Here is a 70,782-nt window from a genome sequence, read left to right as displayed (position 1 = left end):
GTGCCTAGAGAAGCTGTGGCTGCCCCATCCCTGGCAGTGTTCAAGGCCAGGTTGGACACAGGGGCTTGGAGCAAGCTGCTCCAGTGGAAGGTGTCCCTGCCTGTGGCAGGGGTTGGAACTGGATGAGCTTTGAGGTCCCTTCAGCCCAAACCAGGCTGGGATTCTATGAACTGTAGTTGAAAAGGACAAAAGAAACTCTACGTGGGGATTGCTTTGACCTGTGATAGACGGCTCTCTGTGGCACTGTGAAAACTGGGCACAAGACTGACAAGATCAGCCAGGCAAGGAGTATCTTTCTTCTCAATTACTGCTGGGGTGAGAATGGCTAAAAATCCCCAGTGTTACACAAGATGGGCTGCTTTTAGTTTCCTGTTTGAGCAGGTTGGAATCATTGTTACCAGGAGGTGATGCAGACTGATGGAGCAAAGAATTACATACAGTTTGCAGTTACGTTGGTGATCTTGGTTTCTGTGTATCTTCCTGCAAGGGCAGCAGATTTCTGTTTGGTATCATTTGGTTGCTAATGTCTACTTGAGGTATTTTAACCTGAATATGCAGATAGTTTAAAGCAGGAAATTGAATAGCTTTTTGTCCTCTGCCTTAAGCCTCCAAGCAGCTGACTCCCACTCTCATGTTTTATGTTACCTATTTGTATGATTTTTATAGATGTGTGATGACATTAATTCATATTTTGGGGGTCTAGTTTGAAATAGGAAAAACTTGCATCACAGGATGTAACCTGAAATGGTTTTTAGTTCTGCCCTGATTCTTCCTCTGTGCAGTCCTGTGTAATCTTTATTTAGAAAGGGGAGGGTAGAGCAGAAAAAGATGGAAAAGTATTCCAGTGAGGTTTGAGGAGAGAGTTAAGAGGCTGAGATCAAACAAAGCCAGGAATAAATGACATGAAGGAAAGAAATGTGTATATATAAAGCAAGACTTCTGGGTTTAGTATAGTAAGAAATGTGGTAACAGGATGTACAAATTGCAGCTTTAAGCCAGATAGTGACCAAATAAGCCAGGTTTTATTCTGAGCTTGAGACATTATCCTGTTTCTCAAGTTTGTAACTGAAGACTTGCAGTGTGGGCTCCCTCAGGCAGCTCAGTTTAGACTTGTGATGGATTACCTTAATGACTCTAGGAAGTAAATAGGAAGCTCATTCTTTGGAGAGATCCTTTTATTCAGGGTTTGCATATGGCAAGACAAGTTTTGCAGCTGCCTTCTTCCTCTTGTTCTGCCTGCCAGGCTCCATAAAGAGCCAGTTCAGCAGTTGGCTGCTGTTAGGGCTTAGTGCTTTACTAGAAGAGGGCTGCCCTGGGGCAGTGCTTTCAGAGTCCTGAAGCTGCTGAACACCTTGGGTCTGTGACTCAGAGCATCTGGTCTTTGGAAGGCTCCTGTGAATGGATTCTTCCCTGTGGATGTAAATTGGGAAGCTAGGGCTCCCATCCCACACTAGGTTTTCATCCAGGGGGGAAGGGGGTAGGGGGCAGAGCTGTTGCTGTCTGCTGCACTGTATATGGCCCATCCATTAGAAACAAGGGACTTTATTTAACCTTATGGTAAAATCTGAGTATGTCTTGGATATACTGGAGGACTTGGTATAGATGTTTCTAAATTGCAGGAGACAGGGTTATCTTTGGCAATTACTTGAATAAATAAGACACTTGAGTGATATTTGGAGAGCTCTCTGTAATTGCTCTAAATCTGCACTAAGGGAAAGATACATTCAGGGTGCCATTCCTTTTGTGCTTCATTCCACTTTAGGAAGTGGTAGATCTGGTGCCTATTTGGTCCTCATAATCTAGAAACTAACACTGCCAGTTATTTCTGTTTCTTGTTTCATTCAGGGACTTGCCCTTTTGCTCTAAAAAGCTTCACCCTTTCATGCAGGCCTGATGGTGACCATTGGTCTCTGGTCTGACACCAGTGTTTTAAAAAATGCCCTTAAGGCTGCATTCCTCAAAAATCTAGGAGGCCAGTGGTAGGTGCTGTTCCTCAGGGATAGATATTGGGACTAGTGTTTATAACATCTTTGTCAGCAGCATGAACAGTGGGATTGAGCACCCTCAGCAAGTGTGCTGATGACACTGAGCTGTGTGGTATGGTTGAAACACTGGAGGAAAGGGATAGGACCCAGAGGGACCTGGACAGACTGGAGAGGTGGGATTGTGTGAACCTCGTGGAGTTCAACAAGGCCAAGCAAAAGGTTGTGCTGACTGGGGAGGCCAATCCCACGTGAGTCCAGAGGAGGCCATGAAGATGCTGCGAGGGCTGGAGCAGCTCTGCTCTGGAGCCAGGCTGAGAGAGCTGGGCTGGGGCAGCCTGGAGAAGAGAAGGCTCCTGAAGGGGAGACCTGAGAGCAGCTCCAGTGCCTAAAGGGGCCGCAGGAAACCAGGAGAAGGGCTTGGGACAAGGGCCTGGAGGGACAGGCCAAGGGGAATGGCTTTAACCTGCTAGAACAGGGGAGACTGAGATGAGCTCTTAGGCAGAAGCTCTTCCCTGTGAGGGTGCTGAGGCACTGGCCCAGGGTGCCCAGAGAAGCTGTGGCTGCCGCATCCCTGGCAGTATTCAAGGCCACGTTGAACACAGGGGCTTGGAGCAAGCTGCTCCAGTGGAAGGTGTCCCTGCCTGTGGCAGGGGTTGGAACTGGATGAGCTTCAAGGTCCTTTCTAACCTAAAACATTCTGTGGTTCTATGATTCTGTGAAATGCCAAAACCATTCTGGTACTGTGAGAGCTCTTCTACTTGTTGCCAAAGATGAGAGTAATAGGTAATATATGTATATATTTTCATTTCCTTTTGTTGTGTTATTTGTCTATATTGGTTATGGTACAACTCTTTCCTTTCTTCCCCTGTAACTCTGGTAGAGGGAATAGCACATGTTAATGCAACGTTCCCTTCCTGCCTGTTTGCTTCTAGAAACAAAGTACTTGATGTAGATGGGACAGTTTGCACCTCTCCCTGTTTTTGAGGGTAGTGAACCTGATATGAGACTCAGATATACAGTATCAATGGTTTACTTTCAGACTTAATTAGATAGATTTTAACTGACAGGTTTTCTAACACTTTGCTGCAAGTTCTGTAGTGCTCAGTAGCAACTTCTGGTCTCACTTAAGTGTCGAAGATAGTTTTAAGCAAAGCTGCGTGTTTTGGGTCTCAGACTCCTGAAGCTCCTATATTTAGCAATACCAGGATCGATTTAGTGACCTCAATCTTGAGCCATATGGAGTAAGGGAAAAGAAAAGTCAGTTTTGGTTTCTAGGAAGGGAATTAGTTGGGAGAATGGAACAAAAATAACAGGACAGAGAGAAATAGCTTTTAAGGAGCTATAAATAACAGGCAAGGCAAGAACTGTAATAGGGCATGGATGTAATAGGGCAGTCCTGCTTGGAGTATTCTCTTTACCTCCACCTTCATCTCCTCAAATCTTCCTTTAAGTAGAGGTTTGTGGCTTTTCAGTACACAGTGAGCAGCTGGGAGTCACAGTTGTTTGTCAGTGGCCTACATCCATGTCTTTCAGCAAAGCATTGTCACATTCTTTTTTGTTGTCCCTTTATTTATGCCTCTTCTAGGCAGCAAAATAACTGCAGAGGTGATTGATGCTTTAAACAGCACCTACCAAATGTTAACCTGGCACTGACTGCCCAGTCAGTACCAGTATGAGCATGCCATGTCCTGCCTTGCTGCTCCCCTGTTTGGAGCCTCAGTGTGACAAAGTGAAATGGCTTTGTAATTCCCAAAGGGTTTTCCATATATTACACTGTTGTCCTCGTTTTGCAGACTGAAACGGGGCTCTTGCCTCTCAGAGATGGAAAATGACTAAATAAAGCTTTTGGTTTCTTTGCTTTAAGTTGGCAATGAAAATGCCCCCTTTAGAATGCTCAGCAGCAAACTCTTGAAGGCCATCAGAAGATCACTGTATGTTTGTCCTGTTCTTACGTTCTTGCCAGGACCACCACTGTTAAAGGTTTGATAGACATTGTAAAATAGCTGCACAATTGAATGCAGTCTTTGGTTCAAGAGCACATGAAAGACTTCTTGGTGTTGGCATTGTGTTGTTAAGTATTGGCAGCCCTTTAACACTGCTGTGATACAAAATAGAAGCAAGACCTTTCCTACTTGACTTTAGTAGGGAGATGATTCAAATGAGATTTTAATCAGTTTGTTCAGGTCACCATTTGTATTCTTCTCCAACACCAACAAATCTTAAAAATGCAGTTACACACTCTTAAAGGTCTCTCAGCTGTGCCTCTCGATTCACTCATATGTTGAGTAGGCTGGACTGGAGTTCTAATGGTTCAGGCATGGCAGATCTCCCACTGACCAGTGTAGTACTGCAGGAGGGTGATTTCTGCATGTGGATTAGGATGCACGGTGTGGGTTAGGCTTGCATTCATCCTGAACTTGGATTTCATGTCACAAGTAGTGATATTTGGTGTTTTCAGAGGTTTATTTCTATGCTAATAATCTAAGTGGTGTCAGTAGGGCGCGTGAGATCCAACTTCTGCTCCAAGGAAGGGTATGGTTTACGGTGTTGCTGCTGCTTGTATTGGCACAATGCAGTGGGAAGAGCAGGGCTACTTCTATTGGCATGTCCTCGTATACATGTGGCAAGTGTTGGTAGACAGCTTGATCATAGAACCACAGAATGGTTTGTGTTGGAAAGGACCTTAAGATAATCCAGTTCCAACCCCCCTGTCATGGGCAGGGATGCCTCACCCTAGATCAGCGTGGCCTTGAACAATGCGAGGGATTGGAGCATTTACCACTTCTTTGGGCAACCTGTTCCAGGGCCTCACCATACTCATAGGAATGAACTTCTTCTTTATATCCAACCTGAACTTCCCTAGTTTATGATTGAATCCGTTACCACTTGTCCTATCACTACAGTCAGTGGTGTGCAGGTCAGAGTTATGAAAGTCTTCTTGTGGTCAAAGGTGTGTTTTCAGAGTAATAGATATATCAAACCAGGGAGAAGCCAAACTCCACTGTAGAAATGGGTTAGGCAAAAATAGGACTAAAAAATGCAGCATGGAAGAAGCAGCTCTCCATGGCAAAAGGAGCACACAAACTGTGGCGTTTCTGCTACTTTTTAATCTATTGCCTTCCTGTTTTCCTCTTCCCTGTAACTGGAATACTCTTAACAGTGTTCTAGGGAGTATCCTGTCAGTGATTCTTTCATGAACTCGATTCTTTGGAAGGCATAAACTTCTGCAGTAAATCAAGCATCCCTTCTCTAAGCCCATCTCCCACAGTGAGGGCAGTTTTCACATGCTGTTGTCAGGCAGACCCTACTCTGTTCAAACCTGAAGTCTGATTTACATTTAAACACGTTGTGTACCTAAAATGCATTTTACCTTCTGCTAATAGCATTTCTTGGGCACACAGAGGAATTATTTTTTTCCCCGATGCCTGGTTCTCAGCCCTGCCTGGGATTGTGTGACCTCTTTCCATAATCCAACCATTCTGCAAAGGGCATGTCTTTTCAAAGGTCGCTGTATTAAAATGCCCTGCTGCTTCCTCACAGACAAAATGGAGCAGCTCCAACTGCTGCAGAATGCATAAAAGGGGCAAGAAAGAGGTTTGCCATTCAGTGTGCGTTTCCTTCATGCTAAAGAGAAGTGTAATCAGCCTCCTTTCAAACACACCTTTGTTGGACCAGGAAAGGTCAAAGCAAAATTGAGGAGTACTTGAAACCTTTAGCGCTATAATGACGTAGTCTGAGCATTTTAAATAACTAATCTGAACACAAGGTATTTTTGTTATCCTCACCAGTGGTTTGTAACATCTTGAAGGTACAAATCTAGTGGCCTTTAAAATGTTAGCTCTGTAGCATGCAGACTTCAGTTGCGTTACATAGGAGCACCAGCCAAATTGAAATTGCTGTCTACTCTGCTGAATTCTTTCCTGCTCATTTCCAGGGAGTGGGTTCCTAGTTGTTAACCATTTTTTTTTGGCATTATACAGAAGTCTTTCAGATTTAGAGTAATTCTTACATATTCCTTAGCTGCAACAATAGTATTTCTGTAGTGACTGAAAGAATTAAACTCATAAGTGCTGGCGTATTTGATTTTCTTTCTTCTCCCTGCATGGATGATTGTGAAGTCTTTCTGTCTCCAGGATGTGCCAGGGAAAAGCATAAATGGAAAGAAAATAAGGATAATGCCTGCCTTTTCTGAGGATGATGCAAGTTTAATCTTTGGAAAAACCTTTAAGAAATGAATCTCCAGATTCTCCATGGAATGAAATCTCTTGTGTTAAATGCTGCTTGATGCATTCAAACCAGCTTCATGACAGCGTGTGCCCTTTAGAGCAACCAGGCATGGAAAAGCAGCATTTGCTACACAGTTAGATGGCTTGATGTAGCATCCTGAGCTATGCCAGCATTAGGCAAGCAACACCCCCAGCTTCTTCAGGTGATGAGTGTGGGTGCCTGATGCCAACAACCAGTTTAGTCTTTGTTCTGTAAGTGTCTGTAGATCAGGGGATTTTTTGGCTTCAGATTAGTATACTTCAGAGTTCTACTGGAAGGATGAGCAAGGATCCTTTGTAAACCTGGTTACCACATAGATATCTGCTTTGAATGCCTGATCACATGACTAGAGAATAAAAACTAAAGTCACTTGACTCTTGCATCAGTCCTCCAACGCAGAGCCCTTCATTTTATAGTCAGCCCTGGGTAACATTTTCTAGCTATGCTTTGTAGCCCTCAGGAATGTGATGCTGACGACAAGCCTCTTTGGGGGTTTAAGCCATTTTAATGTGAAGTCTGGCTTGTGTTCCACTTGTGTTCGGGGCCTTGCCCCGAGCTGTGATGTGCATCCTCTGTGAGGAACAACTTGCCGGTTTTCCTGGAATCAATGGCTTCAATGGCTTTGTCATTCCCATTTTTTTAACTGGTGTTATGTAAGTTGGAATACAGGAACAGCCCAGTGAAGCTCCCCAGACTAGCCCTTTTTTAAAGCATGCAACTGAAATCCCACAAAGCTAAATATAACTCTGGTTAGGATGTTGTCTTCTGGGCTGCTTGGGGTGTACGTGAGCTGCTTCCAAGGAGTAGCTCTTGACTGATATCCTTTAACCTTTGAAATATGAAGGAATGTGCTTTTTAAGGAACTGAACAAATGCATGGGCTTGCTGTTGTTCCAGATACCATTAGGTGTTTCTTGGGCAAGTCAACGTGCTTCAGATTGATCCAAGCTGGATGCATAGAATGATAGAATTAGCGACAGAATCATATTGGTTAAGCTCATCCAGCCCAACCATCCCCAGTACTGCCCAGGCCACCCCTAACCCATGGCACTGGGGCCTCGTCTCCATGGTGTGTGAACGCTTGCAGGGACAATGACAGCAGCCCTGCCCTGGGCAGCCTGTTCCAATGCCTGAGCACCCTCTGGGGCAGGAAGTGTTCCTCAGCTCCATCTAAACCTGTCCTGGTGCAGCTTGAGGCCGTTTCCTCTTGTCCCATCCCTTGTTCCTTGGGAGCAGAGCCCAGCACTTCATGTCTCTGTCCATCTACTGTTTATTTGGAGAGCATCGGTGCAAGTGTTAGAAGTAAAGGAAAGATTTTTCTATACTTCCTATAGAAGTGAATGCTTCAATATCATGTCTGCAGTGATATTTAAATGTTCAAGCAGAGAGAATCATTTCAGTACATAAGCTCACAGCACAGGGAAGCTTGGAGCTTTCTAGTTTATATTCTTTCAACACCTTTGAGAGGGTGGGCTTGAAACAAAAAGCAGGCTTTAATAAGGAAAATGTTATGCATTGAAGATAGAGCTTGTACTGACAGAAAATGAGCTGGAATAGGGACTGCAAGAATGCATTTTAGGGTCAAACTGGTGGAAACCCAGCATCTTGTTACCCCAGCTTTGCTCCCCATGTGTCATCCAAGTAGTTCATACATGTAAACTGCTGCTTTAGTTATCAGCTCTTCTAAATCCTTTGTGGAAAAACATAGGAATTGGCAACTTAGACATAACAAAGAGAGCAATTAAATGTTGTCATGAAGCTTTGCTTACTCATTTAAAGTGGAATGTATTTCAGTTTTGTTCCATTCTTTTCTCTGTAACTGAGCAAAATATCGAGCTTCCCAATTGTTTGAAACAAAGACCTAATTCAGTGTTCCAGTTACTTCAGACTATGCTCTTATACTGCCAGAGAAGTAGAACTTTGTTCTGTCCAGCTAAAGAACTAGGGGAAAAAAAGATCTGTAAAAGCAGCAGGCTGACATCAGTATGGAGCCAAAATGAGGTACTCATTTCTTGTCCTGATCATTCTCTTGCTGGGCATTCCAGACTTGAATCTATTATCATGTCTTCTACCTTATGGAATCAAATATGCTGGTATGGGGTTGTTGCAGAAAACTGAAGAATTGTAACCACTGTCCAGAACTCATGAAATTGTGTGTGGATGAGGAAGGTGTTGGAGAAGGTTTGAACCAACAGCTCTGTATAATAAGGATGTATTTGGGGTGAAAGTAATTTCCTGCAAGTGGAGGTGTGTAGCTGTAATTGCTATGACACACCAGTGTCTGTTCTACCCAGCACTGTTCCTATGAGCTGTGCTTTGATGTGGGCTGTTTTCAATGAGTTATGGTTACAGAGAGCAGCTTATGCACAATAAAGCTGACCATAAAATAATAGTTGCACTTAACTTCACACCACAATGACTTTTAAGTGTTGGGTTTTTGTATTCCAATGAAGCTCTTGAATAGAAGCATCCATGGTGTGAACCTTGAACTTCAGGGCCTCAACCTGATCTATGGGTTTTGTGTTTGGTGAGGCAGTTGAACCAGAGGCCCCTAAGAAATCCTTTCCAGTCTGAATTCTTTGGTTTATAACCTAGAAGCTGATTGCTGTGTCCTTTTTCCATCCATATGTGCAGAGAAGTGTCTCTTGGTGATGTGGGACGTACATCTGGGATGGTCACACAACAGCAGAGGCTCTGAACTCATTTACTTAAGGACTCTGAATTTTACTTCAGCAAACAAATGGAATTAGTTTGTGCATGAATTTTTTTGGATGCCAAATGAATAAGGTTTCCTAATGCACAGAGACAGGAGGAAAGGTGGTCTGAACTCAGAAAATGTTAATCATTATGTTCGTGGACCTGGAGAAAGTAATCCTCAGGTTTTCCCCTCTGAAATGAATCCAATGCTTCATCATTTTAGATGATGCTCTCTGGGTAAGGTTTTCCTCTGTAGCAAGTGAGAAACTACCTTCAGCTGTTTAAAGCTGCAAGATGCTGTTGCAGGAATTAATTCCATGTGTTGCTGCAGTTCTCAGCATGCTTATAGATGGTATAGGCTCATCTCATCATTGATACACATGTCAAAGGGCTGGGCTTTAAACCTGCTTCTGCAGTTGTCTGAAGAATAGGGGAAAAAAGGGCAATTTCTTTTTAGTTTATGGAACTTGGGTGGTGTGTTTTGGGGGCTTTAGCCCCAGATTGGCCAATGAGCACATGATGGTTATTCCTCAGGCAAAGAGGACAGGGAATGCACTCTAAAACTTAAACCCATCTCTTATCAGTGAAGTGATTGTGACCAAACCCATTTCTAATCAGTGGTATGATTAAAACCTGTGCCCTCCCAGTGATGGGAGACCATCAAACCTGCTAGATATGGTGGGTGAAAAGAGGCAAGGTGCTTTGATGCTCTCCATTGAGCTGAGATGTTCAGCTCCTCCATCTGGTGTACTGGCTGTCACTTCTTCATTTTATTTCAGGTACCTCACTGAAGGTGAGCCCTGGAAAGAAGCTATCCATGAATTAGGTTGCCTATTTTCCATCCTAAATGAGGAAATTGTAATCCTTTGAGAAAACAATGGTGGATTTTTCCACCCTCAAAACATTTATCGCTTCATTAGCACCCTTCAGTGAAGAAAAAGGTGTTAATAAGACAGGTACCAGTTGAAGTAAATAGCAGCCACCTGGAGCTTGGCTTTTCAAAGCCTGGATTGCAGCAGGAGAATGCTGAGGGGGGAGAAGAGCAGCTTCTTACTTCAGTTTTCTTTGGTACTCTGATGCAAGTTCTAAATGAGACTAGCTTTGTTTTCACCTTGATTTCACAGCAGCATAGTTAGGACAGAGCAAAGCCAACTGAGGAGGACTGCCCAAGATCATCTGGGCTTTCATGTTTTAACAAAGTCTTTACAGCTAGCACTTAAGTTTCATCCCCTTTCCTGAAACTCCAGTTTGTCTGGTCCAGCCTTGGAGCTTGGATCCTTAATTCCACCTCAGAAGATGCAGAGATTTATTGAGTCACATGTGCCAGTGGTGATAAAGCTTTGCTTCCTTTATCTGGGCAGAGCCTAAGGGTACTTAAAACATCATTCCAGTTTTTCCTGTTCTTTTTGAAGTATTAAAAACTCAGACTGCATAATTGAGAACACCAATTAGGAAAAAGGTGTGAAAACAGCTTAATGAAAGCTTTTACCCTGCTGCCTATTTTTGGTGGCAGAACGTTGATACCAAGGGTCTAGCATTTGCTAGAGTAACATACCAAGAGTATTTTGGGTCTAGGGTGTATAAATAAATATAGATACATAAATTAATATAGGATATATAAAACTCCACTTTGACAAAGATAATTGGCTTTTTTGCTATTCGCTTTAGGAAAGGCATTCCTGAATAGAGGAACATTGGCCTCTTGCTGTTTACCCAATGTGATTCATTGTAATTATGGACAATGTGTAAAGTGCAGTCCCCAAGTAGTCCGTGTTTTATCTGTGTATTGTGAAAATGGGGTTCATTTTTGCACCAGCTTTGCAAGCTCTCTTTTTGAGCTCTGAACCTTGTTTTCTTTCTTCATGTAAGTGGAATCCACCACAAGATAAAGACAGGATTGGGGCATTACCTTGCTCGGTGGAGACATGCACTACTTCACCCCTGACTATAAACTTGCTTTGTTACATCTATATTCCTTGTGGTTGAAAATATCCTTGGAAACACATTGTGTTTCCTTCTTTTGGATCACCTCTGTGTGTTGCTTTGAACCTCTCTGAACAGCCCCTTCTGCTCTTGGGCTTCAGAGCTTCTTGTTCCGCAACCCTTGCAGACTGTTTTTGAGACAGTCTCCCATTGCCATTTGATGATCTTGTGCTTGTTTTCAGCTTTGATATTCATGCTTGATACACATAAGCCCAAGAGAAACCAGTTTGTTCTGCATTACTGGGGCTTTTCGCAGTACCTGCATTTCATTTACACCTGGTTGTCTCCCTTTGCTGGGCTGGGTTAACATTTCCTTTCCTCAGCTGGCAACTTGCATTTTCTTAAGGCAAAACATAGCTTGGTTGTTTTTTTTTAACCCCTTTCTTTAGACCAGACTTAAACTTGGGGAGATTGATATTATTCTTCCTGCTTTACTTCTCCAGTGCTATTGCAATCAATTCTATTGTAACCTAGTGTATCTTGTGTTAAGTGTCAGTGTCAAAAGGATATTTAGATCAATAGATCAATGACTTCTGCAGCTCCGGGATGATTCTGTCAGGCACTGCTTTCTGTATGTCCTTAGGCTGGTAGTTGCTGCTAGCTTATTGGTGTTACAATAGTTGTTGATCTCTTTGTCAAGATTTGAATTTGTGGTGAGGAAGTTGGGAAGCTCTTTGGTCATTGCACTACTGGTTTTAAGCTATTCAAAGGGGCTCCAGCCAGAGTAGGACTTGAGCTGCTCTGTATGCTCCTGGAGTTTGTCAAAATTACAGTTAGATATTTCCACACGCTTGTAATGTGCATAAATTTAATCCTCCAGTTCCATCCTCACCTCAGCAAGAGGATAAGTCTTGTTCCTTCTCCCACCTACACCTCTTCCAGAGGAGCTCAGTTGCTGCCTCTTCTCTGGCTTGTGTCAGTGAGGGCAATAGCTGCAGTTGGAAAGGTATTGCTGGTATGTAAAGCTGAGAATGTAGTTTGGCTTGGCTGTGCCTGCCTTTGGCCAACAGGTAGCTCATAAGTACTGGCAGAAGAGAAGTGACTCTCTAAAAGGTGTCTTCCATTAGTAAAGGCTCCTCAATGAAATCAAGTTGCTCAGGAGTGGTAAAGCTGTGCTTTTGTGCTCCTTTAAACTGGCTGTCTTCAAGCTCCCTGTCCACTCTCCTCTTCTGAACTCAGCATTTGGCCAACATGGAGCTTTTCCAGCTTTCTGGCTCTCCGAGTCTGCTGTACATGTTTCTCCTACTGCATATGGGATTTTTTGGCTGCCCTTTTGGCTGGCTCTGAGCTTCTCCCCCACTCCCAATACAAGTGCACCTGGCTTTCAAAATGAACTTTTTCTCAAGTTAGATTTAGTAGTTCTTCACCAAAATATGCATTTTACCATGGGGGGATTGCAAATGTGAGGAGCCCTGCTGGGATCTGGATTTCATCAGCCTTTGGCAGAACTGTATGTGGAGACTAACTTGTTCCTCTGCTGTTAGAGCATTAGTCAATTGCTTTCCTCACCTTTATCCTCACAGTGATGGCTGAGATCAACTGTGATTTAATGCTGTTGCCATTTGTTCTTTCTGTCCTGCATGCAGATAACCTTCAATGAATAATGACATGTTATAATTAGTTGCAAAGATAATGGTGTACTTGAGTAGCTGCACCTTGGACCACAGTGTGTTATACTTCTTCCATTGTGATGTATCATAAAAACCTGCCAAGCCCCTGGGAGAGATATTTGACAACAGATTTTCCCTTGTTCTTTATGCATGATAGACACTGGCTTTAAAGATATCCCAAACCTGAACAACCCTCCCCTTCAAACACCTTTGAATGAGAACTTACTGCATAACAGAGTAACTCATTCATGACTATAATGCAGTAAATACAGCTGCTGTTAGAATGAACATTTACAATACAGTTTTCTTGTAAGCACTTGAAGGTGTTTATTCCTATTGTATTTGACATTAAGGGTTCACTGCAGATTTGGGCTATTCTGCTTCTTCTTTCTATGTGATCTTAAGGTATGATCTGTGGCTTATTGCCTCCTTCCTCTGCTTTCTCAAGAGCCCTGACCTTTTTGATCTTTCCAGTGTTGGCTGCAGTTTCACTCTGCTCTTGTGTAAAGGGCTGACACTCGTACATGGACAATGGTTCTTCCTACATGTTACATTTTGGGAATCAGCTGTAAATCACAAATCAGAGCAGGTTTTCAGTTTGAAATGGCTACAGTATAATAACTTTAACAAAACCTTGACCCCTTGGCTTGATCTGTTTGTGTTTTGCTATGTATTTGTTCCCTTGGTGCTCCTGTCTCTAGACCAGCACAGGATAATAACAAGGCAGCAGTACTGTGCTTGGAGAAGACCAAGTAAGGAAACTATTGGGCTCTGAAAGCCTCTTATGTAAGCAATGAAATCTGGAGAGTGTCATTTTCTGTCTGGTTTTGAACAATAATGGAAATCACTGACAATTGCCAAAAAGGCAGGAGCACTTTACTTCCCAGGCTCCTGTGGCGTTCCAGGGAGCATTCCCTGTAATATGTAGCCTTTTTTCCCCTGTTTATTCCTCCCTTCCTCAGAAACATGCCTGCTTGGAACTGGCAGGTTTCAGCTCTTTTGCAGCTCCTAGCTAGAGATCTTACTGGGAAATGGCCCTCTGGCAGATGTACAGTAGCTGCAAGCATCGCCTCCGCTTACTGATGCTGTTTGATGTCTTGCCTTTGGTGTTCTGAGTGACTGAAATACAGAACATTAACCCCAGCCCTTTGTAATGCAAAGTGTTTATTAACTTGTATATGGAGGCTTTTCTACTGCCTTCATTCCCATCTGTCCATCCAGGATTTTACTGTAGCCTGGAATACCTTTTTTGAAGAACACTTTTACCTCTTGCTAGGGTGGGGAGTGCCACTACGTGAGCACCATGGTCTAGTGTGAGGTGCCCCTGCCTATGGCAGGGAGTTGAAACTGGATGAGCTTAAGGTCCTTTACAACCCAAACAACTCTATGATTGTTTGAAATCAAATTTGTGTGTTTTCTTTGCCATCTTTATGTGTGCTGATAAGAGGGTTCCTCAGATGAAGACTGAGCGCTGCATTAATATATATCATCGTCTGAGATGTTGTTTTTCAAGAGGATTTGAAACGGATGGAAATGTAGGTTTAAAACTTCAACCTGGGCAATATTTACTAAAGGGGCCTGTTGCTGCAGTGGTCCATTTTAATCTTTTTAGATTATTTTTAGGCTTTGTGCAGAAGTTATAGTACTTTTAACAGCTTAGTGAATACAGAACCAGATTCAACCCTGAAAGCTTTTGACAGTTTGTTTTAGTCAAATTACTGAGACTGCTTTTGGTAAGAGGATTTACAGGACTTCTATCACTCTCTCATGCCACATATGTCTATTGTGTAGCCCCAGCAGGAGTGCAGCTCATATTATGTTAAAATATGCAGTTACAGCCTTTTAACCCCTCTGCAAAGGCTAGGCAAGGAGGTATTCTTGAGGAAGTGGTTGCTTAGCAGCCAGGACAGCTGGAGAAATAGGATTGAATTAGGATTTGGCATAATTTGGCCTTTGACTTCAGGAATGTATTTCATGATGCATCTTTGTGATGATGAACCTGTTGAAGGTGGATCCCTTCTTGAGCATCTTCCCTGAAGTGCTGTCATTTCTTTGGCTCATCTCAGTATTATGGTGGAAGGTAAGAGAAAAAGGCTTTGGTATAGGAGGGAAAAAGCACTAAGATTTGGAAAGAAGATAGTCTGTGTCCTATGCTGCTTCTTCAGCCTGTTGTGTCTAGTAAACCATGTTGAGGTAGATGTCAGCCTCTCTGATTTGTGCCTCTGTGGGAATACAGTCTTCCTCTTTCAGCATCCCTTGAAATGGGGACAGTCCAGCAGAGCAAGATCATAACCCAGGCTGCTGTGTTACCTCAAACAGCAGTGTGAAAACAGTGTGATCCTTGTTAACCTCAAGAAGCCACAACAGTGGTCTTAGAGCAGTTTACTACCACGAGTAATTAGAGGCACTTGTAGTGCAATGGCTTTTCCTCTCTCTCCCTGCAGCACTGGATTATTTGCTGTAATATTTGATCACAGAGCTTACCTCCTCTAGTGCTGGAGTGTGAGGCTGGAGCATCCTTGTCAAATGAGGTTGTAATTGAAACAATTCCTGAGGTTAATACTTGCTATTTTTTGAGTGTTCTTGTAGCTGTTCCTTGCAGCTACAGCACAGTTGCTCTTCAAACAGGACTGTGCTGGCAAGGAACAGGCTGTGTGTGTACTCTAGGGACTCTTGGCCTTGTTTTCTTGCCCAGATTATTCTTTAGAGATCCATCTATGGTGCAGACTTCCCATGTAGTTGTCAATGTGCAAATGTTTCACGAGTGTGGCCACGCAATGGGAAGGGGAATGCTATTTAATGAGTGCACATCAGAAATCTTACCAAGGCGTTAACCTTTCTGTGTTCTAATAGCCATTAAACTGTCAATCCTCTCCCTGGAAATAAGCCACGAATTGGAGGAGAGGGATGACACAATCAGAGGTTTATCAGCTGTGTGGCACTCTAACCCTGCTTGCTGAAGGGAGCACAGCAGTATATGACAGGTTCGGTGCATAATCTGTCTGGCCAGCTGTATCCTAATCCTGTAGTTTCAGGGGGGGGCTGCTGGGGGAAGAGTCTAGCTTTAAGGCAGCACTGTTTTCAATAGATACCTTGGAAAATAGGATTAAAGGACAATTTAGGATGTCTGTGCTCTTAACACAGCTGCAAAGCTGGTAAGTATTGAAGGGTTCCATGCCATAATAAAGATATTTTGGCCTGATCATTAATGTCAGCTCAGCATCTTGTTTCAGAAGACAAAAATCATGTGCTCTGTTGAAGTTCCTTTGATGCTGTTGGTTTCCCAGCTATCAAAAGGGTATTTTGGCCTGTGTGTGTATATAGCACTTTACCTTAGCAGGTTGTGAGGCTTCTGGAGCTGTGGTGGTCCAGCTACTTCAGGAAGTAGGTCACTTGGATGGTGGGGAATTCCCTCCATTGGAAGTCCAAAGTAGATGGCAAGAAAGGTCAAAGCAGGGTTCAGAGTCATGAGCTGTGCAAGGGCAGAAGATGAAAGTTTTACCCTTTCCCCCCCTGTAGATGGGTCATAGGAAGCAAGAAATCCCTTCAAAGAAAAGCCATCTGGCCATGAACACTCAGCTCTTGCCAGTTACAAAGTCCACACAACTGAAAGAGGGATGAAAACCCATCAGCCTGCTCTAGGGCTTGGAGGTACCTCCGAGCTGGTGTGTGTTGCAAGTGCAACTGACACAGATGGATCCTGCAGCGTGGCTGGAGAAGCACATCCTGCCATGAAGCCATGCTCCAAATGGGAGTGTGCTGCCTCCCAATGGGAGTGAGCTGTTCCAGACTATCTCCATCCACCAGTGCCCAGTGTTGCGCTTTTCCTATGCAAGTTGTGTTACTGTAGATGCTAATGTCTCCTCTAACTCTTTGTTTTCTGCACCCCATTGCTTTGTTCTTTATGAGCTCTTTTGTTTTCTACCGCTCTGTCACTGCGTTTCTGCTGCCCCTCCCTCTAGCTGGGTTTGTCAAGTCGCCCATGTCAGAAACTAAACTCACGGGGGACGCCTTTGAACTGTACTGTGATGTGGTTGGGAACCCCACTCCAGAGATCCAGTGGTGGTATGCTGAAGTCAACCGGGCTGAGTCTTTCAAACAGCTGTGGGATGGCGCTCGGAAGCGCCGTGTCACCATTAACACCGCCTACGGGGCGAATGGGGTGAGTGTGCTGAGGATAACCCGCCTTACCTTGGAAGACTCTGGGACTTACGAGTGCAGGGCCAGCAACGATCCCAGGAGGAATGACTTGAGGCAAAATCCCTCCATAACGTGGATTCGAGCCCAGGCTACTATAAGCGTCCTTCAGAGTGAGTCCGGCACCCTACAGTAGTGGCACTGTAGTATCTAGAGGCAGTCTAGTGACCTTCACCCTCCTGTCACCCCCATCCAACCCTCTGCTTCCTCGTGCTGTTGTTCTGAACCCAAGACTGCCGCTCCACCTGTAGTGCTGCCGTTGTCTGCCCTCTGTGTCTCTTCTCCTTAGGATCAAAGGACTTGGGAAAAATCTGTGGATTAGTTTCAGAGCTTCTGTGTGAAAATAAACCCAGTGTTAAATCTGTGTTTCTTCCCTCCCCCTTTAGTGTTATAGTAGGTTTCCAGTCACCCTAACACTGGCTTCTCCATGAGTGCCTTCATATTTGATTGTGTTCTTCCCAGGTCTAGCCATTTCATTTTTCTTCTGTTGTCTTGGGATTCTCTCTGAATGCCTTCTCACATGGTTTCTGTTGCATATATTCTGCTGTACAACTCTTTCCCTTTCAGTTATATGTGATTTTTCCATGAAGTCATGGTGTTTCTTCTCCTTTCTGAATTGCAGCATGTTCCTGGTGGCTTCTCTGATGCAGCAGCACTGATCCTGATGCAGCAGCACTGATCCTGATGCAGCAGCACTGAACTGATGTAGTGGCACTGAACCTGATGCAGCTATTTTTAACCCAGCCTATGAAAGGAAGCGTGTGTGTGGGGAATATCTTCCTCCCCAGTGTTGAACTAATAATATTTAGCTAATGATTTTCATCTGAGAAGGCAGCTTTGGGCAGGAGAAAAAGCTTTCAAAAGCGGAGAATATAGTTGACCCACACTTGTTTTTTTGTTCTTTATTGTTAGACGACTCTCCTGTATTCAGCTCACTTTTAAAGCAGTCCCAGATGAGCTTGGACATTTATATTGCAGAGGTAGTAAGGAAGAGCCCTGTTTCATTTTGTGTGAGATGTAAAACTCATGCCTTTGCTAACAAGAGGAAGCAAATGTCTCAAGAGTTATAGGCGGAGTGAATTAAATGTGCAACATGAGCATGGGGGTACAGGAGAACTTGCTTTCTCTGTGCTTTCTCAATGCCCTGCGGTGGCAAAGAGTGGAGTGTAGGCTTCATGTTGTTCTTGCACTCTGTGCCTAAATAAACCTTTTCTATGAGTACCACTTTTGAGACTTGTCTGGGCACAAAGATGCCAAACTCTGTAATTATGTCTCAGGTTTTGGAACACCTTTAAATATCAACCCAAAACTCCTTCTTTTTAGAAGTGGTGCTGCAGTCAGTGCTGCTTGGATCAGAGATCTTCCCTCTGGGAAATAGAAACAACATGGATATCTGTGGAAAAATTGAGAGGAAACCCAATGATGTGGACTGCCTGGTGGATTTAAGTGGCATTAAGTCATTCAGTTCAAACCCACTCCGCTTTCAGTCCTACTGCTTGGTTCCTCCTTTGCCCTTTGAGGTCCCAAAGGACTTGGATGTGTAGATTACTTGCATGACCTACAACAGCAAGGGCTATGTAATTGTAGGAAATGATACAACCTTAAGACAAAGCTGAAAGCTTTGTCTTCTAGGAAGTATTGTTTCCTGGACATCCCCTCTGCCCCTGTAAGACTTTTAGTTCCTCTGGGGCGTGACAAGTCTGGTGTCCTGTGCTCCCCTCTTTGTGACCAGCCAGTGTTAGTAACCTACTGAGGGAGAAAATCCTTTTCATATGAAAAGTCACCATTTGGGATTGAATTACTGTGAAGATGTCTCCATATGGAAAGTGGGTTTTTCCTCTCTCAGGCCACTGATACTAACCTGCTCCAGGGATTGAAGTTTAACCTTTCATTTACTCCCCAGTTAATATCGTCTTGTTGCATCTGGTGCTAATTCTGAAGTGTGTGTCGTGACTTCATTGCCAAGTGCCTTATGCCCAGGGTAATTCTGCTGCTTTGTGTTTTACTCTTGTATTTGAACCAATTACTTTAACTCTTTAACTCTGTAACACTGTGTATGAGAGATCTGACCAGCTTCTGCTTGGGAAACACACCCACATCAAACTCCTGCAACACCATGCTGGAAATGGCAATAATGGGAGGGAAAACAGGCTTCCAAGCTGTCCCTGGAAGGTGGAGACCATCTGAAGTTGTCCAAAATGTCTCAGCTGTGCTATTGTGTGTATGAACACGATTTGTCATTGAAATGGGAATTTCTGATTAAACATATTGGAGTTTCCAGCTAATGGCCAATTTGCTGCTGACTTCACATGGCATCACTGAAACGGAACGTCAGATGTATCAAAAGAGCACTATCCTTTCCATCACAGCTTGTCTCAAATACCAGCATTTGAATGCAGAGAGTTCAAGTGCAACTTGATTTTTAAAAGTTAGCCCCAAAATCAAGCATCTGGCTTCTCTCTCATTCCTCATTTAGATGAAGAATTTCACTTGCTGATGGTTGTTTTGGTTTGGGGTTTTTAACTTGAAAACCTGATCTCACGTAAAATGGGCAGCTTGAGTGGTCTGTGTAAGACTCTTCAGCATTTTGCTTTTTCAAGTGGATGTTCTTTGGATGTCACTGTTCCAGTAGTATTCCATTTGCAGTTTGTCTCCTATAAATAAATGAGACTACAACTTCCCAATTGCTTGTTTATTTAGGTCAATCAGGATACCATAAATTCAGGTAAAAGATGTAAATGAGATTGCAGTTGCCTTGAGTTTTCTTCACCTAAAAGTTAAAAAGCTGCAAGTCAGACACACAAAGCCCCAGCCAATTCCAGCAAAGCAGGCTTGAGAGCGCTAAGCGTTGTCTGGACATTGCAGCTTAGCAGAGATGTAGGTAAGAGATCCAGACAGGGTTTTTTTGTATGTTCTTTTCTGTTTTGTATGGTTTTTGTAGGGTTCTTTGTATTTTCATAAGGCCTGTAGGGACAGGCCAAGGGGAATGGCTTTAACCTGCCAGAACAGGAGAGACTGAGATGAGCTCTTAGGCAGAAGCTCTTCCCTGTGAGGGTGCTGAGGTGCTGGCACAGGGTGCCCAGAGAAGCTGTGGCTGCCCCATCCCTGGCAGTGTTCAAGGCCAGGTTGGACATAGGGGCTTGGAGCAAGCTGCTCCAGTGGAAGGTGTTCCTGCCCGTGGCGGGGGTTGGAACTGGATGGGCTTTAAGGTCCCTTCAACCCAGACTACTCTGGGATTCTGGTTCACTGGTGTTGAAGCCAAAGAGTCCACTGTCAATAGAACATGAAAGCAGATAACCACTGTCAAAACCCTTCTGGATTAAGTCTTACTTTCCAGCTTATACAGGGACTAGGTCCATATTTTCTTGGTACCTTTTTCCTGGTGCTGGCATTTGTGCAATGCTCTCCGATTGGGAGCATGTGTGCTTACTGTTTCCAGGATCACTGCAGTCTGATCACTGCTTCAGGTTGTGGCTCAGCCCAGCACAGACAGCATCAGCATCTGTTCCAACAGCACTCGCTGGATGTGGTGCTGTCCTGCCAGGAACCTCCTCCTAAAAGGAAACCACAGCACTTATTTTGCAGGCTACAGGCTTGGAGACCCTGCCTTGAGCATCCAAGAAAAAACATTCATTTTGTACCCCATAGGACCCAAGTATGGGGAAAATGAAGGAGAAACACAGTTGAGAGTACATGATAATAGCAGTGTCAAACCCCCTCCATTGCTCCAGTACTTGACAGTTTTTCTGCACTGAAATGATAGCCCTAGTTTTAAATAGATGTGAAAAGAAGCTGTGTAGCTGAAAAAGGGGGAAAAGATGCACAGAACTGGAATGCCTTTGTCAGGTTATTAGTAGGTGAATATTTTTATTCCCTGCCTCCCTGGGCAATAGTCTAGTACTGGACTATTGGCTAAATGAATGTTTTATGTTGAAAAATGCCATAGTGGTATTTTCCACTTCCCCTCATTCTGTTTCATAACTGGTGTTCCAAGCACTTTGCAGATGAATATCCAAAAGGCTGCACGGCTGTGACTAAATTTGTATCCCAAATATGTTACCAGGAGGCACAACTAAATGTACAGCATTAAAAAGCCCTTTGCTGACTTGCAGAAGTGACAAAAAGTCATCCTTGACTGACTTCCTCACCCAACCAGCACCATGGGAGCATGGTGGGTGAAATGAGCAGCAGGTAACAGCTATCTCTTTGGAATTCATTTCACCCTTGGAAGTAATGAGATGCATCAAAGGAGAGGACACACAGCAGCACTGCCATGGTAGATGCTGCTATAGCAGTGGCCTTTAGCTCAAGCTGAACCATAGCTGCTACTAAACTTAGATATTTCTGGAAGGCTGATAGCAATACTACATTTCCTTTGAGCTCTGTCATCCTGGGTTAGGTTTCTGGGATTCACAGAAAATTTGACACGAGACCTTCAATATAAAGGTCTTTTTTTTTTTCCAAGTTTGGGAAGAAACTTGACTATCCTAAAATCTCATCCCTTATTTGCTCGAGGACAATAGCTATTCTCACAATCTGAAGAGAATGTGGTTATCAAATAAATGTAAGGACAGTGCTTTCATGCCAGTATTATCACTTTTGAAAGGCTTTCCCCCCAAAAAGGTGAGTTTGATGTTCCCGGGTAATGTGACACAGCCTGGCTTCAGTGCCTGTTGTAGCTGTCACAGTATACAATGCCTGTGGTCTGCTTGTGCAATGAGGCTCGCGTTTGCTTTATGTTCTTCATAAATGTTTAAGGTGACTTTAGACATGAAATGGTTCCAGACTCTGATTTTAATATGGTGTATATTCTTGTTTTTAAGGGCTGCTTTCAGCCATTCTTCATCAGACTCATGCCTTATTCACACTCAGATTTTGGACATCAGCAGAGTTGGGCCATTTGAAATATCTCGTGTTCGCAGGATATTTTCCATACGTGGACATGAGCCTTTTTGCAGGAGGAAGTCCAGAAATATTATTCAGAAGACTCTTTAACTTCTCTATAGAAAATGGGTTTATTTTTAAATCTCAAAGTAGAGGAACCAGCTTACAGCCAGAAAGAAGTTACTTCCAAAGGCCTGGCTGGTCTCTTATGTGTGGTCACAGGACATGTGTTTTTCCATGTCATGGTCAGTAGTGTTGAAATAAACCATTGACTAATGGTGTTACACAGGAATCTGTAGTGATGTTGAGTATTAATCGAAATAATTCTCTCTTTCCCATGTAGGAGTGCTGATCCATAAGGTGTTGCCTTCACCAAGTTCTATTGTGACTTTCTTGCTGTCTCCCAAATTAGTGCACTTACGTTCCTTGTGTAGTCTTTTTCCCTTCCCAACTTCCCCTTTTGGATTTTAGAGTAGTGTGGCACAGTTGCCAGGGAGGCTTTGTGGCTATTTAACATGTCCTTTGTTTCAGAGCCCAGGATCAACGCCAGCGAGGATGTAGTCATTCATGTGTATGGTCCGGCTGTCACATTGCAGTGTAACCTCACAACAAGTCCCAGCCCCCTTTCTGCCAGTTATTGGGTGAAGAATGGAGAAGAGATCCCTGGCACTAGAAAACCTTCAAACACTACAGAATACAAGTAAGTCCTTTCGGAATCATCTTCATGGGAGAATGATAAACCTGGTAGACCTAGGGCTTTGGAACACACCTTGGGATTCCAGGGTTCCTGGTTCAGCTTCATAGTGGTCTGATCAGTGGAGCTGATCTGTGCTAGAGGTTCCACAGAGTATGAATAGTGTTGAAAGAAGGATTCTGGGAAGTTTGTTGACTTCAGTGTATGTCTAACATGAAGATGGATCTGCAGCTGTGCATCTTTATCACAGAGGGAATTCCAGCACACAAATCATTGCTGAATTCAGCTGGTTTAGTCATTTTCTAGCCTTGGGAGATAAACTCTGTGTTCTCAGAGTTGTTGGTGATGATTTACTATGAAATTACGCCAAATCTTGATTAAACCATTGCAGCTGTGTCTCTCATGCTTCTTATTTGTCAGTACCCCATGTTTTCAGCTTTAATTTGTTCCACATGCACATGTTCTGGCTTTATCTCTAATCTCTACCTTCCAACTAAGGGTGTGAAGGAGAACAGAACATGTACAACCATCTCTTCTCTTTCACAGTAGAATTGTAGTATCCAAGACTGGTTTGGGTTGGAAGGGACCTTAAAGCTCATCCAGTTCCAACACCCTGCTACGGGCAGGGACACCTTCCACTGGAGCAGCTTGCTTCAAGCCCCTGTGTCCAACCTGGCCTTGAACACTGTCAGGGATGGGGCAGAAATCCTTGGTGGGGCTTCTGTGTTCCTGCAGTGGGGCTATCTTGCCATGGAGTTGATGAGAGCATGTGAAGCTTGCTCTCATCTTGAAGTGATGCCATCAGAGATCTGTTTTGTGTATGCGATTTTCTTGCTTTCTTATTTGGTCCTTCCATTTCCTTCACTCCAGGCCAGCAGGGATAGCAAATCCAGCTTTGTGTTCAGTGTCAAGCAAAGATGAAGAGCAGTTAAGGAATGTTTTAACCACTAGTGGTAACTCATTCTTTGGAGATATTAAACCCTTTCTGACCCTCCTACTCAGCTCTTAATGCCAGGACAAGGTGCTTATGTCTGGTCAGGGCCCACTATGTTATATATAGTGCTTGTTGTTTAATGTTCCTTGGCTGTACAGTGAAGCAAGGAAACATGCCTACGCACTCAGTGGGCTTTTTTCCATCTCTAGCAGAGTACTGTGGGCTCTTTACCGTGCTCGTGTTGCTTCTTGGTACAGGATGAAGAGATATTCCAGGTTTTCCTTGCCTTAGCAAAGCATCCTTTCATTCACAGGATTATGGAAGAGAGGTTTGACTCTGATAAAGCTGTGTTCAAGTTTTTACCTTTTGCTCCCACTTCACTTTGCATTATCTGTTCCGTTTTGCAGTTAAAAAAAAGTCTTAGTTCCATAATTCCATCTTTTTACTTCCTGCATCCAGTGTTTAACACTGGGGCTGAGTTTTGAAGGCTCTGATTTCTTATCTAGCAATTAACTTGATGAGTAGCTTTGTCCAAAAGCATCAGTTTGAGTGGTACAAGAGGCGTTTTGCATCATGGGTACTGAAAATTGCATGTTATTATTCAGGGAACTAAGTATCAGTCTGACTTCTTTGCAGCCTGCTCCAAGCCAGGGTGGATTTTTCCTTCCAAATTCCTTTGTAAAGGAAGAATTGGACTTGTTTGCAGTTTTCACTTCCTGGAGAAGAAAGCAGCAAAACGGGCAGACCATAAAGTCCCTTTGTTCCCAGTGAGAGAAGGGGTTGCTGGACCACACTGCAATCACAGGGACAGCTTGAGGAACGAGGAGATCTGCACTTGCAAAGTAAAGCTTGAATTCGTGATCATTTTTAAGCTGCTTTGCTTCATTTTGTGGGTTCAGGCTTTCTGTGGCATTTTGTTGGTGCAGATGATGGCACAGCTTGATCTGTTTGTTAACTTCTAGTTTGAGTTAGTTACTCTTTAAATCTAGCAGTACCAAATCCTGCCTGTGAGGATCCATGCAAGCAATGGCAGCACAGCTGTGGTTAAAAGAGGAGATTTAACACCAGCATTGGTTAATCTTTTGTATTCTCTTAATTTTCCTTTAAAAAGTTTCAGGTTTTTGGCTTTTCAGTCATTAACATGCACTGGTTGGCTGTAAAATGTTGTTAGTACTTGAAGGTCAGTGTTGTTTGCCATCCAGAAAGCTTTAGAATTGATAGGTTCAACTACTTACTTTAAACCCCTTGCTTCAGACAGCGTTAGAAGTGGAATACAGTGTTCGTAATTCTTAATTCCATCTTAATGGAGCAGTTCTTGCTGGAAAGCAGCTAAAATCAGAATGCTCAGAGTTAAATCTAGGGGTTTAGTTCACCATTTTAATGACAAAGGAGCACAAATTATTTGCAGTGTATTATTCTACAAGCAGAAGGTGCCTGGAAGTGGTTCTGGCCATCCTGTGCTTTCATTGTAGACTCTTGTCTGCACTCATAGTTTGGAGGACAAAGGTAGCGAGTTCTTTGCAAACTTCTCATCAGTTAATTCAGACTTACTGAGCTAAACCAATCCAGTCCTTGGGGTTTATTGGTAGCTCTTGTTTTGCGTATGCTGAAAAGGCTCCATCTGCAAAAAGCTGGACTCTTCCTAAACCCACAGGCCTGAAGGAAGCTGTTGGTAAGCAGACTTGTTTCAGGTGCTTGTCTGTCTTTAAAACTTGGCAACTGGATCAGTTTACATTTGCTTTAATGATTCATGGTAATAATGCTCGAGTACTGGTTCTTGTAGTTTCACACTGTAAGAAAAGCAGTTTGTGTAGAACTGAAAGAATACAGCACCTTCCCCCCAGCTTTTAAGTATTTACTATAATGGATAAGAAATAGCAGTGGTCAGAGTACGATAACTTAATTGTTAAGGTCCTAAATGCAGTTACAGAAAGCCAGGTATTTTCTGCCTATCCACACTATTGCAGATCCTTAAAATAGATGATCTGAAACATAATAGCAGCTTCCAGTATCTGAAGAGGGCTACAAGGATGCTGGAGAGGAACTCTTCTTTAGGGACTGTAGTGATAGGACAAGGGGTAATGGGTTCAAACTGAGGGGGGAAGTTCAGGTTGGAGATAAGGAGGAAGTTCTTTACTGTGAGGGTGCTGAGGCACTGGCACAGGGTGCCCAAAGAAGTGGTAAATGCTTCATCCTGGCAGTGTTCAAGGCCAGGTTGGATGGACTCTTGGGCAACATGGCCTAGGATGAGGCATTCCCTGCCCATGGCAGGAGATTGGAGCTGGATGGTCTTAAGGTCCTTTCCAACCCAAACCATTCTATGATTCTATGTATTAACTTTATAACCAACTTCAAGCTTTCACCAGCAATTATGGAAAGTAAGTGCTCTAACCAGTCCAAAGATTGTGTTTAACTGAACAGCTTTTTCCATGTGTCTAAGCAGTTTCCATGTATAAGTAGTTGAATTATTTCCTTACAGTGCTCTCTGCAGAGTTGTTTTTCATCTGCTTGCGATTTACTTTGTGAGTTTTAATAATAATAAAACAAAGTCAAGAAAACTTTTAGTAGAGGGAGGGATGAAGAGAACCCTGTGGAGATGTAAATTCTGCATCACATCCTCATATGCTTTCCTAGTCTAAGATGCCTTTTGTAGATCAATACCTGAAGAATATATGCATAGAGCTTTTAAGTATCCACAAGCTTCCTGAAAGACAGCAAAAGCTGGTGAACTTGAAGGTAGCACCATCTCTAGTGTAACTTCATTTTTTGGGTGCTTGGCATTTGTCGTATCTCAGCTTTAACTCTGGCTGGTTTGCATCTGGTTTGCCCTCAGCTGGTTGTTACTGCATCAGCCCTGCCTAATTCTCAGTGGCGGCAGATTCCTGTGTGCTGTCTTCCTTCAGGAGTTGACCAGCTTTTGTGGTTTTTCCACATCCAGTTTGAATCAGAAAACTATTAATGGAGCAGTCTCATACCTGGAGAAAGGAAAACAGCTTTGAAGAGGAGTGTCAGCCTTGATTGTATTTATAGTCTGTTGCTTCCAATTGGCCATGCTGTACTACTGATGTATAGTAGTATACGTCTCCATACTCAGTGGAGGTAGTACCTTCAAATCCTGTTTCTCACTCAGTGGGAGGCAATACCTACTGACTTGAGGATGACTTATATCAAAATAACTGCAGTGTGTAATGAACTTGGTCTCCTTCTTTGCTTTTACACTAAATGCAGCTTTTCCAGCTAAATTGTTACTGACTTTCCAGACTAGAGCTCACCCTTTTTCTTGGCCAGCACCAGCCTTTATTTCAAGTAGGTACATCTGTACAGCACACCTTGAACTTAGGGGCAATAGCTGTGAAATTCAGTACAAAGATTAACGTGTGTGGGGAAGAAATAAGCTCCTGGCTTGTTTGGTTTTGGTTGCTAACACAGTATTTAACAAGGCTCCTGTGTTCTCTCCCTGTCTGCAGGATTTTGAAGCCCAGAGCAGAAGAGTCAGGGGAATACTTGTGCGTGTTTGTGTTTTCAAACTCTCCCATAGCCAACGCCACTATAGAAGTGAGAGGTACTCTTTTGTTTGCTTCTTTTTTGTGTGCTTTTTGTTTCCTCTCCCTGCAAGTGAAATGTTTTTACTGCCTCTGCTCTTTGCTGTGTGTCTGTAACTCGAGGCCTCTCCTGATGATACAGAGCCTGTGTCCAATCCTTGCTTATGATTTTAAGGGAAAGTCATAGGGGAAAGATCTCATGGATATGGGAGTGTGGCCATTGCATTTGTGGCCCACACAGGGAGTACTAAAACACCTCCTACCACATGCCCCTATGCTTCTTTGGTAAATCCGGCTATCAGAGGAGAGCAAGCCTGGCCAGCAGGATAAACACTGCTGTAGAATATGTGTTTGCTCCGGCAAAGGCTGTTGCTTCCTCCCTGTCTCACAGTAACTCAGGCCATTTGAATGTATTCAATGTACTTTGAATTTGTCCTGAAAAGGAGGGAGAACCATCATCTCCTGTGTGGCAGCTTGGAACGGGTTTTTTCTGCAGGAGCTATTTCAGTTCCTGGGAAGGCTTGGGTTCTGGTTAGGACAGATGCCCTGTGCCAGATGGGGGGGTTTCTACTTTCATGCGCCCTTATTTTTCACTGTCTTGTGTATGTTAGTAGCTTCCTGACATCTTCAGGAACCTAAAATCATGGATAGAAACTGCAGAATGTGAAAGGTTTGCACTGAGCTTTGCTGTAGTTGTTGAACAAAAGAGCAGGGTTTCTGTTAGATGTAGAACATAGGGGTAATAGGATAATGTGAATATGTAGGCCATATGGAGGTGATGGAGTTTTATACAGTGTTAAACTCCTGCCACAGTGAAGTTGAATAACTGTGAAAATCACTGCAGGAGCCTTGGTTTGTCCCTTATGTGCTGCAGTGAGTTGGAATTAGGGCATCAGGGCAGCTTTGTTAACCAAAGGTAGGTGAGTTTACCCAAAACCATGTTTAAAGCCTCACAACCAGCCTATATGTGCCTGGGACTATACTGATGCTTGCTTTATGGAGATGTACTTAGTGTAAACTCGTCTGAATGTAAGCTAGCATTCTTTATCATCCTCCTTAGAGCCCTAGTTCAATGTGAGCTTCCCCTGCTGCTGTTTGAAAATAGCAAGGGGGAAGGAGGCTGCTTCACACTGTGTCTCAGCACCCCTGCACAGTGACACAGCCTAGCCCAATGTGCATTGTGATCCTTGCTGTTTAAATCAGGACCACAGATCTGTAGCAAAAGCTGACCTCTTTCCTGGGCATTTCTGGTGCGTGGTCAGGCTCCTGAATCCAAAGGGAGGAAGTGGGAGTAATTCAGCAGGCTGTGGGAAATGACAAATGGGCAGCATTATTCTGAATGCCATCTTTCCTCTCCAGAGAGCAGCGGTTTTGAACCGTGCAGGCATAAATATTGCCAGATGAATGAGCATTCTGACTGATGCTGTACCAAGAAAAGCTTGCTGATTTGCTGTGTTGATTTTCAGTTGCTCTTCCAATGATCTTGCATAAAACAACCTGTCAAAATGTAGTGTGGAAGTAAATCTGATGCAGAAGCTGCTTCTGCAAGGACAAAGGAGATCTAAACTCCATGCTCGCGCTCATTCTCATGCAGCCCAAGCTTGTGCTGGCCCAGCTGAGACGTGTGTGCCATGTGGGCACATGAGAGATGGATTAGTAGTGATGAACAATCTGACTGCCCCACTGAAAGCCCTTATTGCCTTACTTGCAACAAGCTGAATTCAAACTTGCATTGCATTTCTGGTGAGCTCGTCTGCTGGGTGCTCAAGGTACATGAGTGTAGGTTGGATTTTCTTTCCTCTTTGGGGATATTTGCTTGCATTCTGCTCCTACACCCTCCTGGCTAAATCTTCTCATGTTACCTTAATGAAGATCTTGAGGCCTTTCTGCTTTCTCAAGGCTGCTTTGGGCAGCAAACCTCTTCTAGGGACTGAGCTTTGGTACTAGAAAGGGTAAGACCTTTTTACAGCTTTGTGTGAGTTCTCAAAAGAGCTTTTGGAAACGTTTGGCTTGGGGCTTCTCTGCTGCCAGGGGCAGGGACACAGAACTTGGCAGAGAGCTTTACAGGGACACAGGATTTCATGTTGGAAAAAGAAAAGCCCATAGATCTGACTGGAGTAGTGGCACAAGGGGCAGAGAGAGAAGAGTAACTAATCCTACTAACAGCTTCTCACAGGCTCTTTATACATAAATACAGATAAGTAGCCATCAGCTAAAAGGTGATGACTCCAGCAGTGCTCTGGGGAAGTTTTGCACCTGCATCTTGCTCAGGAGTCACAATTCCAGGACTTGGTAACCCTGTTCTCCAGCTCCTCCTCACAGCATCCCAGAGTAGCTGATGGACCTCAAACTCCTTCTTGGCAGAGAGAAGTACCAGAGCTTGTCTGGGGTGGGAAGTAGCTTGTCCAGTCTTTTGCAAAGCAAATTGGAACAAGTGTATACTTCTGCACTGAAGAGTCACTTTCCTACCCAACTCCTGCTATTTGGAAACATATGTAGTAATAAACTGGGACTGAATTCAAAGCCCAAGTTGGAGAACGTTGCAGTCTCCTTACAGTCCTAGTGCTGTGCATAACTTCATTAGATCAGCGTATTCCTTTGAGATAGTGCTCCTGCAAGAGCTGTACAGCTCAACTTCAATGGCATCACATCCATTTTCATGGATGTAAATGTCTCTGAATAATATCCATGCTATTGCAAAGAATACACAGGCCCTTTGTTTTGTTTACCTTTGAAAAAGGAAGGCAGTTTGGGGTAAATATTTTACACATTCTGTCAAGCAGTTCTAGTTCTCAAAGCAAACAGCTTTATTTTGATGCTACTTGTTCATCGAGGTGCATGTGATCTGTTAGTGATGCGTGAATCTTGTTTGGCCATGCAGATGCTGTAATTTCATGCTTACCTGCATGTGTGGCCTGTCACAGTGTACTTGTGGTTAAGCAATTAGACACAAATGTAATTGCTTAATAGCTAATTAAGATGATATTGCAATATTGAACTGCTGATGTACATAGAAAAGATGGTTCTGACTTGTGGACCAAAATAGGACCTTCCTGACAACTTGTGAACAACTTGAACAAATGCTTTGCAGCAGATGTAGTCCAGGATACACCAGCACCATTTGCCTTTTATGTAATGCTGCCCCTTTTCTTCCTGAATTCCTACTTGTGCACTGCAGGAGCTAAAAATGCAGGAAGATGAGCATGGCTGCGGGAATTGCTGGATTGCAGATTTCAAGCAGATTTTCTTGGTAACAAACTTCCTAAGGCAGCACTAGTAGAACAGCAGTGGAAAATAGTGGGGTTTAATGTCAATCTCCTGGAATTCCCAGAGACGGTTTCCTTCCTACAGCTGACTTTTGGCTGAAGTGCCTGGTGAAGACCTAGAGTTATCTTCTCTCAGTTCCTCTGAGCTGTTAGGGGCATTGTGTGAGTGCAGCTCTAAGCCTAAAACAACAGCCTGAGCAAATGGTGATATTAGGAAGCTTCTGCCTTAAAACAGGGATTCTTGTCCCCACCTCTGCTGCTGCAGCAGAGCCAGCTGGCTGGGAGCACTGCAGGTAACCAGGCTGTGGTCTGTGATGGGGCTATTTTCAGCAGAAGCAGTGATGATGCTCCCACCAGGCACTGTGCTGCCTGCTCCCCCTCTGGAGGTAGGCTTTTGGAATTGCTGTTGCCACAGAGTGGCAATACCTGCAGTGCTGTTGCTGTGTGATGCCAGAGCTCTGAAAACTTGAAGATTAAAAGAAAGGAAAATAACCAGTGAACTACAACCCTGAGGAATTATGCGTCTGCAGTCTTTCTGCTCTTATAAAGATCTTGGGGAAGGAGGAGGAAATGGGTTTGTGTCTTCTGATGCTCCAAGCCATCATCTGGTGCACAGCAGCAGCAGTGAGAACCAGATGGGGAAGAACATGCCCTTTAAGTAGCATGAACATCAAGGAAGATGCTGATGTATGTAGTATTACTGATGGAGGGCAGCTGTCCTCTCCACCCTGCCTTTCCATCAAAGACTCCCTTCTTTCCATGCACCCAGAGAGGCAGAGCATTTTGGTGCCTCTTCGTTCAACACTTTTATGCCATTATCTCATCAAGGGAATCTGACATCCCTTGTCATCCCTCACTCATTTTCATAGAATCCCAGACTGGTTTGGGTTGGAAGGGACCTTAAAGCTCATCCAGTTCTAACCCCTTGCCATGGGCAGGGACATCCTGGCCTTGAACACTGCCAGGGATGGGGCAGCCACAGCTTCTCTGGGCACCCTGTGCCAGCACCTCAGCACCTTCCCAGGGAAGAGCTTCTGCCTAAGAGCTCATCTCAGTCTCCCCTCTGGCAGGTTAAAGCCATTCCCCTTGGCGTGTCCCTGCAGGCCCTTGTCCCAAGCCCTTCTCCAGGTTTCCTGCAGCCCCTTTAGGCACTGGAGGTGCTCTCAGGTCTCCCCTTCAGGAGCCTTCTCTTCTCCAGGCTGCCCCAGCCCAGCTCTCTCAGCCTGGCTCCAGAGCAGAGCTGCTCCAGCCCTCGCAGCATCTCCGTGGCCTCCTCTGGACTCACTCCACCTTTATCTGTATCCTCCCCAGTTGATGTTGGTTTTCCAGTGACAGCAAGTGCTCAGCCCTGTCCTATTCACTGCTCTGGAGAGATATAAACCAGCTTTTAAACCCTACCCAAGCTCAGCTGAGCTGGGCTCTTGTTCCACATGTGATACCTGCACTTGAAATGTTACTTATCTGCTTTCATTCTGGCTCCAGCCCAAGCAGTGTGCTGGGAAACGAGTGGCTATTTCAGTGGGTATTTCTTGGAAGCTCCTGGTTTCCTGGCTCTTGGCTGTCTTCACAAACCTCTGCTGCAGCTTCACAGTGCTGGCCCAGAAACTCATTAATAAATCAGATATTCTCTTAGCACAGCTGCATCTTAGAGTGGTCCAAGGCATTGCACAGAAAAAGCACAGCACATTCTCCCTGCAGAACCTTGGGTGTCTCAGCTCCCTGCCCAGGCTTTGAAGTTAGTCAGGGATACGAATTACAGCACAGGAAAAAAAACCTTCCAGAGCCCTTTTACTGGGTCACCCATAAAACATCATATTTTTAGGTGCTTCTGCCCTTGCTTTAAGTTTGTCTGTTAATGGGAAAACTTGCACAGGTTCTGTTAACTGGGCCATGGTTTGGAGGTGTTATACGTATTAGTAATGCTGGTACCATATCCTGAAACTAGCTGTAAATTAAGGGCTGAATATCTCCTAGATATGAAGAAATGACATTGTAGTAAGAAAACCCAACCTCTGGCACAAACCTGCTTTCTGCTGTGATTCAGTTTAGAGCTATCCAAAGCATTGATGCTTCTCAGAAATTCACTCGTGTCAGAATGGCTAAATCTGTATTTATTTGATTTTTTTTTGAGAGCAGTCAATTGAAGCTGACCCTCTTTTTGCTCTTCCATGTGCCCTTGCAGACAAACTTCCAATGTTCTCTGTTTCACAATGTAAGAATAAAAACCTTGCTGTCTTTTATCGGGGCTGTTACTTGGTTTCATTGCTGCCAGAGCTGACATAGTATGTTGTGCCCACGTCTCCCTAGCCAGCTGGATATGAACAGAGATGTGGATTCTGCTGCTTAAAAGCTGAAGGGAAATCTAAATCCTTCCTGAACAAAACCTGCTTCATTCCATGCTTTATCCGTTACTGGCACTGGAGCAGGAAGGTGTCAGAAGGAGCTTGACTTGGTAAGCTTGCCAGGCAAACATCACTGCTGCTAAATCTGCCTGGGGTCAGTTGCCAGTGATATGTGAATTGTAGTTTGTACAGCAGAACCCAGCCAGTTGGGTAGAATAAGCACTGCATTAATGTCCCAGTCAGAACTAGAAGCTGGCTAGCATCATGCCGTGGATATGTGAATACTTCCATGTGGTGCTCCCCTCGGACCGAGTACAGAAATAGGCCCTGTCCCAGCAGAGCTGGAGCTGGCTGCAGCAGAACTGTGCCCAGGGGGAGAGAGCAGGATGTATTCTTGTCACTTGTGCTCTCAGTGGGGTCACCTGGTCAAGATGTCCTCTTCTTAAAGGCACATCATTACCTGCTGGCTCCTGGGAAGCGTGGGGTGACGCTGCAGTACAAGTTCACATGTCCTAGAAAGCTTTCCCTTGTTATCCGTCAGCAGCCTTAGTGAAGAAGTGGGCCAGCCACAGCCTGCTCACTGTGCCCTATTCCCCTGCCAGGTTCTGCTGTGCCTCTGTGCTGTCTGCTGGGAGGTGGCAGTGACAAACCAAGTGCTGACAGATGGAGACTGTGCGGGGCTTCAGCTTTAAGCTGATGAATCCTATTTCTTCTTTGTTTAATGGGGGTAATTTGTGATGGCTTCTGACAGCCCGCCAGTGCCTCTCTGGGGACTGTCACTGTGCCACCTTCTGTCTGTCTCTTGTGCTCTGTTGCTTCCGGGCCTTGCATTTCCGTTAGGCTGGGTGAGGTCTCAGTATCAGCCCCAAGTCAGCAACCACCACGGGGAGGTCCCTGGGCTTACCTGGCTCCGTGCCTAAGGGAGCTTTCCAAGCCTGGCAAGGAAGAGATGAAGCCTCTCAGTCAATGATGAGAAGAAATTCACTTCTTGTTGAATCACTGTCTCATGGAATGAATGTTCTGGAGGCTGCAGGCAGTGGTTTGGAAGGACATTGCAGGTGCATATTGGAGCTCAGCATCTGGGACATGTAATGTAGTGACTCAACCCCAAGGCTGATTTATTCTCAGCTTGAAAACTTAATTTCCTCCTGGTATTATTGTTCCTTGTAGGTAAGGTATTATGGGATCCCTTAGCCAGTACAGAGTGTGCTGTCCAGCTTGCTTTGGTTTCTCTACCTGGCAGCTTCTTTTTGCACAAGAGCAGAGAATTATTATGATCTGGTGTCTTCAGGCCATGTCTTGCGTGTCTCAGAGCATTTTTGGCTGATGTGTACATGAATACATCTTTATGTACCAGTAAAGGTGGATAAAACATTGTGCCTTGTTCTCACATATCATGGTTGTGGCCAGCATCATCCTGGAATTAGTCAGCATTTGTCTAGCTTCATCCCTTGCTCTGCTTAGATGATCATGTGTATTGTGTGTTGGTAGCAAAGCTGCTATTCATTTGGAGAGACTTGGATCAAGTTCTTCCTTCACCTTCTTCCTTATGGGCTGATACAACCATAGTGTTTTTTTTAGGTAATGGGCTCTTTTTTACCTCATTGCTGAAAAGGTGTTTACTTACATTCAACTGAAGAGTTGATAATGCTGTAAGCAGCAAGTGTGTCATGGGCTTCTTTATATGGTCAATGGTCACAGCTTCTGCAAAGCTCCCAGTGTGCTGGAAATCCTGTTTTGAGAGAAGCCTGGCTCCACCAGTCTCTCCTGATGGTGGCTTTCAGGTGAATGCACACACACTAAGGAATGCTGTAGCTGAAGTATTCTTACAATCAGGATTCTTCCCTTGTTCAGAAGCTTATCTTAATTCTGCCTCTGAGTTACCAGTCAGCTGCATTTCAGTCCAGAAAAACTCTTGCAGCAGCATGGCGTGGGATGCTTTCTGCATTGGAAAGCCCTTGAAAGATGAAAACTCCTTTAGCATTCAAACTTGCCAAACATCTTTCCTGAAGGGTTGTGATGCAGCTCTGGGGAGGAGCAAGCTCAGCTGATGCTGGCTCATTGCACAAGATTGGTTGCTCAGTTGTCATTGCTGCAACTGTGAAATGCAACTGCTTGAATCCTTTTAGCTTGCAGCCGCAGATAAGCTGCCACAAACCTGTGCTTCCCTCCCTGTGTGTAGGGGTTGGTGGGCACAAAGGCAGCTCTGCTCAAACAGACCCATGTAATACATCCCTGTGCCTGGGGGTCTTTTCCTGGAGCACTGGGATTGGGCTTTGACTGGATTAACAGATCAGAGTCCTGCGATCACACAGCAGGCCACGTGTGACACCATTAGCAAGCTAGAAAGCAACCGGGGTTTAAAGGTGGTCACTACAGCACTGGAGCCATCTGCTTCAGTGAAGGTTCAGCTCGGGCAGCCTGCTGATCCAGCGTAATCTCTCCTGAGGCTGCTGTGACAAATGTGTTGGAACAGCAGTGATGTTACTTATAGCTAAATGACTTCAGAAGACCCTCTGCTGATGTTTAGGGGTGTTTCGCTTGCAGTTGCCCAGCTTCACCTGCAACTCTCCTTAGAATATATGGATTTGTGTATAGGCTAAATGAAAGGATGCTGTGCTGGAGGGATTTTGACTTCTGTTGCATCACAGGTACCCAGGAGAAGTGTTGCTGTAAGGTGTAACAGGCATAAAAAGTCCCGGTGTGTCTGTGGAGCAAAGCCAAAATCCTGCTGCAAGGGGGAGAATCACTTGATTCAGCTTTTGGAGGTTCATGTTCAGACAATATCAGTGCAAAGTGCTGACGTGATGGCAAGTTGTAACCAGAATCTCTGTCAGCTCTTTCAAAGCTGAAGGTACTACAGGGACCTCCTGCACGCTGGGGAGGGAGATGGAGGTGTTTCTCAGCTTCCTGCACAGGGGAATGTCTGGGCTGTCTTGCTTTTGGTAGAGAATTTGAGTCTGGTGTTGAGATTTCTCCCCTGCCCAGCAATTTGCCTGGCAAACCAAGCCTGAAGGACACAGCTCTTCAGTTGAGGGGCTGCTTGGAAGTCGCATGGGACTTACAGTTTTTCTTCTGCAGCATAGGCTCAGTGTAGGAAAGGAACAGCATGCAGGGAACTTGTCACTTACTTTCTGTTCAGCTTCTCCGAGCTCAAAATAACTCTGTCTTTAATGAGCAGCTTGTAAACACGAAGCTTTTCCTTCCCTTTGGCAGCTATTCCTGACATCACTGGCCACAAGCGGAGCGAAAACAAGAATGAGGGGCAGGAGGCACTGATGTACTGCAAGTCTGTGGGCTTCCCGCACCCTGAGTGGGTCTGGCGCAAGAAGGTCAATGGTGTATTTGAGGTAAGAGAACTGAGGTGTCAGACAAAGCCTGCCAGAGCACCTGGTAAAGAGGGAAACAAGCATCTTGGGTTCAGGGTGTGTTATTTTGGGTGCCTTCTCCACACACAGTTCCTCAAAAGTCTGCTGCATTGGTGAGTGAAGGGTGGAATCTTCCAGTAGCAGCATGTGCAAAAGGGGTATTTATACTGCTGGGGTATGAATAGAGTTGCTCGTTGTGTTGCTGCTGGGTAAAGTCATGCACTGTGCAGAAAGAGACAATTTTCAGGGTGTCTGCTACAAATGGCAAGATGTGAGTTGGGAAATGGGACTTAAATGCATTTGGATATAAATTTCTCAAACTGTTTTGCCGGAAAAGATTGGATTTGATTTAATTTAATTAAGAGTTAATCCGAGGATGTGGCAGTGATACCTGTTAGTGTTAAAGTCATTGTATTTTTCCATGCAGCAACTGATCTAGTGAGCAAGAGAGTTGGACGAGCAGTTGGAATAGCAGAAGAGAAGCTGGAAGTTGCTAAATCCTTCAGCCCACCTATTTTTATGTCACTGTATGATCTGCCAGAGAGGTAGCAGTTTGATTGATAGATGAAAGATGTGAAGTAAGAGTAGGGGTTGATCGTTCAACGTTAAGAGTGAGCTTACATTTGGATGGGGCAGTGCTATGTGGGTGATGTAGTGAGTGCTGCAAGTCCTATGTGATGGGGTGCAGGTTCTCCTTCCTGCTCTGTCTGGTGAAGTTATTTGATGAACTGATCCAAGGTGAAGCTTTGGGAAGGTCACACATCCACACTTGGTCCAAGTTTTGTCCCTTTTTTTAATTATTTACATGTAAGCAACTCTGGAATTCTCTTTCCAAATGTAGAAGGAATATGGGGCCTTGAATTCCAGCTTCTCTAAACATTCCTGAGGTCCCTGACCACAGACCTGTGAGGATGCCTGTTTCAAAATGCTATTATGGCCATCATACCTGAACTAGTTATGGCTAGCAAAACCTGCCTAATGTGATGTAGAATAATCTGAACTGGTACTGGTGGATTTCCTCTTTGCCCTGGGTGCATTTCTTTATTGCTGCTTTGCAGCACAGTTCACTTTAGTGAGAGACCCAGAACAAACACTAGTGGTGGGCTTTCCTCTTGCGTTACGGACCAGCCTCTTTGCAAGAACCCCTCAAACCTCTTCTAGTTTCCACGACAGAAATGAAAAGGCACCAGAACTTGCTAAAGCTCTTGCTCTTTTCCACCTTTCCCCTCCCATCAGGACATCAACAACTCCTCGGGCAGATTCTTTATTTTAAACAAAGACAACTACACTGAGCTCAGCATCACAAACCTACAGATAAATGAGGATCCTGGCGAGTACCAGTGCAATGCAACCAACCAGGTCGGCTCTGTCTCGGTCACAACCATCCTGCGTGTCCGCAGTCACTTGGCTCCTCTCTGGCCCTTCCTCGGCATCCTGGCAGAGATTGTTATCCTTGTTGTCATCATAGTTATCTATGAGAAAAGGAAGCGGCCGGATGAAGTCCCAGACGGTAAGTGTGCTCAAAGCCGCTTGTGAGGAGGAGACAAAAGCCCCAACCAAAGGCACAGTGAACTTGTGGAAGCAGGATGGAGTGGGGCTTTGTGGCAGGAAGGATCAGCAGCCCATTTGGGTCCGCTCTGAGCTCTTTGCTTTCTCACCTCTTCCCTCACCAGACATTAGATTAAGCCCAGCAAGTGCAGAGGGTGCAAGTGAAGTCTGTGAAGGCCTAACACTGAATATCCTGCACATCACAGACTGCGAGGGGGGAGGGGGGGGGGCTGGGGATGGGGTATTTCCATGTCTTTAAAGCTTTTGTTGCATGAGGGGTCTCCTGCTTCTGTCTCTTCCCTGCTATAGCAGCCCTGAGAAGCCCTAAACACCAGTCCCGAGGAGTGTAGGGCAGCACAGGGAGAGAGCCAGGAGCACGCTAATCCTTGGTGGCCCTCCCTCTTCCATGTGGCATCTGCACTGGACACTGGACAGGTTTTGTAAGGAAACACATTTAAAGGGATTGGGACTGCAGAGATTCTTCAGAAATAAACCATGTTTTTAATATTAGAAGAGTGGGGGCTCTTATTTTGGTGTGTAACTGAATTTGTACTTCAGTAATGCTCTGGAAACTGTATCTAAGTGTAACAGCCACTGAGTTACATTTCTAAAGCTTAGGTTTTTATTATCAGCCTTAACAGTAGCACTGATTAGTTAAAGTGTGTTTAGTACGGAAATACAAGTAGTAACTGATTCATTTTCGAGCTGTTTCTGCATAACTTCCCCTTTAAAAGAAGGAAGAAGGGGCAGTTTGAGGCTCAAATGAGTATTTGGAAGAAGCACATTGAGAAACAGGCATTAATGTGACACCAAGCTGCTCATTTTTGTGAAGAAAACCTATTTTTATCAAGAAACCCTCCCCAGTAATGCTTGTGGGAAGCTCTGTATACCACCGCACTGTCGGAACAAGTAACGGAGCAGGCGCTTCAGAGTACACGGAGGTCATCGTGCTGGATCCACATGGGAAGCACTGAGTCATTAGTGGCTTCCTGGCTTGGAGGACTCCTCCAGCATGGTAGCTGACTTCCAAAAGCAGCTGTGTTGTAACTTGTGCAGCAATGAGTAGTTGTTGTGGAGCTGCATAAGGTGTGTGTGATAACACAGCATGGCATTTGCCCTGGGGGAGGTGCTGAAGCCAGGATCTGCCTCTGAAGTTTGGACAAAAGCAACTTCAAGGTTCCTGAGCTACTTTTCAGAGAGTGAACCCCCCCCCAAATCTCCTCAAACAGATGATAAATGTTAATATTTCGAGAATGGCTGAGGCTTGGATGAGTTCTGTAGCAGATCAAAACACTGTCTTTAAGTAGGGCATACCTAGAGGAACCTGGCTTTTGATTGTAACCACTTGAGTAGCATTTACTAACTGCTTACGGAGCATGCATTGACTCTGGTCTAGGTGTGTATCCAACAAAAAAGCTGCATAGTGCATGTTCCTCTGCATAACTAACAGCTTCACAGGCGCTGAGGGGTTTACTGCAGCACTTTGTCCACAGAGTGGTTCTCAACCAGCCCAGAAAACTTCCAGTTTGAATCTTCTCTTGCACATCTCCCATGTTGCTGTGCTACACTGGCCTGATTTGGATGGCCAGAGAGGATCTCGCCTCTCTGGTGGCTGTTCATAGCTCCTTGCATTCCCAAATTTCATCTGCTGCGGTGTCACCAGGACCCAAACAGAGATACCGAGTTGGAATGTGAGCATTGCAGGCAGCCTCAAATGGCCTTAAGCCAACAGAAATCGGCTTTGACTTGACCGGATGGCAATGCAGCCACCATGGTGGCATGATTAAGCACATAATGGAGATGAAGAGGTCCCTACCTGTTTGTTTCAAAGGCTGAAGTTTTCCTGGCTGGTTTGGCTGCTCTTCGGGTGCCTGAGGGATCCGGGTTCACCATCTCTGACAGAGGAGTCCAAGATGATGAGCCAAGTAACTGAGGTTCCTGTATTTGCTTGCTCGGTCTGCTGGTAGTTTACAGGCAGCTAAGCTTAAGTCTTGGAGAGTGATGCACCTCTGTGATGGGCATGTGTTTTCTCTGCTCACTTTCTTGGAGGACAAAATGCAATCCTAAATATCATAGTCAATACCTGTGTATTAAGTTTGCCTGGATGAAGAGACACGATTGGCATAACATCTTCTCAGCTGGGGGCTGACTTGAGTCCTACCTTCCCTTGGATACCCTAGCATTTTCCTTAAAGGCATTTGAAGCTTTCCATGATATCGTGGTGGGCAACACCCTACAAGCAGGGGCATTTGACAAATGCATCTGTGAGAAACCCTGGATTATCTGCTGATCTCCATCCTTGGATGTTTTATGTGGGTTATTCTTCATTTTCTTATTCTCAATACCTTGTTATGAAATGCCAAAGTTAACATTTGAATGCAGTGGTGTGCGTATCATGTGGAATTGAAACTCCCTGCTTCCAAAATCATCCAGCCACCTCCGCATGCTGCAGTGAGCAGTAGCAGGAAACATCAGTGAGCCTATAGCTGAGGCAGCAGCTCGGGCAGATATTAGGCTATATATTGTACTACTTGATACAGAAATTATCAGGCAACAGCTGTGTGCTGGTTTTCTGAATTCTCTCTTTTTAGCATTGGCTTTGATGTGTTTAAGCTTTAAAATGAGGGCTGTGGTTGTGCCAGTCTCAATAGGAAGCTGCTGCAGCAGTGACGATCGAGCTGTTACTGCCTCTGCACAGGGAAAACCTGGCAGCCTCAGCAGCAGTTCCTCATTGAAGGCCCTTCTTCCTGGGATGTGAATTTCATCCTTGGACAACTCCAGATGTTTTCCTTAGACACTGAGATTCTTTCACATTCCCTACCACTCCACTCCTTCTCCTGTGGTGGAATAACTCTGGACCTCCTTTAGGCCCCAGGTTTCTCTGCTATTCTTCCTTTGCTCTGGAATAGCAGGTAGAAGGAGTCATAAAACCCCTGGCTGCATTTGCGGATGGATCCTTTGGACTGGTGCCTGGTTGATCGTTGTCACTCGGCTTGGCATATCCTCCTGCTGCAGGCTCTGCATTCCTGCACATTCAGTGTCTGCTACCAGTAACCAGCCTCAGTGCTGGGGTGGAAGCTTTGTATCTGTGGTCTTGCACCTCTGCAGTGCTCTGGGGTGCCATAGATACCACCTTAGGGAAAGGTGCCTCCCGTGTTCAGTTTCCCCTTGAGGATCCTCTGGCTGATGGCTGTCCTGTTGAGGCTCTCTGGAGGGGAGGTTTTCTGCACAGACTTAGTGCGAAGGTGACTGATTCAGGGCACTTTAAGGATTTCTTAAAAAGCTTTGGGAAGAAACCCAGTGATGCTATATGTACCCTCCCTGTATTCAGAAAGCTCAGAGCTTTTCTATAGCTGAGAGAGTGTGAAATCGGCAGTGTAGAAGCGTACCTGCAGCGCCTGGCTGCTGATGGTGTGGGATGAAATGCTGTTGAGCTGCATTTATCTTGTTGGGAGATGCTGGTGCCCACGCTGAGTGCTCACCTCGTGCAGAACCTAGGTGATGTCATTCTAGGTCAGGCTTAGCTAAGCCTACTCAAGTTACAGGCAGTCCTTTGGGGTGTGCTGGGCTCAGCTCCTTGGACAAAACCAGGCCAAGCCAAAAGCTGGAGCAGGATTGCTCCAGACTTTGCTAATAACAACAGGCAGAGTCCTTTGGGGTCCTTTCTACCTTCCTCAGCTGTGCCACAGCAGAAACTGCTCATCTTGCCTCTGAAGCTGGGCTTGAGAACTCTACCTTCTTGGTGAGCCTAAACAAAGTGCCAAAAAGGGCTTTGGGTAACTGATGCTGAACAGAAGCACCCAGTTAGTGGTGGGGGATGCAACAGTTCGGAGAGAAATGTTACCTCTCTCCTGGAAGGTGTCTGGGATGCTTTCCAGAGTGCTTGGTAACTCCACCTGGCCAGCCAAAACCAAGGCAATGGAATGGATTCCCTTTCCCCCTCTCTCACCTCCATGTTCTACAGGCTAAAACTTACCTGTCCTAGTGTGCCCGCTGCCTCAGCTCTTGGTGGAGGGCAGGGGGAGTGGTGGGTAACCTGGTTCTGTTGGAGCAGCTCTTCTCTGCTTTCTGTGTCCCCACAGAGGGAGGCTGCTCAGGTGGCAGGGGCTGGGGGGATAAATGTCTGCTTTGTGTTCCAAGACCCTTTCCTGAGGGGTCTGCTGCCCTTGTAGAAGGTGTTACCTCCATCTACCTTCCAAGAGTGAGGCTGTTCCTTTAACTTTGGCATTTCCTGACTGCAGGGTGGGGGCTTTTTTGTTGCATGGACCTTGCTTTCTGTGTGGAGTGGATTTGCTTTTTGTGCCATGGAACAGGGCTGCTCAGTAGCTCCTTTGCTAATGTTTCCTCCTTCACATAATTTAGATTTGGGACTTTACACCCATGAAATCTGTGTTTCTGACTAGAATATGTGGCACTGGGGATGCCTGGTGCAGGTTCTTGCTGTTGTATCTGTGGATGAGGGGCATTCTCATCCTCCTGGGAGGAGAGGTGACTGCAGCGAGCTCCCTTGCATCCAAATTATGTGCTGGAAGGAGGAAGGGAGGGCGGATGGCGCTTGAATTTGTGCATCCTCTGCTTTACACATGGTAAAGCAATAGACAGAGTCCATCCCTGTTTTCCAGAGGGCGGCTAGGTTTGTGTTAAAGCGGGGTGGGTGGATAACATGCAGCTTCCCATGGCTTTGGGTGATGAAAGCTGCATGACCATGGCATGTGGAGGCCAGAGGCACCGGCACGTCGCTGCATGCCTGATGGGAAGCGGTTTCAGCAGGGGACTGCTGATGCATTTTGCTCAATGCAAGTTGCTTGGACTTCCCTTGACAACAAAAGGAAGCAAATAGCTTTTGATTCCTCTGTGGTATAGCTTAAGCTGCTTATTTCTGATAGACATAGCGATCAACCATCATGACCCAGATGTAGTACATGAAATATTCCTAAAGAAAGTGGGTTTCTTTCTGTTGTTGGATCAAACAGCCCAATGTTAGCGAAGATGCTGTTGTAAAGGGTGTGCTCTGGGGTAAGTAGAAAGTAAAAACTCCTTCTTACATTCCCTGCAGGAATGTGAACAGTTTTTACTTGAAAATCCATATTCTCTCTGACCTTTAGTTCAAAGCCATGAGGTGACTGGGGTTATAATGTGTCCTTTTTCATTCTTCCTATTTCTCAGCTTAATACAAAGATTTGCCATTAGTGTGTTTCTGCTCTGGCTCTGCAAAAGCTCCATCCATATCCCCACATTCTTTCTAATGTTGATTTTTTTCCCTCTTGACTTTCCCTGCTCCTGCTATTACTGTAAGTAATTTCAAGAACAAAATGTTTTCACTGAAACAGTTTTGCCTTGTAACAAGTGAAATTTGGGGGTTATTTTTTCGTTCACCTGCACCTTTCTCTCTGAAGGGGAGAAAATCATCAGGCAGGTTGCTGCCAAGGGCCAGCATCATTGTATCACAGTGCTAATCAAACAGCCTGGCTCCTCTGGGTCTTTGTGCACTAGATTTGTTAGAGGAGCAGGGTTCCAGTGTAAGTATCTTGGCCAGAGAGCCTCCAATACGCTTCTGCCTTCATTCCCTTTTGGAGCTCAAGTGTCTCTGTTCAGTGCCTCTTCCCCTCCCTCCAAAACATTCCTGTTAATGAAGACGAAGGGAAGAGCATTGCTCCGAAGCCAACATGTATTGTGGTGGTAGATGCTGCCTTTGAGCGCAGCCAATCTTAAATGGGTTAATGTTAGCTATTCCTTTTGATTATGTGACCCCAAATTGTCCTTTTAATAACGCTCCAGTTGGCTGTTGAGCTGTAAGGGCAGGTCTGAGGGTGCCACATGCCAGTGTGAGAGCCGCTGCTGGAGCTGCTGCTCTCAACTCCTCTCTGGAAGTTTCTTTGCAAGTTTTTAATAATCAATCACAGAGTCCCTTTGGATGTAAAAATGTGGATTTTAGTGCTGGAAATACCCAATAATGTTTCATTTTGGACTTGCACCAGGCCACATGAGATGAATTTGGTGTTAAAACTAAACCCTGGAGCTTTCCAAAGGGGGTAAAAGAAACTGAGCAAGAGGTAAAATGCTTCTTAAATTAAGGCTGAAGGAAAGGGGGTGGCAGCACAAAACATCCCCCTTCTCCGACTGCCCAAGCACGAGTTACATTCCCAGACAGTTCACGCAAGTGGAGGAGCTAAAGCAAATCTTATTTTTCATCACCTTGCAGTTTTAATGGGCAGATGTTTTTTGCCTGGAAGGGTTGATTGCGCGTGTTACACGATGCGTCAAATCCACAGCAAATTCTAATCGTACCCCTCCAAAACGGGCTGTGTCAGGCAGTACTGTGCCCACAAGGAAGGCTCAGCTGGTTGGGGTGTTCAACTCTTGTATCAGCAGTGGGCTTTTTGGAGTCTGCAGATCCCCTCCCAGTCCCAAAGGCAATGCCTGCTAAAGGAGGGGTTAGGCCTGGTCACCTGGCAGCACTGTGGGAGCCCTGGGGGCTGGAATGCAGCAGCGTACTGGGAGGACGTGCTCTATGGCCATAGGGTGTCCATCTTGTGAGCAGCTCGCCTGACACAGAGGGGTTGAGTGAGTGACGTTGATGCTTGTCGGTTACTATGACTTCTTTTTTTTTGTTTTTGTTTTTGTTTCCCCCCCTTCAATTGCATCATACCCTTAAAAACCTGGTGGTAAGTGAGAGCTCTGCATGCTTTGGAGTTTGTTTAATCTCCGCTTCAGTCTATACAACGCACAAGTCATAACGTTAACACGTGGTTGTTTTTTTTTCCTCAAAACCTCTTCATTCACATTCACAACTAATTTGGGTTTCAGTTTGCTGTTCTCTTAAACCTTTCTTTAGTCTGATTTTGTATTGATTTTTCTGTTGGTCTGTTGCCCCCTGGTTTCACTACGGTTTCCGTCTCTGTCTGTGCTGTACTGGGGATGTTTTGCCAGCAGTTCAGTGCCTGACTGGGAGAGGAGTGCACGGAGAAACTTCCCTCAGGCTTCTTTTCTCTCCATTTAGGTTATAGATGGGAGAGGGATGAGTGGTGGTAATCCACCCTGTAGTCTTAAGTATTCCAATAAGCATTTTTGTTGGCTCTTTGTTAGGAGAACACCCAATGGCAGCCTTTATAAACGTAATGGAGTTGTTTTTTAAGCATGCAAAACGACTTAGCTGCAACAGGCATGAAAGTATTTGAGCAGAGAACTGGTTATTTGCTAGTGAGAGGGAGCTTGTATCTTTCCGGTGCAGTTTGGTATTCCTGAAGTGTGGCCAAACTCTCAAAGATATCTGATGCTTGTCAGAGAGCCGAGGTCCCGAGTGCTAGTGCAGAGCGGCATCGGCAGCATCCGGACCAGGGGCGGGAGGGTGCTGTCGGGCCGAGGCGCTTCCCACCCAGAGTGCAACCAGCTTGAAGATCTTTTGTGAAGCAAAAGATGTTCGTAAAAGGAAGTTCTAGATTTACTCTACTGTGCTTTGTGTTTCAGTACCTGATGTGTCTCTGTATATCTCCACTGTATATACAACAGCACATTGATGTCTGGTTGTCCTTACTAGTCCTAGTTATTTCTGTATCTTGTCCAGTAGTTTACTGTTGCTGATAATGGACTTCTGTGGACACTGGTGTGTCGCTAGTGTGTTATTTTGGCTGTAAAGCTCTTGGTTTGTGGTTAGTTCTTTCTTTTCTTTGAAGTATTTTTTTCTGTTCCGGTCACTGTCTGTGCTAGCGGTGGCTTTGCCTATGCGTTGCCTTGAAGGTACAGGTGGAGTAATGTCCCCTTTGACCGACATTACTCCTAGCGTGTGCTCATGCGGATGCCCACACTGTTGAAACTGTAATTTCCATACCTGCTTCATGTGCACTAAGCACCCTTGTGGAATCCTGCTGAGAGTTTCGTAAAGGCTTCAGTGACACATCCCTCCAGCCCGAGGTGGGAACGGCAACTGTTGAGTGCCAGAACCAGCAGGTCCTGAATTGGTCCCCCCAAAATACCTCTACAGTAGCGTTAACCTTTTGGATTGATTTTTGTACTGCTGTTTAAATGCACTTCTGCCTTCTGTACTGCAGCTTGGGAGCAAAACAAGGGCGTTTCTAATTCAAACCCCAAAGTTCAATTGGTCACTAATGTTAAACATTGCTCATTGGCAGAGTTCTTCCCAGTTCTTTAAAGAGAAAAGTTTTGCTGCGAGACAAAAGCAGAACAAGGCCATGTCTTGCATAGCTGGTGTGTCTGGAGGTGTTACAACACCCCTGACCCTGCCTCTTCTCAGCGTGTTGAGCCCTGTCGGACGCACGCACGATGCCTGCTGCTGCCCACGGACTGCGTTTGGATACTTGAACCAAGTATTGCACCTCCAACCTCCTCCTAACCAAGTCCGATCTAATCAGACCTTGAGGAAAGTGGAATAAGTAGAGGTTGGATCAGCCAGGGGAAGATGAGCATGTGTTGTGTATGCCCTGTCGGGTATATATCAGTAATTACCCCTCAGCAGTTGAAGAATGGCTTATAAAAAATACTATCTATATTAAAGCAATATCAATGCAAGCAAACAACCAGCAGGATTTTACAACTGAATCGTTGGTTTGTCTTCTCATCTATTTTTTTATGAGATTGAACCACTGGAACTTGGGGACAAGATGAGTCTTGACCATATTGCAACAGTCTGTCCGCTACAGTTGCAGTTCTTCATGACCAGCATCCCAAGTGTTAACTAAAACCATTGAGGCAACATACCTGCCATTAAACCCTGAATCCAGACAAGCAGCTCCATGAATCTTTGCACTCCCAAGTGGAATGGCCTTTAATGCTGTAGATAGATCGGTTTGCTGTTCGCGGCTTGGGCAGTGCACGGTGCAAAGACTGACTCTCTTTTTGTTTTTTCCCTTTCCTTTCCTTGTCTTTCCCTGGATCACATCGGAATTCTCGTTGCAGATGATGAACCAGCTGGGCCAATGTAAGTGTGTTTTCAGAAAAAAAAAACTACTTGGCTTAATCTGAGTTTGGGGGAGTTCATGTGATATAGGGTTGATATTATGTGTGTTGTTATTACTGGTCGTAGAATCCCAGAATGGTTTGGGTTGAAGGGACCTTAAAGCTCATCCAGTTCCAACCCCTGCCACAGGCAGGGACACCTTCCACTGGAGCAGCTTGCTCCAAGCCCCTGTGTCCAACCTGGCCTTGAGCACTGCCAGGGATGGGGCAGCCACAGCTTCTCTGGGCACCCTGTGCCAGCGCCTAAGCACCCTCCCAGGGAAGAGCTTCTGCCTAAGAGCTCATCTCAGTCTCCCCTGTTCTGGCAGGTTAAAGCCATTCCCCTTCGCCTGTCCCTACAGGCCCTTGTCCCAAGCCTCTCTCCAGGTTTCCTGCAGCCCCTTTAGGCACTGAGCTACTCTAAGGTCTCCCCTTCAGGAGCCTTCTCTTCTCCAAGCTGACCCAGAACAGCTCTCTCAGCCTGTAGTAGACCCCTTAGGTTGTTGTTAGTGTTGCAGTAAAGGGAGAACTATTGGCAGTGCCCTTGTGAGGTGACTTGCACTGGGTGAGAAGGTGGCAAGATACAAAGCCTAACCGTTGTGTTGTCTTTAGCCACTTAGGAGGAAAGGTGAAACGGTGTTTGACTGAAGTACAAAGATGTCTTTTCTTATGCTTCTACTTGATTTTGGTACTTTTTTTTATGTTGTTATTTCTCCAGGAAAACCAATTCTACAAACAATCATAAAGATAAAAACTTACGCCAGAGAAACACAAATTAAAAATGCTTATCATGTAAGTATGACCTGCGGGCACCTCTGCAATGGGCAGGCTAAACCCTCCTCTTTCTGTAGTGCTTGGGGTCCGTAACAGAACCTCCTCCCTGCATTAAAACACTGCGGGCCACTCAGGCAATGGTGCCGGCCTTTTGCGCCCAGCTGTCCAAAGATACCCCAAACTACACAGGTAGTTTAAGACCCCACAAGCTATCAGGCTCTAAATCATCCCTACTACTGCTCATGAAACAAACCCCAGCCCCTGCCTCACTCAGTGTTAAAATCCAGAAGTGATCCAGTCGGGAAGCCTCTATTTTCCCTTCATTGAGCACTCTGTTTGCACGCTGTTTGAACCGTTTCCCACCGCTGCCGGGGCATTGACTAGCACCTTTTCTCATTTCTTTTTTAGAGCTTTAAGTTTCTGAGAGACTGATGGCAATATGACCTGCTAAATTTAAGGGTTGGAACTCTTGGTTCTAGAACTCCAGTTCTGTCTGATTTTATTTTCATTTATTTTTCTCCTTTTCAAGTGAGCAACGATATGACTGTCTAAAGCATGCCTTATTTAGCCTCTCTGCAAGGATCACCTAGCCAGATACATTTTAATAACGCTTCAGTGTAGAAGGTGTAAACTATTTTTGGGCTTTGATGTGCTGTGAATGTTGCTTTTCTTCTTTTTCTTTTCCCCCCTCTTTTTCTTTCTTTCCCCTCCTGGATCTATTTAACCGGTAGAGGTAGTTGGGCGAGTCCCGCATGCGCTATTTTTTACTTCCTGTAGCTGTTCGATCAGGCTCTGAACCGCAACGCTGCCATCTAGTGAGACTTTTTGTAAAGTACAGCGAAACGGAAAAGATATATACAGTATATATTTATATTTTGGGGGAGGAGGGGGTAAAACCAAAATCAAGTAATTGTGTTTCATTTTTAAGCTGCTGATATTTCATTCCTTACTGTATGTCTGAAAGATGAGAGAATTCGAGTGTGCTGGTACATGGAGAAGTAATATATCTTAAGGGCTTAACCTATAGAGAGAGGCTCGGGTGTCCTATGATCAGACTTCCAAAGGCAGAAGGGTCGGACGTGGTGGTGGAATGCAGTGGAAAACAAAAACCTTCAGTTTATAAATATATATATATGATTGCTTTTTAAGTGATGATTTTTTTTGTTAACTCATGTAAATTCTCAACTCCTTTTGCACTGATGTGTTCAACATATTCTTGTACATTTAATTCAGGCAAACTTTTGTAATTTTCCTTTTTTTTGGGTTTTGTTTAAATGATGAAATGTTACAGCATGGTGATATTCTATGCAACTAGTTATACTCTTTAGTTTGACACTGTAAGTTCTCATGATTTAAAGATTGTAGAAATAGACCTAACAGGGTTCTCATGATGTGCGTAACTGTAGATGCATGAACTTGTGTTCTGTGTATTTGTTGAAGTGCAATGATGTATAAAAAGTGGATTCACCTGTTTTTAAAAATAAAACACTGACCAAAAAAAACACCCCCAAAAACTGTGTGTGAGACTTACTCAAACATTTAATCCCACGTAACCTGTGTATCCCTGTGCCGGGAATCCCGGAGCCTGCATCCCAGCGGCCACAAGCTGGTACTTCTCAACCTTCTGCGAGCTTTTGCAGTTCCTTCTCCACGGCTTGCACAAAAGCTGGGAAATGCTGATCCAGGAGGCAGAAGCGGATGAAGGGCCCCAGCTCCTGGGTGCCCCACACCGGGTGCCAAGCCACAGGGGGCAGCTCAAGCTTCTTGTTCAGCACAGACTGGGGAAGGAAAAACCAAAGGGTTGTGCTAATCCAGGGCAGAAAAGGTGTAGTAATGTTTACGTAGGTAAAGGTAAGTTAAATGTAGGAAGTTAAATGTAGGTGAAGGTAAGTGCAGCTACATCAAGGGTTTTTTTTTTTGGTATTTAATAAAGATGCACCTGCCATGTTTTTAATGCTGTTTGGATCCTTTCAATCAGATCAGATTTCTCCATGTAATTTTATAGGTTTTTTTTCTCTGTGTTATTTTCTTACCCAGTCCCCTGGGCTTCTTCTCAAAGATCCACTCCATGTAGAAGAATAGGATCCTGCTACAAAGCATATGTACTGCCACTTGAATTGTGTGCAGGTAACCAAGTGTGCAGTGCAAAGGTTTTTGTTCAGCAAGAATCCCAGGCTGGGTTGGGTTGGACCTTAAACCTGATCTAGTTATCAACCCCCTGCCACGGGCAGGGACACCTTCCAATAGTGCAGGTTGCTGCCAGCCCTGTCCAACCTGGCTTTGGTGGCTTTTAGAAGTAAATTAGGGTGCTTTTAAGAATTAAAACATCCTTTTCATGCAGATTTATCCACCTCCTCCTGTTTTTTCCTTGATGGTGGGCGAAGTACACCCCCACTCAGCCTCTGGCTTTCTCCACTCATCTGCACTGAAGCCATTAAGTTACGGATGCTTTTTGGACACTTGGGAGAGCAGAAGCAAAGACAATCGTGGATGTGTTGATTTCCCCACGAGGTAAGTGTGATGTGCAGAAGGAGTTAGTGATAAAGGTGAATAGTTCTGGTATCAGAGGAAATGCCCAGTGCTGATTAATCCGTGCCTGGCTTTAAATAACATCACATGCTGAGTTTGGCCTCTTTTTTTGATATGCTGAGCCGAGCTTCTGCTGCTTGAACACAACAGCACAAGACAACTGGCAGATGGGCCAGGCCCACTGGTGCCTGGAGCACAATGGGGAGGAAAACAAAACTCTGTAGCAAAAATATGATCTTACTGTTGGTTCACATCCCAGGATTGTTCTTCTGGTGGAGAAAAAGATCTTTCAAGATTGTTGAGTTGTATTTTTAAATAAAAGAGAATGTTTAAAGCCAGTGCTGCTGCCAGCTTCCTGAAGTGGTGGGAATGGAGATCCTGAACTCCAGCATGTCCCAGAGCACCAACTGAAAGCCTGTTTGTTGTGAAAAAGTTGAGCCCTAGGTAAAGCTTGTGTGGGTCAGGGCTTCAAGCACAGTTGTGTTAAACTGACTTAAGTAGTAGAGGGACAAGTAGAGGAGGATGTAGTAAAGCCACTACACCAGAGTCATCTTGTGCTGGGGAATAAAGTGAGAGATGGATGAACGTGTGTAGTAAATACAGGCATCGAGCAGAAGGCTTTGTTTGAAGTGGGTATCGTGTCTTGTCTTACACAGAGAAAAGCAGTTTTTGTAAGCTTGAGTTGTTTGTAATGTTTGTGGTGGTTTACAAGCTCTAGTATTGCCTCATAAAGCAGAGACTGGTAATGAAAAAGACAGTTGCTAAAGGCCAACTGCCTTGTTTGATCCCTCTGGCTCAGTCCTGCACTCTTGCTGCATTGTATAAGGACAGTACCAAAGCTGTTGGGAATCAAACAGCAGGGCATGTAATACAGCTCTCACTGCTGAGAGGAGAGCACAGCAAGCTGCCTTCTCAAAATAGAGGTGTTTATAAAAGGCTTTTTGGGGGGGTTTAAAAGATTACAGATTTGTAATAAGAGCACAGGAATTCTTTCTTAATACTACTGATGGGAAGAAATGTTGAGCTGATCGTGCTCTGAATGTGGAAGAAGGGTTTAAAAGACTCATTGAAGCAACTGCATAAAACAGGTGAAAAAGAGTTTTCTCAGTTATCTGATTCTGTTCTGTCCCAAATTCACAAAAAGAAACAAGTTAATTCCACTTATTCTTGAATCAGTTTAACCCTGGATTTGTCCCTGAGGCTGTCAATGGTACTGGGGGATCTGGGAGAAAAAAAGGCTCTGGGGAGCCTCAGAGCAGCTCCAGTGCTGGGAACCTGGAGAGGGGCTTGGGACAAGGGCCTGCAGGGACACGCCAAGGGGAATGGCTTTAACCTGCCAGAACAGGGGAGACTGAGATGAGCTCTTAGGCAGAAGCTCTTCCATGGGAGGGTGCTGAGGCACTGGCACAGGGTGCCCAGAGAAGCTGTGGCTGCCCCATCCCTGGCAGTGTTCAAGGCCAGGTTGGACACAGGGGCTTGGAGCAAGCTGCTCCAGTGGAAGGTGTCTCTGCCTGTGGCAGGGGTTGGAGCTGGATGAGCTTTAAGGCTTCTTCCAGCCCAAACCATTCTGGGATTCTATGACTGATGTTTTCAGATTTAAGCTATGACTGCTGATGTAATTTCTGCAGTCAAGAGAGTGACAAAGCCACTTATTTGGATGTGACATCTTGGGTGTTTGCTCTCAGTGTGTGGTTTGTTCTTATGCAAATGGCATGACACCATGAAATACCTGGGTTTGCAGCTTATTTCCTAGCTCTAGATCATTACAGGAGATCCCGTGGGTTTTGTTGGTATAGATGATGGCATCCTGATGTTCAGTGAAAGCTGATGTTGACAGAATGTGAGATATCTCAAGCTCTTTCCATGCCCAAGATACTCAGGTACAGGATGTAAATGTTAGATGTATTGTTTTTGCTTTACCTTGGCGAGCTGTGGTACAGATCTTCTTTCTTCAAGGCCTGTATAGGAATCTGGTAGAGGCTCATCTGGCTAGAAAATGTCAAATGCAAATAAGGGCTCGTTACCAAGCAGAGTGTGGGTATGTGCAAGAAGGGAAGTAGTTCCATTTTTAGAGATAACAGGGAGAGAATGTGCTCAGCTACCTTCTGCAGTAAAAGGCATCTTCTGGAACCTGAATGCACATCTGCTCAAATCTTTAAAAATGAAAGACGTCAAGTAATGGGCCTGCTGTTAACCTGTCATGTCTAAGCTAAGATCAATTTGAAACTGCTTTCTGGAAGTCAGTTTCAAGCAGCTGTGCAGGAACACTCACCAGGAGCGTGCTTATTTCTCTCCCATGGGCCACATCACTGAAAAGATGCTTGAAGCTGTCAGTTCTATTTTCTGAGTGAAGTTTTCAGTCTAACCTCTGGAGCAATAGTGTTACTCATCCCAACAGTATGGCTTCTGCTACAAAATGCTTTCTTTACCTTCCATTCTTTGCTTTAGCTTATCAGGAAATGAGCAAAGCTCAAAGTATAGGTAATCTGCTTGAAGAACAAACAGTATATTGTCACTATCAGCTGTTGATGGCCTCCCTTGTGCCTTCCTGGAAATGGTGGGAGCCAAATTGACACCTTCTCTACTAAATATGATTTTACTGCCTGGTAGAGTATGATCTTCCTAGATTATACCATGAAAATGATGTAGCTGAAAGCTTTGACATTCCTTTTTCCAGGCTCAGTCTCAGTCCTGATATTTTTATCCTGTATCCAAGAGCTTTCCTGGCTAAGTTAGTGTGGGGATGTTTTTAGAGCTGGTAAATGTGATCCTCTGGATACCCAAGACAGCATATACTGTTATATAGACATACTCTTAAGAGTCATACTCTTAAGAGTCAGTCACCCTCAGAAACACTCTTGTCTTTTGCCTTTCCCATTTACCTGAAGTCTTTGTCTTGGAAAATGGAAACATTCAGTTTGTACCCAAAATTGCTTTAAAATGTATCAGGTTAAGATCAAATTGCTCCAATTGCATATTTACAATAATGAACACTGTAAAACAGGAGTAGGCAAACACAATAAAGGACAATGCAGATCATGGTTACTTAATGGGTCTGATCCTGTGCCCTCTATAATGCATCTGACAGTGCCAGGTTCCCAGTAGCCTTTGCTGGAATCTACACTGATGGAATTGTAAATGTGGAGGTTTTGGTAACTACTCAGCTCTCCTCTGCTGCTCCCTATTTATTCATCTCAGCAGAAACCATCTTGGCCTTTCAGCAAACCTGAGCGGGAATTAGTAATTCCCTGTATTGGTATTCCCAAATAACTACTACTTGGCTGTAGCATTTGCAACTGTTTCTTTTAATGATTACTAACTTCCTCTGTTTGCCTGAGCCCTGCATAACTCATTCTCTTCCTTTCCCTAATGAAATGTAAGTTCAAACCCCAGAGCAAAGGTTTTACCCCACATATGAATCTCCTCGCATCTGCATGCTGATACTCTTCCTGTGATCACATGAACTGTGTACATTGACTTTGGTTCTTGGTGACCTCTTGGAGGCCAAAATGAGATAATTAATAACGCTCTGAGATAACTTAGAATAAGCTTGAAGAGGTTGAACCACTTTTGAGCATTGTTAACTTCTTTGAGGTAGGCTAAGAAATGGGAAGATGGTGGCTGGCTTCAGCAGCTCACCTCCTGAATAACTCTCTCTAGGTTTCCCTGCATGATATTTGGGTTTCCCAACTCATTTCATAGAGATGGTCTCATAGTTGCAAAAAAACTTTGCTTGGAAGTCAGATTTGCCACAGATCTAACACTAAGAGTTGGTTATTTTTCTGTCTGTATGGTCTTGATTAGTTACTACCTGTAGTAGTGATGTGTTTAGTTCAGCATTCCTCACCTGGCTGTCACCATAGGCCAGCTGACTGAAACTGGGATAGAGCTGCTGGCTTTGCTCCTCGGTTGCTTGCACTGGCACATACTCTGTGAGTTTCTGAACACAACTCCGGCAATTTTCCAGCATCTCTTCCTTTGAATCACCACCAAACTGAACACGAAACATACGGCCTTCATTCTGAAACCAAACAGAAAAGAAAGGAATTGTGAATCCCCTCAAAATGTTTTAATTCAATTCCTATTTGGTAAAGTTAGGAAGAAGGTGATACATGATTTGTTCTCTGCACCAACTTTAAAGCACAGAAACAAGTTTTCTCTGCTCTACCTCCATTATTCCCAGCAGCTAAACCAAACTATGATTCCCAGTTTGAAAATCAATTAAAACCAAGCCAAACTGATGAGTAAGACCATTTACCAACTAACTGAAGGTGTAGCCAAGTGCAAAAACCTTGCCATGACATGAGTTTTTACATGTGTAGGAGGGAAATGAAGTTCTTCCTGCTGCTGCAAGTAGTGTCCTATGAGGATACGCCAGCTCTGAAGAGTTATTTGTGACAACAAATTAAATGATATTAAAGTAAGTGAAAGCTAAACTGAAAGTTCTGGGAACAGTGTGTTCCAGTTTGGATTTATGTTACTGTCTGTGCCAAAGCTTTACCAGCCTACCTGGGCTGCCTCTGTGTAGCCAAACAGATAAATTCAGTTTAGCACTCTACCTGAATGCTGCTGTTCCTTGAAGAGACACTAACCCAGCAGACTGGGAGCACAATGCACTCCAAGGCATTATTTCAGATAGTAAAATAATACTGGCAAATAAAAATAAGAGGTAGCTCTGACACCCACCTCCCCACCCCCTCCTCTTATAGCTTGTGATGCTGTACCATAAATTTTAGGTACATGGGGTTCAGGAAATGGCACTGAACATGGAGGACTGAAGAGTCTGTCATGCACGATAAGCCTGTCCTATGCACATTCAACTGTTTGGAGACAGATACATATTGAATGCTTTGGTTAAGGAGTGAGTTAATGGGACTTTTGGTTTGATTTTGAAGTTTCAAATGTAAACCACAGGTAAAGTACTAGAGAAGAAGCATGTTTTCCTTGGACTGAGCCAGCTTATTCAAGTCTTCATCCTTTCGAGGTGTAAACATGAAAACCTTTTTATAATGCCTACACATGCTGCTAGATGACACGAATACAAGCATATCTTTCATGTTACAGGCTTCATCTCACAGCTAAGCCAGCTCTTGATGACAGCCTTTATGTTTCCATGCATGTTATTTTAAGATGCTTGTATTGCAAAGTGATTTTGGGGCACTGTAAGCATAAAAGCTTCTCTCAGTGCATTTCAAAGGGAAAAAGGTCAAACTAACTGGAACTGGAGCACTCATTTTATCAGTGCATGGTTACATTACCTCTAACTGAGATGTCAGCTCGGTCAGACTGACATAGCCAAGACCTGTGTGTGGGAGTGCCAAGTGGTGAATTCTCCTGAAATGACAGGGAACTTGCATCTTCATTTGAATTCCTTCTGGAGACTTTCAGAGAACACTTGTTTTGGTTACCCCTGCAAGCCCCACATCACTTTTCAGTCTGAGTTGTTTGTACTGCCCTCTGCTATTCTACAGGTACTGTTGAATACTTAAGATTGCAGTTGATAAACACCAGTAGACTTTGTAAATATAACATTTTTCCTTTATGGAAAGAGAGGGAATGCTCAAGTTCAGAGAAGATGATGCCAAGTTTTAGCATAAGCAGAGTACTGGGCGGTTAACACCTGAACCATACAAGGGATGAAGTATTAAAGAACCTGGAGGTCACTTAGATGAGATAAGAGGTCACTAGAGATGGAGCTGTACAAAGGGCAGTGGCAGCCACACAAGGCAAGTGTAAGACACAAGGTGCATCTGTGTTTGGCTTTGGAATTACACATTCGTGTGCTCTGCTGAATAAAACTTCCACTAACACAGCTGATCTGACACATCTTCTCTGCAGATCTTGTTTCTTCAAGTGTATCAACACTAAGCTTCTTCAAAGAGAGTATATAAACTCCTGCTAGCTAAGAGTCCACGGTGCCCTATTAAAACCACATTTCTTAAGTAATGAGTAAGCTTCACTACCAGTGTAATGTAATGACTTGTAAAAGCAAGGGGTACAAGGTAAATCAGGAATGAGAGAGCCATATTTAGTTGCCTATGCTCCTTATTTGCTCTGTGCACTCAGATACAGGAACTTGTTTTTGGAAACCTTGTGCTTCTCTTCTTGAATCTGCTTTGATTCTTCCCTTACTTAGGTTTAGCAGGGATAGGATGTAACCCCTTACATAGTCTGGCTGCTTCCTAAAACATGTTGAAGATCAGCACAGGAGTTATATGCGCAGACGTCACTTAAGAAATCACTTCGGCTACAATTTAGGATACAAAACAGAAGAACTGTATGATAGGACCAGTGCAGTGCCACTAAATGCAGTTTGTTATGTGAATTTATGGTAAGTAAACATTAAGCTGCACAAAAATAAGACTCTTGATATCCCTCCTGTCTTTGCACTGTCCCTCAGAGCTTTGTTTCAACCTCACACTGGTTGTGCTGTTCATTTCTCTTTATTTCTTGTGAGATGCAGCAGAATCCCTTAATGCTGTGCTGGGGAACTGGTTCTTGGCACTGGAGAGGCAGCTGATGATCCACTGACTGAGCAGAACTAATGCCTGCAACTGCTCAATGGTCAACATCAGTGATACTCCACCTTTTATAAGCATCTGACAAACATCAAAGGGCAAAGGTGGTTTGGGCTCAGGCAAGCACAACCCATGAATTTAAAATGGTTTCAGGTATTTATGAACTTCCTACAGGCACCACTGGATGAGGCTGATTCTGAAATGAGACCTTCCTTACATATAAACAATGTATGTTATGCCTCACATCGGCTTTTTTCTTGCCGTTCACAAGGCATTCCCCCATCTGCAAACTGTATGGTTTAGTTTGTAACATCCTGTAAAGAAATCTCTGTGCATCTTTTAAACAGAAATCAGGTAAAAGATCAAAATGCAACTCAAAGGAATTGTTGCAGTTTTCAGTTATTCTGGGTATTGCTGTTCTCTGTCATTACGGTAACAGTCTGTACCTGAGCTCCTGTCAGGGGAATGCTGGAACATCTCTGATATCGAGCTGTTTTTATGCCCTGATAGCTCTGGGAATGGGGCAAAGAATTAAAACCAGTCTTAGCAACTACTGCACAATGGGCTCAACATCTTGTTCCAGAATTCCTGTTTCTCGCTTAGAGATGAATTCTCTTGTCAAGAAGAGAGAATTAAGCTGGAGGCAGCTGTCTCTGCTGAAACAACAAAGCCTCTTAGAAACTATCATGGAAGAAAGGAGAACTCTTCTCATTTGAAATTGCTTCAGTGCTTAGTATAGATGAAATGAAACTTCCTAGGGTTCATCTAAGAATGAAGAAAACTGGGATTTATAAGCAAGCTGGTAACAAGCAAGTGCCATTTAATTACTTACAGGCTTTTCTTGAGATCTGAGGGGAAGGCCAGAAATCAAGGTTCCTTCACAGTCCTGAAGCACCAGCCTGCCAGTACTGTGCCAGCATCAGGAGCCACAGAATGACTGAATAACTGTTTGTTTAGATACTTTATTTGCCAAAGTGAAATGTGACTCAGAACTGTGTTAGCTAAGAGGGACCCTTCATCAGGGAGGGACTCTAGCAATAGGACAAGGGGTGATGGGTTCAAACTGAAACAGGGGAATTCAAGTTAGATATAAGGAGGAAATTCTTCCCTGTGAGGGTGCTGAGGCGCTGGCACAGGGTGCCCAGAGAAGCTGTGGCTGCCCCATCCCTGGCAGTGTTCAAGGCCAGGTTGGACACAGGGGCTTGGAGCAAGCTGCTCCAGTGGAAGGTGTCTCTGCCTGTGGCAGGGGTTGAAACTGGATGATTTTAAGGTCCTTTCCAACCCAAACCAGGCTGTGATTCTATTAGAAACACTAAACCCAGCTGTGCTTACCTTGGCCTGTGCATGAAGGAGCAGGCAGTCTGCTTTTCTGACTATCTTTAGCCACTTGTGGGAATCAATCAGTGAGAAACCTTCCTGCAATAAAGCAGAGCACAAACTGCTCACAGAGCAAACATGCACCACTCAGAAGTCCACCCTTGTTATGTGAGGGCATTTAACCCCTAGTGAAGATGAGGCACCTGCATCTGTGCAACTTCTGTATCTGTCAAACAATTACCAGTATGTCATTTTTAAACAAACAAGGGATCGAATCTGTAGCTTCAGTTCCACCGTTGCCAATTACGTTCTAATTTTCATATATACCTTACATTTGTGCATGTGATGGAAGTGTCCATGAAATGCACAATAAAACAGCCACAACAGAACTTGAAATCCTTCCTCATCCCGTGAAGTTGCCCGAGAGGGCAGCAGAGGGCAGGCAAACCTGGAGAATGGACCCGCAGCCGGTTTAGTTGCAGCCCAGAGGGGCATTTCCTCCAGATGGCATTCAGGTAAACAAGAAGCAGCTTTGCTCACTTGATGAAGATGTCTTTATCCTCCAGTTGCAGTAACTGTCAGTCTCTCCCAACAAGATGGACTGCCCAGGACTCTGAAAATACCTTGGGAAGCTGAAAACATCAGATAAAAATGGCAAGGCAATGGAATGTGTCCTCCCCAAGGTACCTTCCACAGACTGCCACGTGGTCATTAGCTAGCAAAGTCGGGGGGGGGCAAACCCCAAGTTTAAGGGCAGGGAGGAAATCACCTATTTGTTTTATCTGAACTTTTAACGCCTTCAATGACCATGGCTTATTGTGTAGGCTGCTTTTCCTACATGTCCTGAGGGTCAAAAACCACAAGCCACATCCACCCTGGACCGCCTGCAGTGTATTTTTGTAACTTACTATATATCTACCACAGGTCCAGGCAGGGAAACCATCTGCCTTTCTATTTTGGGACAAGAAGTCACCTTAGGCACTGCTGGCACTGGCTTTATAGCCTTGTGGAGTAATTGTGTGTAGATTTATAATTTAAATTCTACAGAGAATGTCTAGAAAGCATTGAGGATTGATGTTTTGCTAGTGAAGCAAAGCAGATCACAAACATGAGGCTGCCCAGACACCAGCTACAACAGACTCCAGAGTGGTAAGGCAGCAAGTTCTGAGGTCCACAGGTCAATGAATTCAGAGCAACAAGAAAGAACACAAAGAAACTGTCCCTTGTTGCCTTGTGTGAAGCTGGAATGATCTCTGCCGACATCCAGGAGCTAAGTGTGGGGTAGATCCTGCAAATGCATGGCAAATACATTGAGATTATGGTCCATTTCTGCCTTTCTAGAGGTAATGAACTGCCTCTAAATCTGCTCTGGATGTATGCAGTGGCAAAGGAAATAGTAGTATCCCTTTGGACTCCTGCTACACCAGGCTGACAGAAGTACAGAGAACACAGCTGCTGTGGCACTGTTCTTGGGCAGGCATCATCCAGAGCTGCTTTACATTTCGAGTTGGGCTTTGCTCAGCAACATTGCCATGAGAAAAGACAGATGGCAGTGTAAGACTGATCAGGAATACAGACCAAAAGGCAGCCTAGAAGCGGGCAGAACAGAAGACATCAAATGTTTCCAATATGAAGAGAGAAATGGCAGGGTTTTTCTAGGTGTGATCCATCATTCATGTTCACTGATACAGATATCCATTCTCCAGGATCATACTTGTAAGAACCCTGTATTAAAAGAAAACAGTTTCCTACATCTCTGATAAAAACCTAAGTTTCTCAGAGGAAGGACCCTGAGAGGAATTAAGCTGAAGCAAGAAAAACAACAGGACCTTTCCCAAATCTTTTAGAAGCAGGCAAGATGCAGTCCCACCATACGTGAGGCAGGGAAGGCAATGCTTCTGCTCTAGCCTGCCAGCCAGCTAGTCCAGCATTAACTGGAGATACTTTTGCTCTGATTATACATTCCAGCATTCCAAGAGCTGCTGGGTGCTGAGGCCTGTGTTCTGCTGGAAGGTGCTGTGTGTTATTTATGAACAGTGTTATTATTGTATCATTTAGAAACCCTGTGGTGCTGAATGACACAGGAACCCAGGAGCAGAGTCTCCATTTCCTGCTAGATTGCAAGGCCTTTAGGCAAAGCCTACCTTAAGTAAGAACTAATACAATAAGAAATGTTAGTTGTGTACCAGCTCAGCTCTGCTGCCTTCCATCAATCAGTTTGGGTTCACTCATTTACAAGACTGTTTCCAAATGAAACTGAACTATATGTAAGCAATAGCTTAGGAAGAACTTTCTTTCTGCCACAAATGTCATAGACTCTGCCCTTAAATTACAACCAGTATTAAAAAAGACAAATCCCAGGTGCCACACACAGAGAGACACATTCACCAGCTTGGCTGCTACTTAATGGGCTCATGCAATGCAAATAGAGTTTTGTTGTCAGGAATTCCCAGTTCACCATGAATGTAATACATACAGTGTATAATCTCCTGGATTAAGGAGTCACCTGGGTATCCCACACACTGGGAATACATATGTGGAAGAAATTATGAGTTCAGCATGAGATCAAAGGAATTTTATTGTATGTATTAATAAATATCTCAGTGTATAGCTGACAGAATGGTCCTGTCTGCTAACTGAAGCAAGACTGCAGAAGACAAAAACTGAAGGCCTCAGCCAAGACCCTACTTGCACCTTTCTGCAGGCTTGGCAGCACCATGGCACACCATTCCCCAGAAAACAAAGTGATCCTCTATTACCAAAGGCCCTGCTCTATTTCCAGAGAGGAACCTGGGATGCCTCCTTAATCCATTCATTTCCCAAGGTAAGCTCCCAAAGCACAACTCTGGGAACAAAACTAGCTTAGTACCACTCACAGTGCCTCTGCAGGGTAAAAGAAGGGATTTGGGGAAAGCACTTTGCTGGGGGAGGGCTGGGATCCTCTGCTCTCTGAGCACTCACCTGCAACACTGCATGAAACAAGTAGGGATGGCTGAAATGACCTGCTGCTTTCCCTAGATAGAGACGGGTCCCACTGTCCCATCCAGAGCTCTGCACCGTGGGCCTGCTCACCACAGTGAGGTACAATGAGACATGCTTTCCAAAACACTATTCACTGTCTAAAGTGGGATTTGTTAAGTTACAAATATCAATGTTTTGGATCTCTAATAGTCTAGGTACCATTATTATTTAACATTTATACTGACTAATACCTTACTTGTTCTTAGAAGTGACTAACTGGGCAGCAAAAGAACAGAAAGGTTATTTCCAGGTATCTACACAGTGTGGTTAATACATCTGATAAACATCTGCAGCGGAACAGAAACACTGTAGTTGAGAAGACTGTCGAGACAATAAAAATAAGGATGTGAGAGCAGATAGTGTGAAAAAGCTGGTAAATTATCTTCAAGTATTACACGGAACATTAAAGAGAAGGCAAAACTGAGACGCTTTGAGAAAACTTTAGCAAAATTGGAAAGCATGGTTACAAGTGTTTTGATGGTGATCTCTTTGATAGGGATTTAGTTATTAGTAAGTTGTTATAATAAGAGCAACTGTGCATGCTTGATACTTGACACATAGGTTATAATTCACATTCTTATATATATCTGAAAAATATTAATTTTTAACTCCTTGCCTTCCCAACAGAGAAGAGTTGCCACTTTGCACTTTTAAAATGAAAATCTGCTTACTCTGTAAAAAAATTGAAAATTCTTTCTTTCATTAAGGATTGTAGAATAAAAATGTAATTCCAGTTTAAAGTTAGAAATTAATTCTTGATATGAAATATATATTTCCTTAGATCAATATCATACTTAAAACTCTAGAGTCATTAATGGCTGTCACTACTCTTTAGAAATTATTCTAATAGTTGGGTTCAGAAGAACTGGGGCAAGAGAAAAATAAAGATCAGGACCCTTTAAAACTCTTTACTGCTTCCAGTCACCAGTGAACAGCATCCCAGACTGGTTTGGGTTGAAGCAACCTTAAAGCTCACCCAGTTCCAACCCCTGCCATAGGCAGGGACACCTTCCACTAGAGCAGCTTGCTCCAAGCCCCTGTGCCCAACCTGGCCTTTAACACTGCCAGGGATGGGGCAGCCACAGCTTCTCTGGACACCCTGTGCCAGTGCCTCAGCATCCTCAAGGGGAAGCACTTCCTTATATCTAGTCTAAATCTACAATAGGAATGCATCATTATATCAACACAAATGGGGAAGCTAAGGCAGAAAGATATTCAGCTTGTCCAAAACAATCATGTCCACAGCACATATTGAAATAAAGACACTAAGACTGAAATTTCTGAACTACAATTGTGGCACTGAATAAATCAAACTAAGATTCCTTCTCCTCTTTCACAGAGCAACCATAGGACCTTAATAAAAAAACACCCAACCTTTCTCTTGCTTTGCAGTGTACAACCACTGAGCAGCATTAGCAATCTGCTCACTTCCCTGGTCTTCTGTCTTATGTCCTTTTTTATTCCACAGGGACCTTCCTCTACCCAAGGCACTGTTGTGAATATCAGCTCAGGAATTTGGTGCATGAGGTTTCAGGTACTGCAAAGAGAGCATTGAAACATCACAATGTCTGCTGCATGCCTGCCTAATTAATGAGTTAGAATCTACTGTATCCAGAGCACTGTTAGCTTATTATAAGTCATGAGGGGACTGGGAGGGCATGAAGGACATTTAGTCTACACTTTAAAAGATCAGATCACAAATCAATTACTCTGGATTAATTTGATCCTATTAAATAAGTCCTCTTCACAATTGTAATTTGTTTAATTTGCAGGGTATGAAGAATTCCAGTGCCAGGATTAATGGCATTGAATAAACCACCAAAACAGAATTCTCATGATGCACTGATTTGAAGGAGCAAAAGGAAATAAGAGTTGTGGTAAACATAACATGATGTATCTTGAGAGTATTGCCACAAATCTACAGAGATGCTGTGGAGATATTCCTGTAAAATTCCATTATCAACAGTATGCAAGAATAAGATTTTTCTACCAGAAAATGGGCAGTGTGTCAGGCAGCACTGCAGCAAAAAAAAAAAAACAGGGCCTAACAATATGTTATACAATTTAACTTCAAATGAAGAACTTTGTTTAAAAAACACCCCAGCAAACAAATCACAACACCCTCTGATTTGCATTACACATCAGGGATTTTTGTTCCATTTGCTCTCCATTTCATGTAGTTGGGCATGCAAGCAGATTGTATTTTTAAAGGAAAAGAGTTGTTTCCTCATTAGGACAGTTTCAAGTATGTCTGGCAGCATCATGAAAGAAAGTCTGAAGTGATCTTGAATATGTTCCCATTCCCCAGAAGATTGCCCATTAAACTAAATAATGTGTTTTCTTTGAGCAGCTGATGGAAACACTGAACATGTCCACAGTTATCTGTTCTAGGAGCATGGAAGTACTTCAATGACCAGTTCTGGAGCATTCTCCAAACCTATGACACCTCACCATGCACCAGTGTACACAGCACAAGGTATTTTTACTAACCTATGTGGTTTAGAAGTGCTGAGACTCTCAGTGCATACACTGTAGCATTCTTTTGGGCAAGAAAACAGTTATTTCAGCTTCCATTAGTATAAAGACTGCTAGAAGGAAATTCAGACAATGTTCTATTATGTTATCGCTCATGAAAATATTTTGTAGTCTTCTGTATGTGCTAAAAAGAAAAATCAGTTCTTAGGATACGTAACTATCTGTATTTTATAATATAGGATCATAGAAGAGTCATACTCTTACTTGACTCTAAAGAGCCATCATTCCTTAGGGGAAAGGTTTCTTAACATTCTTTCTGTAAGAAAATAGAAAGGACTAAGAATACATAAATATATCTGTAACAGAGAAAATATTTTGATATCAAGCCAGGAACACTGGAATATTTTTCCTAAAATGGATGATGTTAATCCAACCATCAGTGAAACAGTTTTCCATTTCCACACAACACTTTCTCCTCAGTTTTGTGCAAACGGAGTTGTAGTGAATGTTGTACATAAATGAAAGGGAGACATATAAGAGGATGATTTACTAAGTAACTAACTTTAACAGAAGTTATCTCCTCTTGTCATCACACTGACAGGAGAGTATGTTACAGGACATAGTTTATGTATTTTACTATTTCATAGATCATCACTTGACATGAAAAAGGTCTGATGAAGGAGCCACTCAACAATGCAATAAAAGATGCCTTTATCAAAACTGAAAGGTAGTTGTTGGACCTATGCTCACTAGGAGAGCAAATCTTGGGAGCTACGCTAGCATGTTAACTATAAAGCTGCTCAGTACCAGTCCACGCAAGCATTAGTTTAGTTTACATCACTGCTCACTGCAGAAGAATGAACACAGAAAAGTTCTAAGTGAAATACAAAACTGCTGAAGTCTGGAAGCTCACAGTTTTAGTAGGTAGCTGATTGGACTTTTTCTGGACTTCTTAAAAAACATCCACCCATGATACTACCAGCATAATGCAGAGCTTCCTGGCAGCTGGAAAGGTTCATCTTAGCTTGTGTAAGATGCATATACCACTGAGTTAAAAATGCTCTCTGACTTTCATCTCTCTAAAGAAAACAGAAGGTACCAACCAAGATAGTTTGCATTTACTGATACACTAATTTTACTACATTCCTTGCCAATTTTAAACCAGAAGAGATTAAAATCTATGTTGTACTACAGTATTAACCAGTCTAAAAGCATCCAACTGATAACTTTTTTTTTGTTGGATGCTGGATAAAATCTTTCTTTTAAGAACTCTTACTTAGGACGCTTCATGTAGGAATTGTTGGGGTAGGGTGAGGGCTCCAGCTCTTCCATTGCTGATGCAGTAAAAAACCTAATAAAATATGAACATTCACCACGGAATGAATTCTTGAATTTAGTCAGCAGTTCAGTTCATTCTGTGTTTACTGTTAGAGGGGAAAAATATCCCTTTTTTACTGATCCATGGAAATTTGACAAAATACAATATAGTTGTTCAAGTTGAGAGGGAAGTGGTGTCCCTGTGACACAGGTCTTGTGCCTTACTATGCTCCTGTGCAGAGGTACAAGGTACAATGTTAATTTTTATCCAGTTCCCTCAAAACGAGGAGCCTGTAGTACATCAAAAGGTCTGAAAAGTGGGATTAGGAGATAGATCAAAAGACTAGACATCAACAACTTAAAGGATGCAATTGCTACATAGCAAGAAACAGTTCTGAAGGAATTTTAATGGGAGGCAACATGTACGTGGTGGAGAACAGCTTGGCAATAAATAGGAGTAGTCTAGGCCAGCAAGTAGAAATTAGGATACACAGTAAACCTGCAAGCTGAATCATTCCAACAATTGCAGCAATCTGTCAAACTTGATATATTCCCTCTGGAGCAGAAACTTGTGCATTATCCTCTGTGACAAAATGTCCATTAGAACAGACCCCTAGTGAGAGGATTTGTCTGTGACAGATTCCAAAGAACTATATGTACTTAGTCGTGCAAAGCCTGTTTAAATATTGTGACAGGCTTCTGACAACTGACAGATGGAGGCGAGAGGGAGATAAAACCCAGTGGATTAACCATTTCTACACTCTGATTATGCTTACAGCAATAACCAGACAGCTCAATATTGCAACTTTTTTGTTATACAACATCTCAATGAGGAGTTTGTAACATTTCACCAGCGGCCTGCACAGGTCTAGCTGCTTTGAGTCAATTGGGAGCTGTTCTCAGTTGTTGGCCAACAACATCATGGCTGGTGCTGGCTTTTCCCTGGGCATCACTGTCATGAAATGTGTGGTTTCAGGTTGCTCAAAGAATAACTATCAAAGGTATTAGCCAAGAGCAGTTTTAATACAATTTATAATGGTATGACTTAATTCAATGGCAACCTTCATGCTATTAGTTATTACATGGATAAAGTATGCAAAGGAAAAATCAAGGTAAAATCAAACTAAAAATAATCGATACAGGGACCAAGGAAGCAAAGGGTAAGGGAGACCCTCCACTGAATCACGAGGCTCAGAGTAGACCCCCTTGCTTTGTAAACTCCTGACTGAGCCTAGGTGCTGCTGGATCGATCTAGTCTTAGTCTCAGGCTTGGTCAATGGCTTACATCTGAAGGGTTACAGAAGTATCAGTTCACCATGGAGGGAAGTTTTATGTTTTTTGTTTAGCAGCAGTTTGAAGGTTTAAGGATCTTATAAAGTGAGTCACTAGAATATATTATAGTTGCTGTAACAATCTATACACTCATACAAATACATACGTAAATACATATGAAAGTACCTGTAAATAATTTAGTGGGGGGGACTTCCATTCAGGGAAGGAGTGTTCCAAGGCTGTCAGAGGTAACCGAGTGTCACTTCCCACCTTAATCAGGGAACAGGAGTCCCTGATACAATCAGTGCTTCTTTCCTTAACTGTGCAAGAGTGCCCAGCATGGTCACGGAATGCTTCCCCACCAAACTCATTACAGAAAGGCTAAGGCCTAATGGAAATTCCTGAGATTGTAGAGCAGCCCAGAAGATGGGGAGATGCACCACCACAATCATCTGCCTGCTTTACCAAAGAGATTCCACAGACTGTTCTTCAAAGATACCTGTAGATTGGGATTATCCCAGGAAGAGGAATTTTATCACTATCAGACTTGAGTAGTGTTGGGAAAGGGACACATTTCTAGGAAGGTATATGCTGAAACAACAACCTAAGCAGATGTGCTGGACCAAATCCCTTGGAAACAGGAAACCTGACATAGTTCTGAAGATGCCTGCCCAGGTTCAGAACTATCAGAGTGGGTATTTGCTAGGTTTTTCAGTGAGTCAGGGATGCTTAAGAGGAACAGTGGGAGGACTGGAACTGCTTCAGTCTCTGAGAAATACACAGGCATGGGGCATATTACACCAGTGCATTTCACACCAGTTTAGTTTTGTGCTCACAGAACACATGTACCACCTACTCCCAATTGCATGGACTTGAGAAAGTGCAACCAAAGGAGTTGTCAGTCAGGTTTTAAGATGCTTATGACAGCAGTTATGTGTAACTTCGATCATACACTTAGTAAAGTGTTGTTGGTGTCAGCCTTAAGGTTAGTATAGAAGCATTGTTAAAATGTTTTTAAAAAAAAACAAACCAACAAAGAAACTACTTTGTTTTCTTTTAAACTCAGAATACTGAGTTTCAGTCACATTTACTGACTACATCTGTTCCACCCCTGTTCTGCACTATTCTTAGCCTGTGATGGTTACTGCAGTATACTAGTGTCTCTTAGAAGCTGAAACAGACCTGAGAGATCTCAGAAATTCCTCATCTGGCATTTCAAGCAAGGCAGCTGCCAGAAAGATTCACTAGCCACTAAACCTAAGAGCTGCAAGAAGTGCTTTTCTCAGCCAAGGCTTTATAAAGGTTTTCTTGTACTTCCTGAAGTCATCCCTTACAACAGTATGCTTTTATCTGCCTGTTGTCACTTGCCAGATTCAGCCTTTGCCAGGCGTAGTCTTTGAAGGGCTAAAGCTTTCGTTGGTGCCTTTTTTTGCTCTTTAGTTATTAAAGCTTTCCTTCAGTTAGCTTGTTTGTGGTTATTTCAAGGACAAGGAATGTTACTAAACAGTTACAGTTGTGTGATGGGGATAATACACTTCTCCTGGACTAGTTCCAGGAGAAGTGCATTCTGCATCAATTGGTTCCAAGCAGTATTTGGTAAGAAATGGCACCAAGTCTCATTTCAGTTGTATTTCTTTGAAATATCTGGATTTTCAATGACTCCCTTAGCAAAACTGCTAAAATGCTTTCCAGCTTCCATGTTTACCCTCATCCAAGAACATTCCAAGAACTTGCCCTCACTACATATATGAGCCAAATACCATGTCTTGTATGAGGGGCACCCAGACTGACAGCTCTCTGTTGGCTCATTTGTTATCTATTCAACATTCTTAACACACAGGCCAAAACCAATTAAGTGTATCCTTGGCTGTCCCTCTACACTTACAAGATATTTCTGTAAATCTGAGACCTTTTAAAAGGCATAGTAAAAATTAATCTATAAGCTAATACATATTTAAAGCTACAACATGCTTTCTTATACATTCTGTATTTAAAAAAACAAGTCTTTGTTGTCTTAATAGTGCCTTCCACCAGTTTGGACCAGCTTTCTAATATATTTATTAGCCAATTCCTACTTGTTATCATCACGCAGTATTGGTGATACAGCACTGAACACACTTGATTTCACTTTCCAGCACAGGTTTTCTCTGTCATGAAGATCAAACCAGCTCCTTCTAGATGGAAGGTTTCTTTTAAGCTCTTCGGTGTCATTGTGAAACCTTTAGTTTAGTCATGGTTAAGTAAGTACAGAAAAAACAGTTGACACAACTCTGGAGTTGTTATTTTGTCTTCATAGATGACAGTTCTATGTTAGTTCGTATTGCCCAACACAGAAAAAAAACATACCTTCGATAAACCAAATTATCAAACCCAAAATACTAAACCAAACCCATTGGCAAAAAATTATCTGGGTCGTACAACAAATCTTACAGGAAATTTTTGTTACCTTTTTAATCTGTTTCTTAACAGTGCATTTTCTCTGTTTTCTTAGGCAGAATAATGAAAAATCCCCCATCTTTCAACATCAGCAGCACTTAGCATTACAGCTTGATGTAGATCTTTTAGAGCCCCAAAAGAAACCCTGTTCCTCAGTATGAAACAATGCATTTGGTATGATTCTGATAAACACAGAGAGAAAGCAGCCAAGCAGCCCAGGAGAATTACCATGAGCAAAATAAAACTGGCACTTTCTTTCCAGTGGGAAAGAACATGAGGCTGAGAAGGGAAATTAAGTTACTGCTGATGCTACCATGAAAGGAGAAATGTTTTTTATACATGAGAAACTTACCAGTACTGTTCGCCCTTGGGAAATGAAGAAATGGCCAGATACAACCACAGTAAGGATAAGATGGCCTGATTCTTCATTTGATTCAAAAACCTTTAACAAGAGAGACAAATCAGAACTCCAGCCTGTTAAGCACAGAATCTCCTTTTTCCATTTTTAGTGCAAAATGAGAGGTTTCAAAGGTTATAATTTACCTCTCACCATTGCACCTTGTGCCACAGATTAGAGGCACATTTATTAACTCTGTATACCGGTTTAACTATTTTAAGCAACCACCTGGGTTCTTCCAACTTGGATCTCTAGCTTTTAATACCACAGATCCACCTGAAGGAAGGAATAAACACCAGTGAAACACTATCATATCATTGATGTGTTCACATGAATAATTCATGAAATAAAATATCTCTGATGCCTGCATTAGCTCTGGATTTGCAAAAGTATACCTCACTTATTGCCGCTTGTCACACAGCGGCCTGCTAGACCCCACCGAGTCAGCCTCCCCCTCGCCGCCCCTCACCTTCCAAGAGGCGACATTTTGCCCTTCCTCATCGCGATCCGTCGTGGGCAGGAAGCGGCCGTAGCGCTTCAAGGGCCACGTTGTGGCGCTGCCGAGAAGGGAGGTGTCACCCGGCGCAGAGCCCGGCCCCGGCTCGGAGCCGCAGCCGCCGCCCGCCGCGGCCGCCATCCCTGCCCTGAGGGGAGGTGGCGCTTTACAGCGGGCAAGCAAAGCGGGATTGAGCGGGAAGCAGGAGCCAATGGGAGGGAAGAGAGGGCGCGTGGGGGGACTTGTTTACCAATCAGCGGGCGGCAGAGAAACAAGAGCCAATGAGGTAGTGCCCTCGGGCTCACGCCGGTCTGTTCTGTCAGCGATGGGTGAGTGCGAGCTGAGGTATGTCGCTGCGCTCTCCTCAGCGGTGCTCGGGGTTGTGCTGGATGGGGCCGTCTCATCCTGTTCCTCTCCTTTCAAGGGTAGTACTTGTTCAAGGGGAGCGTGGATACTGCTACCGCCTCCTCCCACCAGTCTCCAGATGTACTGGTATGGTGGGGCCGAGGGAGAGAGCAAGCGTGGAGCTCGTGGCATATGTGGCCGCCATTTTGTGTGTTGTGAGAGCCTGCCTGTGGAAGCACACCCCCATGGCAGCGTACATCCTTCCTCAGCTGAAATGGGTTCAAGTCCCTGGAGAAAAGCTGTCCCAAACTCAAAATTGCCTTTTCACTTATTCAAGGTTGGTCTTGATGATCTTAAAAGATTTTTTTACAACCTAGCTGGTTCTGTGATTCTCTGTGCAAGGCATTGTTCTTACTTAATAGAACTTCCAGTAGTGCTTTTGTGGTACTTAGAGTGGTATACGTCAAAAAAGGAGCTCTCTTCAGTGTGTATTGCGTTTTGTTAGCCAGGGTTTGCACAGCTGGATTAATCACAGTTGTGCTTCCTTCCCTTCCTACTTTGCATCCTTTCTGCTATTAAGTTGCTCCTAGAGTTAGTTATACTGCACTTTCTCTAGAAGAAAAAGATAGTGAAATGACATTTCAAGACTGCACTTACATATTTCATTTATAGTATATATTTTGACCAATTAACAATAAAAGAGACCTGTGCATTAGCAAGTCAAGGTCATTGAGGGGGCATGGAAGAGCCAGTTGCCATTCAGGAAGAGGTGTATGGGAGCCGACTGACCTGGACAGATTTAGGAATGCAAGGCACCACTAGCTGCCCTTAAACCATCTGCGTGCTTGAGGGTATATGTCAGTAGCTTTGATCCTGGTTCTGAGCATTGCCTACTGCCAGCAGCTCATACCTGAGCACAGTGAAGTTTGTCCAAGTATTCATGCTTCATACATGAAGCAGAACAAAGGAGTTTATGCTGTTTTTTAACTTTCTGTTGCCTTTATGGTTTGTATTTACAATGCTGGCTTGGCTGATGAAAGAAAGATTAAAATGGAATGGAATAACTACTGTCTCATCTGAAAGAAAACCTTCAAGTACAAGGTTAACCTGTTACTTAAACTGTAGTGATTTCACTTGTTAGAAAATGTTAGATTATGTGGCCATTATGTTTTTCATCTGATGTTACACCCCCAGAGCCAGGTTACCATCTGATGAGCTATTTCCATGATAAACAGTTTTACACTGTTGATCTGAATGCTTTGCAGATAGGGAAACACAGGCATAAAGGCATTAAGTGATTTGACAAGGTTATCCAGAAGAATCAGTAGAAAACGGGGAATACAGCGTGAGCCTCTCAGCTGCCAGTTGCCTTCTCTAATCACTGCTTCCCCTGGAGGATTTCTCAGATTGTGCTTGTCAAACATTCAAAATTGGCCTGTAGATGTGTGACTTTGTTGGAAACTACTGAAGAAACTAAATATTGTTAGAGAAAGATAGTATGAGTACATGTATACTGAATATGTATAATACATTATATATAAGTACATAGGTTGAGTCTGTTACCCACTAATTCAGCTAAAGTTCTGTGGAAAATTGTTTGTTTGCAGCATCTTCAAGT

At 43.9% G+C, this 70,782-nt stretch overlaps 2 protein-coding genes across 2 annotated transcripts; one reads left to right on the top strand and one right to left on the bottom strand.

Moving 5' to 3' along the window:
* The first annotated feature begins 16,444 nt into the window (after positions 1 to 16,444).
* NPTN (neuroplastin) lies at positions 16,445 to 48,550 on the top strand. Its single transcript, XM_031045963.2, has 8 exons — positions 16,445 to 16,850; positions 22,153 to 22,321; positions 26,717 to 26,811; positions 35,616 to 35,749; positions 37,004 to 37,277; positions 46,229 to 46,250; positions 46,986 to 47,059; positions 47,450 to 48,550. The coding sequence occupies exons 1-7, from the start codon at positions 16,445 to 16,447 to the stop codon at positions 47,044 to 47,046; spliced, it is 1,161 nt and encodes a 386-aa protein (XP_030901823.2). The 3' UTR covers positions 47,047 to 47,059; positions 47,450 to 48,550.
* A 107-nt stretch (positions 48,551 to 48,657) lies between these two features.
* On the bottom strand, positions 48,658 to 68,960 carry REC114 (REC114 meiotic recombination protein). Its single transcript, XM_034066162.1, has 6 exons — positions 68,793 to 68,960; positions 68,279 to 68,368; positions 57,421 to 57,504; positions 53,418 to 53,591; positions 51,491 to 51,559; positions 48,658 to 48,819 (listed from the first exon to the last, which is right to left on the bottom strand). The coding sequence occupies exons 1-6, from the start codon at positions 68,958 to 68,960 to the stop codon at positions 48,658 to 48,660; spliced, it is 747 nt and encodes a 248-aa protein (XP_033922053.1).
* Positions 68,961 to 70,782: the final 1,822 nt, after the last annotated feature.

This window comes from Melopsittacus undulatus, chromosome 9, assembly GCF_012275295.1.
Source record: "Melopsittacus undulatus isolate bMelUnd1 chromosome 9, bMelUnd1.mat.Z, whole genome shotgun sequence".
Lineage (NCBI taxonomy): Eukaryota > Metazoa > Chordata > Aves > Psittaciformes > Psittaculidae > Melopsittacus > Melopsittacus undulatus.
Note: the sequence above shows the minus strand (reverse complement) of the source record. Positions and strands in the feature narration are given on the sequence as shown.

Excerpts from the sequence above, each read along its gene's own strand:
- NPTN (XM_031045963.2), top strand. The coding sequence starts at position 16,445 with ATGAGCTCTTTTGTTTTCTACCGCTCTGTCACTGCGTTTCTGCTGCCC. Across the intron at positions 16,851-22,152 it reads TACTATAAGCGTCCTTCAGA|AGCCCAGGATCAACGCCAGC; the intron begins GTGAGTCCGGCA and ends CCTTTGTTTCAG. Across the intron at positions 35,750-37,003 it reads AGGTCAATGGTGTATTTGAG|GACATCAACAACTCCTCGGG; the intron begins GTAAGAGAACTG and ends CCCTCCCATCAG.
- REC114 (XM_034066162.1), bottom strand. The coding sequence starts at position 68,960 with ATGGCGGCCGCGGCGGGCGGCGGCTGCGGCTCCGAGCCGGGGCCGGGC. Across the intron at positions 51,560-53,417 it reads TGGCCTATGGTGACAGCCAG|CCAGATGAGCCTCTACCAGA; the intron begins GTGAGGAATGCT and ends GACATTTTCTAG. Across the intron at positions 48,820-51,490 it reads CTGTACCACAGCTCGCCAAG|TCTGTGCTGAACAAGAAGCT; the intron begins GTAAAGCAAAAA and ends TTCCTTCCCCAG.